Below are 59,593 nucleotides of genomic sequence, written 5' to 3' on the forward strand. Positions count from 1 at the left end.
GACAACACCCATCAACACAGAGAGGGAGAGCAGAGAAGACAATACTGGGAAACAAAAAGAACAGGACAGGAGGAGGCAGGAGAGGGAATAGGATGAGCCCCATCTGTAGGCCAAGCGGTTTGTAGCTTGCAAAGTAAATTATTCCCAGGTTTTGCTGTTCATCTTTAAAAGCTTTGGGCTGTCACTTGGATCAGCAGCTCCTGGGCTGTCAGCAGAGCATTGCAGTGATCAGAGATGTGGCTCCATTCATAATTCATAGCTCAGAGTGTTAATTTATGAAGGCTGGAATCTCTCAGTACATCACCTAATGGGGGTGGGATGTGGTGGGTGGTGGGGCTGAGCTGTGGGAGGGGGCTCAGCTCTGGGAAAGGCTGCTCAGCCCTGCCCCAACAAAGCCCACAAGCTCAGGTCCTGTTCTGCACCCCCTGCATCCCCACAGCTCCAACAACTGAGATTAGGTCTCTGGACATGTTTGATGGCAGCTAAATTGCCTTTACTTTCAAAACAAAAATTCCTTTACAATTTCCTTGGATTTCTTCATGGATGGGGACTTGAAAGGAGCAGCAGTTCTGCTTGGGTCCAACACCCCTTGCCCAGGGGCTGAGCCCACCTGGGCCAAGGACAGCACAGAACTGAGCCACCAACTTCACAGTGGTCAGGGAGACCTCAGCCCATCCCATCCCCATCTCAGCCCCATCCCATCCCCATCCCCATCCCATCCCCATCCCAGCCCCTTCCCAGCCCCATCCCAGTCCCCTGTGTGGGACTCTCCACAACAGAGAGTCTCCCTGTGCTAGAACTGGGGCTTGGGAAAAAGCAAAGCACCAGAAGCTGAGCTGATCTCCTCGGGCAGGTGGTGTTCAGGCTTTCTGGGAAGACACACCACCTAATCCTGCCCTCTGGCACCTCCACTGGCATCCAGCAGCTCCCAGCCCCTCCCAGGCTGAGCTGGTCTCTGTGCCAAATCCCAGCCTGTCCAAACATCCTCCCAGCAGCGCCATCCCAGCCCCAGTCCTGCTCCTGAGGGGGTGCCCTGCACCCCCAGAGTGCCCCAGGGTCCCCCCAGCTGCACCTGCAGCCCCACAGAAAAACCCAGCCCACCTCAAAGCGGCCGAACCCACAAACCTCTGTCCCTTCCATTTACTCTGGGGAGGGATGCCAGGATGACACAGCTAACAAAAACAACCCAAACAATTTTCAAAGGACACTCTCTCCTCCCTAAATTACAGGGAAAGTCTTTCAGGGCTCAAATTCAGGCATTAGGATCAAACAAAGCTTGCTGATCCCTGATGCTCAGGGCTGTTTGAAGGCGAGGTGGAACACAGCCTGTGGAATGCCCACATCCAGACCACATCCATGAGTGTGAGGCCACCCTTGGCACCAGCTCTGCACGCTCTGACCCTTTCCAGCTCAAATTCCCGGTGAGTCCAGGCTGTGCACATCCCCCTGGAGGGGGTGGGAGCCCCCTGGGACCCCCCCTGCACCGGGACCTTGCCGCAGCCAGCCCCACCCGGAGCTGACCCACCAACTTTCAGCTCTTCCTGCAAAAATTCAAAACCACTCAGGAGAGATTCCCCAGGCTGGCAGGAACACTGTGGCACCTCGCCCTGTGCCAAGCAGGAAATACTGCCCAGGTGGCTGCAGCTGGAGGAGTGGCTGGGAGGGATCGCTCCCAGCAGCCGAGGCCCGGGGATGAGCGGCGGACACGGCACACCTGGCACAGCACGCACCTTGGACCAGGGCAGCCCTGAACAAACAAAGAACCTGCCTTCTGCGAGCCAGCCAGGCACTCACAGGAGCCTGGAGAAGTCCAAACCAGATAAACCAGTTTAGAAAAGCCCCAAAGCCTCTCCAAGCTGGACGCCCCCTGAGCTGGCCCCGGCGCAGAGGAGGGGAGATGGCTCTCTGGGATGTCACCCCTGGCAGTGCCACCCCAGAGGGGTCACCCACACTGTGCTGGCACTATCTGTCATGTATTTATTACACATTAACCAGAAAGTTTACAAATCTTGGGGCCAGCATGATCATTTTCACATTTTTCACATTCTTTCACATTTTCACGCCTGCCTGGAGAGCAAAGCAGTGGCTGGAGCCCAGAAAAACCTGCCGCCCTTTGAAGCACGCCCAGCTGTGCTGAGCTGCCCCCTGCCAGCTCCTGGGGCTCACAACCCACCCAGAGGGTCCCAGCTCTGATCTCCAGCCCAAACCCACCCAGTGGTCCTGCCCAAAGTCCCAGCAGGATCCCCCATCCTGGCCACGAGCAGCAGGGAGAAAAGGACACGGCAAAGGATGAGAAATTCAAAGCAGAGTGGGTACCTGCTGTTATCCAGGACCACTCCAGCAGCTCCCAGGGGAGCTGTGCCAGCAGGGGTCAGGGAAACTGAGGCAGGCAAGCAGAAGTGACAGCTCAGCTGTGCTGTGACGTGGGATGGGGACACATCCCCACGGTGAGGCTCTGGTGCTGACCCCACTGGGGGATGCCCAGCCACAGCCTGGGGGGGATGGATGGCAGGACAGACAGGCTTCCAGGGGGCAGAAGAACAAATCTATGGCTGGGTTTCAATTTAAGATTCCAGAGATTTTGATTTGAGCAGAGAAGGGCAGCAGGTCCCTGGTGAGGGGTCTGGCCATGGGGCAGAGGGGCAGGAGCTCTGTGTCTGTCTGTCTGTCCCCTCGGGCCTCCCCAGGGCTGACATGTTTACCAGCTAAGCTCCATTCCCAGCACAACAGTCCTGACAATGCTCTGAACACAGTCAGGACTTCATTCCAGGAAAAAGGTTTTCTGCTGGCATAGTTTATACTAGTTCTCCTCACAGAACAAGCAGCACCGACAAAAACATACTTCTGCAGATTTACCAGGATTTCTGCCAGCTCCCGGGACAGGAGAATGTTTTTCACCCATCTCGCTGCTGGGTCTTTCAGAGAAAACATTTCACATGCCGAGCAGGGCTGGGCAAACCCCAGCAGAATAAATGAACTGGAAGTCCCGGAGCCATCAGGGGCCCGCGCTCCCCCGCTCTGCCCAGCCCGCCCCTTTTCCAGCTCCCGGCTGATTTATGCCCACAGCCAGGACTCCTGCTCTGCTTCCCGTGGATCACAGAGCCCTCAGCCCCCAGCCCTGCTGCTGGACTTGCTGGATGATGGAGAGGCACGTCCTGCTGGGATCCGAGCGCTGCCAGGCACGGGACGGACCCACTGTGGATGGAAAAGGATCCCAGCGAGGCACAGCCAGGCCAGCAGCAGGGAAACCCCCAAAAATATGGGGGCAAAGGGTTTTACAGCTGCAGCCACCATCTCTGTCCCCCCACAGGGCCCCTGCAGCCCCCTTGGCTCCCCAGAGCCTTATTGCTCTTGGAAAGGAATGGGAAGGTGAGGCAGAGACAGATGCAGGGCACTGACAAGAAACATCGCTTTGGGTTTTTCATGCCAAAGATATTTGCATTCTTATTTCTCCCCCGGAGGCACAAACCTCTTTTGTTGTCCCACAAGCACTTGCACTGTCCTTACCAGGAAGAATTTCAGCACGGGGAGGGTGACCCATTCCCAAGGAAAAGCTTGTATAACGGGATTTGGCTCTGCAGGGCCAGAGAAAGGGGGGTCACCCTTGATCTGCACCCCCAAAAGGCAGGGCATGGGTACAGGACACCCACCTCAAAGGCTCCCTCAGAGGAAGGGGTTTCCTGGGGGACAGGGAGGTGGGAGGCTCTCAAGGACACACAGGGTGCACTCCCATGGCTGAGGACTCAGATTTCTGATGGATTCCTGATGGATTTCAGCTTGTTCAGGAGGGGACTGCAGAAACCTCCATGAGAGCACCAGCACTTGCTGGAGGCAGCAGCTGCAGGGCCAGCCAAGAGAAACCAGCAGCAGCTTTCCCAAAGTTCCCAAAAAAACCCAACAATTTGCCTCATTTGGGGCAATCTGGAGAATTTTGCCCCAACTACCTGCTGCGTTGTCCCACCAGCAATCCCAGAAAGGGAAAAGCAGCAGAAGGGACTCTGGCCAAGCCAAACACAGCAGCCCTTGCAGTGCAGGGACATTTTAACCTGGCTGCTTTTTCCAGGGGGATGAACCAGGAGCAGCAGGTTCCACATGAACCCAGCACACGGTGGTGGGCTCCTGGGCCAGGTGAGAAGGATGCTCACCCACCCACTCTGAGCCCTCTGCTGTTCCCTGCAGGCAGAAACCCACAAGAGATGCTGCAAGACACCAAAAAACCCACAAGGGATGCTGCAAGACTCCAAATCCTCCTGGCAGCATCCATCCGTGCCCAGCACACGGAGAGCAGGAGCAGCAGCAGCCGGCTGAGGCTGCCAGAGCTCCCAGAGAGCTTGGACAACGCTCTCAAGGACACTGTGGGGTTTTTGGGGTGTCTGTGCACAGCCAGGGCTTGGACTCCATGATCCCTGTGGGTCCTTTCCAGCTCAGGATGTTCTGTGATTTTAGGATAATTGAACCCCTGCTCCCTCCCTCCCCGTGCCTGTAAGTGGTGAGTTGATCACTCCTGCTCTGCTTGACTCACAAATCCCTACTTTTTAAGCTTCCTACATAAAGGACAGGTTTTCCCTTAAATATCCAACTAAGGAGTTGGTTTCCCCTAGGAAATGCAACCAATGGAAAAGTTTTCCCCTTATAATTCAACCAAGGGACATGTTTTTCTCTAAAAAAAATGCAACTAAACGAGATGTTTTTCCCTAAAAATGCAACAAAAGGGCATGTTTTTCCCTAGAAGTCCAGCTAAAGGAGATGATTTCCCCCAAAAAAGATAAGCAAGGGAGATGTTTTCCCCAAAAATGCAACTGGCAGAGACAGTTCTCCCTAAAAATTCAACTGAGGGAGATGTTTTTCCCCTAGGAATGCAACTAAAGGAAATGTATTCCACAAAAATACAACTAAGGGACAGGTTTTTCCCTAAAAAACCCCAAGGAACTAAGGGAGATGTTTTCCCTTAAAAATACAACCAAGAGAGATGGTTCCCCCTAAAAATTCAAGCAAGGAAAACGTTTGCCCTAAAAATGCAACCAAGGGAGATGTTTTTCCCCTAAAATTACAACGAAACGAGATTTTCCCTAAAGGAAAGGAGGTTTTCCCTAAAGATACAACTAAAGGAAGTGGCTTCCCCTAACAATACAACCCAGAGTGACATTTTTCCGTCGAAACACAAGTAAAGGAGATTTTTGTCCTGAAAAACACAAACAAGGGGCACCCAAAGCTCGGAGGGGACAAAACCACCGGGGGGGACGGGGGGGCTCCGGCATGTGCGCCCCGCATCCCACCCGCACCGCGGGGATGCTCCGCGCCCCGCAGCCCGGGCACGCTCCGGGCCCCGCACCTGCCGGAGCTCGCCGTGCGGGGCAGGTGCGGGCCGGGGGCTGCGGGGGCTGCCGGGGATGCTCCGGAGCCCGCGGGGCCGCCCCTGCACCGCCCCTCCCGCACACGCGGTGCCGCCGCTGGGCGAGCCGGGCCCGGCGCCGCGCACATGGGCGCTGCGGAGCCGCCGGCGGAGACCGGCTCCAGCCGGTATAAAAGGGCTGCGAGCGAGCACCGAGCAGCAGCAGCCGCCGCCGCGGGCAGCGGGAGCAGCAGCGGCCGGAGGCCGGCGGGCAGCGGGGCCGCCTCCTCGCCGAGGGTCGCCCGCTCGCCCTCCCGGGCCATGGGCAGCCCCTGACCCCGCCGCAGCACCGGGTGAGTGGGGCTCCTGCCCGGGGATTCCGGGGGAGCTGGGTGGGGGAGGGCTTTGTTTCCCTTTTTTTTTTTAAATTTTTTTCCCCCCTCTTTTAGAGCGCTTTTTAACGTTATTTTTTCGTTTTTTCCAGCGTTTTCCTTCCCCACCTCCCCTCGCCCGCATCCCTGTATTTTTAGCCCGCGGCCCCGGCGATGCAGGAATCAGGGCTGAAATGTTGGGAAAGTGATGCAGGGAAGGGGGGGCCACGCCGGGCCCCTGCGCTCCGGCTTCTTCATTTTCAATTTTTTCCCCGGCCATCATTATTTCTTTTAATCTATAAATGTACAGAACATACGCCCAGGTTTGCGGTTTCGCTGGGTTGTTTTTCCTTCCCTTATTATTTTTTTTTTTTTCTGTTCCCTAAGCGTGCTTCCTCCCGATCTGCTTTTTCCCCCCTTATTCCCCGAGCAGTGACACAGGAATTCGTGGCAGCCCCGTCCCCTCTCTCGGGGGGTGTCCAGGCACTTCCCACAAAGTTCGGGGGTCCCGCCCGTGCCCCTCGCCCTGCCCGGCTGCAGCAGAGCCCGGCGCGGCAGCACCGCAGGGAGGGATGCAGGAGCCCACGCCTCGCTCCATCCCTGGCGGAGCGGATCCCCCGGGAGCCGCGCACCCGCCATGCGGCACCGCGGGAGGGGCTGCGGGCCCTGGGGACCCCCTCGCCCCGCTCGGGGACCCCCGGCGTGGGCTCGCAGCCCGGCGTGGGCTCCCGCGGGGCCGGCGCCGCGCACTCGCCTGCTCCGCCGTGCCGGGTTCCGCGGTGGGCTGCGGCCGGGGCTCGGAGCGCGGAGCCGAGGAGCCGAGTCTAAAATGGAGGAGGGAAATGCCGGGTGGCTGCCGAGGACGGCGGCGCGGGGGGAGCGCACGCCCGAGCCGCAGGTCCGGGCGGGACGGGGCGGCACACGGGGCGGCCACCGCGCCGTGCCCGGCCGGGAGCCAGCGCCGGGGCTGACCCCGCGCTGTGTCCCACGGCGGTGACCCCGGCGCTGGCACCCCCACGCGGGTGCGACGGTGACCCCCGGCACTGCACTGTCCCCCCGCACAGGTGTGGCGGTGACCCCCGGCACTGCACTGTCCCCCCGCACAGGTGTGGCGGTGACCATGGCACAGTGGATCCCCTGCGGGTGTGGCAGTGAGCCCAGGACTGCCCCCCCCCCCCCCACCCAGTGCAGGTGATCCTGTCACTGTCCCCCTGCACACGTGTGGTGCTGCAGTGGCCTCGGCTCCGTGCTCCCCCCATGCAGGTGTGGCAGTGACCTGGCACTGTCCCCCTGCACGGGTGGGGTGCTGACCCCGGCGCCGTGGGACCCCCTGCAGCTGTGGCAGTGAGCCCAGGACTGTAACCCTGACATTGTCCCCCCTGTGCAGCTGTGGCGGTGACCCCAGCACAGTGTCCCCATCCCCGACTGTGACACTGGTGCTGTCCCCCCCGTGCAGTGGCACTGCTGGGGTTCCATGGGGAGCTCCGTGTGGGACCAAAGCCACCCCACAGCCCCCAGGTGAGCCGGGGCAGTGCTGAGGACACTCTGTATCCTATGGGGTGATCCCGTCCAGCCCCCCTGCCCCGGAGGTGGCAGTGGTGCCCAGGGCTGCAGGGGAGCTGGTGGCAGCGGGGGTGTCCCCACCCCCGTTTTGAGGTGTGGGCAGCCCTGAGCTGCCGTTTTGGGGACAGCCAGGCTGGGGACTCCAGCCCCGGGGGCTCCTGCGGCTCCTCCAGCCCAGCCCCGCTCCGCGGTGGATCTTTCACGAACTGCATCCATCCGCCCCCGTGCACCGACAGACAGATGACAGCTCCCAGCTCCCGGGCTTGGCTGCTGGGAACAGCTCGCCCGGGTGCTGAGCTGTGAGTTTCTGGTGCTGGGCTCCCAGGGCAGTAGCAGGAAGGAGCCCACGGAGGGACAGAGGCAGAAACACCGGCCCAACTCCCACGCTTGGCAGCACAGGGTCCGGCTCGTGGTGCCTTAGGGGTGCTACAGCTCCCAGGCTGTGCCTCTTCCAGCAAAATTCAGCTTAAACTGATGCCTGGCTGCCTGTCCCCTCTTTTCCCAGATCCAAAATGACGGTCAAAGCTGTAAAGATGCCGTGCACCTCTGCAAACGTTTATACTAAAGTGCCTGACGGAGGATGGGGCTGGACGGTCGCCTTTGCATTCTTTGTTGTGGAAGCCCTGACATACGGCATCATAAAATCATTTGGAGTCTTCTTCAACGACCTGATGGAAAGCTTTGACGAGACCAACAGCAGGATATCCTGGATAATATCCATATGTGTGTTTGTACAGACCTTCACAGGTAAGAGGAGCAGGCGCTCGGCCCAGGGGCAAGGGGCAGTGCTGCTGCTGACTCAGCACACGAGGACCTGGCACCTGTGACTTCTGTGCCTCTAATGGCTCCATTACAAATTAAATCGCAGCCATAAAGCTCAGAGGCTGCTCCTCAAATGCCAAGAAATGTCTGTCCCAGCCTGGCAGCCCCTTTGAGCCCCAGCTCTTCTCTGTGGGTGGTGCAGGAACGGGGTCCGTGTCGCTGAGCCTGACCCAGTTGTTCAAGTCTCACCAGCAAGGGGCAAAAACCAGAGTTTAGAGTTTTCAAACCAAACTCTGCAGTGAAGAGGATTAGAAATAACTTGAGCCTTGCTGAAATCCAGTGGCATCCAGGCATGTGGCTGGAGATTTGTCCCAGGCTGCCACGTGCCTGTCTTTAAGTGCATTCTGGTGATTTTGTAGCACGTCCTAAACGCTGTGAGCTGTGCTGCGAGAGTGGCTCCAGGGTGATGCTGTGCAGGGAGGTGGCACCTCCCAGGGACGCGGGCAGGAGCAGGAGGAGAGCCTCTGCAGGAGATGGTGGCTGTGAAGTTGCTGAGGTGGGTGCTGACCACGGCTCTCTCCCTCTCCAGCTCCTCTGTCGACGGTCCTGAGCAACCGCTTCGGCCACCGCCTGGTGGTGATGGCCGGGGGGCTGCTGGTCAGCACGGGCATGGTCGTGGCCTCCTTCGCCCGCAGCGTGGTGGACATGTACGTCACCATCGGCATCGTCTCCGGTGAGCCACCCTCCCGTCCCCTGCCTGTGCTCCCTGCTGCTGCCCCAGCGAGGATGGGCCCCAGGCTTGGCTCTGTGCCTGTGCCACCGCCCTGCGCTCGGCCCTGAGCTCCTGCAGCAGCACCGGTGGCTTCTGATGAGCTGGGATGGCTGGGGAGACCAAAGCTGTGCCTGGGATCAAATCCTCTAATGCTCCCTCTGTCTCTGGTTTCTTCTCCTGATGCTTTTCCCCCTCTCCAGCCTGGCTTGGGTGTTCTGTTCATGTCCGTGGCCAGGAGCTTGCCTTGCTTAGGGGAACAGTTGCTACAGGCTCAAATACTTAAAGCAGATGAGGTCCTCAAAGTGGACCCCCCTGGCTGTTTGGGAGCACAAGGCATATCTAGCAGGTTTGGGAGGCCGGGTCTCTTGGTTTGGGCTTTTACTCTCCTTTTTTCTTTTTTTCTTCTTTTCTTTTCCCCCTTCCAATTTACAAAAAAATAACATTCTGGTTTCCCCAATGATTTTCTTCCAGGGTGACTTGCTGAGTTGGCCGAAATGATACTGTAATGACCGCCGGGAAAGCCGACTTAACGTGTTCTTGCATCGGTGTTTCCCCCTCCTTTACTTGTTGTTATGGCAATTTTTGGCATTTATTCACAGGCCTGGGATACTGCCTCTCCTTCCTCCCGACTGTCACCATTTTATCACAGTATTTTGACAAAAGGCGCTCGCTGGTCACAGCGGTGGCATCTACAGGGGAATGTTTCGCCGTCTTCTCCTTCGCACCAGGTACAGTGCCCACGTGCTGGGAGGGCCAGAGGCACAGATCCTTTCCCCAAGCAAACAGCCAGAGGCCAGCAACAAGGGGTGGCTCACACGGCCGTGGCACCCAGCAGGCAGAGTGACAAGCAGTGCCAGGGGTGGGTGTGACACTGCCCGAGCCCCCCCGGTGCCGTGTGCCAGTGCAGGACATGCCTGGCTGATATGCAGCCCGCCGGGCTCCCTATATAGATCTGGCAGGCTAAAAATAAGCCCGAGAAACTTCAGCTATTTAAAACACACAGTGCACAGAACTGCTCCTAAAGGTTACTGGGCTTGTGCTCAGCGCGGGCTGCCAAAGTGCTCCAGCCTTTTGGGGACCTGTGCCCAGGCGTCACAGCCCTGTCACCTCTGCCCTTGAGGTTTGCTGTGCTCGTGTGCTCTGGGCTAATCCTCCCTGCAAAGCTGCTTTGGGTGCAAAGGAAGGCTGGTAATTAGGCAGTGACGTGCACCTTTGAGCAGAGCTTGGAGACTCCTCTGCTAGCTGGGTTCAGGGTGGGGACAGCTGAGAAGGGACACTCAAGCTCTGAGTTTGCCCTCCTTCACTGGAAAACAACACCACCTTTGTCCCCAGACCTGCTGAGACCTCAAAAAAGGTTATCTAGAGGGTGGCATCTGCTAGCCAGGTGGTAAAAGCCACAGCTTTTAGCTTCTGTCTGCTGCAGCAGAGGGGAGGAAAGCGGGTGCCAGACCCCTGGGTAGAGGGACCCCTGCTCAACCTTTTTGAGAGGCGCCTGGAACCCTCCAGTGGTGAATCTCCAGTCCCTTCCCTGGCTGTAAATTCAATTCCTTGGTGTGACTGCAGGCTTTCCCAGTTACACTTCTCCTCTTCCCCCAGCAATCACGGCCCTGAAGGAGCAGATTGGCTGGAGGTACAGCATGCTTTCTGTCGGGGTGCTGCAGCTGGGCATCACCGCCTGCGGCTCGCTGCTGCGCCCCATCGTCATCAGAGAGCAGGAAGAAGTGAAAGCACAGCCTCCAGAGGAGTCCACAGAGACAAAGTACATGCTTGAAAACGAACAAACATGCACCTCAATAGAGTCCATAGACTCAGGAGTCGATATAACTACCTCACCCAGCAATGTGCCTGGAAAAACCAAAGCAGAGCCGAAAAGTGAAGAACCAAAGCAACACGGACAGAACCCCGTTGACAATAACAGCACCCCTCCAGAACCAAAAACCAAACTACTGGACTTCTCTGTGATGAGAGACTATAGCTTTATCTGTTATGCATTCTTTGGCCTGTTTGCAACCCTGGGCTTCTTCGCTCCCTCCCTCTACATCATCCCCCTGAGCCGCAGCCTGGGCATCGGCAAGGACCACTCCGCCTACATCCTGTCGGCCATGGCCATCGCCGAGGTCTTCGGGAGGATTTTTGCAGGCTGGCTTCTCAACAAGAAGCCCATCCGCAAGATCTACATCGAGCTCATCTGCGTCATCCTGCTGGCTGTAGCCTTGGTTGCCTTCCCTTTTGCCTCTGGATTCTGGGGCTTGATGATATGTAGCGTTTATTTTGGGTTCATGCTCGGCACGGTGGCGGGCACGCATATTCCCCTCCTGGCTGAAGACGACGTGGTTGGCATCGAGAGGATGTCCTCTGCAGCTGGAGTCTATGTCTTCATTCAAAGCTTAGCTGGGTTGGCTGGACCACCCCTTGCAGGTAACGCAAACTTCGGGCTCGGTTTTTGTTTTGGAGGTGTTTGACAGCTGCGGGTGCTGATCTCTGTCTGGAAGGTATTCTGGCAGCACTAATCCCAGCACTCCCCTAAAAGCCCTGCAACCACTACTGGGAGTCTCCCAGAGCCAGCAGACTGCAATGCAGCTCTGCAGAGTCCCACGGATGAGGCACTGAGGAACCTCAGAGGGAAGGGAAATACTGCAGTGCTCCCCTGATCCTGTTAGAAACCCAAACCTGGCACCACTTCAGGCACAAGCAGAGGCGAATCCCTCTCGCTGTACCTGTGCCACGCACTGCAGGAAGGTGAAGGCTGGCAGAACAAACAGATGCCTGCTGCATCTCGGGCTCAGCATCCCTGCAGTGCCCAGGGGCTCCTGGCTGGCCTGGAGATGACACTGCGTACCCCAGAACACAATGGGGTCACTTTTTTAACGTGGCCACAGATAAAATGCAGATTAAAGCCCTACAGGAGGGCAGGGCAGGGGGGGAGTGGGCTGTGGCTAACTGCTGTAAATGTTTTTTTCAGGTGTCTTAGTGGATACGACAAAGAACTACAGCTCAGCCTTCTACTCCTGTGCTGCTGGCATGGTCCTGGGGGCCGTGTTCCTGGCCCTGGTGAGGCCGTGCAAGACTGGGCTGTGCCACCAGCAGCAGCAGCAGCAGCAGCAGGTGGAGGAGAGCACGGCAGGGCCACCACCAGAACTACCAGATGACTTTATAGACATGGATATTGGAAAAGCAGAAAATTCAGGAAAAGGCTCTGACAGCGTGGTATAAAAAACCCTGTTCCTTCTCCATCTAATGTGCTCAGTGTAAGGCTGGGGGAAATGTCAGCTCTGCTCCACGTTTTAAAACTCCATTCTAAAAAGAATGTGAAATTTTAAATGTGAACAGTTGCTACCAACAATATTTTTTTTTTTAAATATTAGACAGAATTTTTTTAACCAACAATGGAAAGCTCCTTAGAAAATACGGATAGTCACATAAGAATAACTTCTGTCTAGCATGAAGATGTGATGCACACTTGCTTTCCTGATAACAAGCATAGGTAAAGGTCCAACTGATCCATAAATACTGACAACAGCAACAGCAGAAGCAGCTCAGCCTCTGACTGTCACCCATCCCCTACCACAAATTCCACACAGACCCCGTGATACGAACTGGAGCATTTCATACACCACCAGTAGCCAACTGAATCTTCTTCTGGAGGGACACAGACTCACCTTTTAGCTTGGAGGAGGCCAGGCTAGATAGCTGACAATTAGAAACCATTGCTAATGATCTTAACTTGAATGTCACATAATGCTGGGAAATCAAAGGCTCCGTGTGTCTTTATGGCCAGTTATTACTGCACATATTTCATAAGATCATTTTTCTTCTCCCAACTGGGATCCTTAGAACTGTTTTCTGTCGATAGTCGGACCTGATGTACTGTTTCTAATTTAACTAGTATTTATTAATTTATTCTGAGATTGTTAAAGGAGGTTAGCTTAAATAACTGGAGAGGAAAAATGATCTTCTGCGTAACGGAAAGCTGTCCTTACATCAATCTCTTCAATGCCTATCTTGTATTGCTTGTGAAATTGTTGGGAAAATTACTCTTACAGCATAAAGTGTAGCTGTTTTTAATAGGTAAGTCTTAAGTAACCCAATTATTTAAAAAGGAAAAAAAAAAACCAACAAAAAAATGAACTACAGATCCAGCATCTCTTTCCATGGAAAAAGGCTCAGCTGGTGCCCAGGGACCTGGCACGGCTGCTGGAACCAGCCCACCCCACAGGGAGGAATTGGCCCAGGATGTCTTAATGTACCCAAAACCTTGGCTCACAGGTGCACAAGGAAATCTCTGCTGCAGCCCCAGCTGCTGTGGCCCCCCCAGGACCTTCCCCTGCCCCTCTGCCACCACGGCTGCTGGGGCGGCCGGGCTGAGCTGCACCCCTTCCCCAGCTCTGCCCTAGAGTCAGCAAGGGGCTTGTTTTTGCTGCTGACTCCAGTGAGAAATGCAGTGGAGCCTGTGCACGAAGGGAAGGATAAAAGGCAGCATTTGAGCTGTTCATTCAGTCTTAATGGGAGAGATTCCTGCTCACAGTGACACGAGCTTGCTTACCCCACCTATATGCATCTTCTCGCCTCTAGGCAACTCAGGGGGACAAATCAAACAAGTCTGTTCTGGTTTGGGGGGAAAAGAAACCCCAAACCACCATTTCTGTGTACTTAAGTGGAAGTGGCATCATCCATTAACTGCTACACTGACCTGTCTGTGTTTTACCAGCCATAGAAATGTGGGACAATCTGTACAAGGAGGAAAAAAAAAAAAAAAAGAAAAAAAAAGAACAACCTCTTTTTGGGAAGGTGCTTGGTTTGTTTTTTTCTGTCTTAGATGTCCAAAAAAAAAAAAAAAAAAGAAAAATTAAAAAAAAATAGAAAAAAAAAAAGAAGGAAAAGAAAAAAATAAAAAGAAACAGGCACTCTTGCAACCAAGTGGCTGGAGCAATTCATCCTCACTGCCCGGGACCTGCGGTCTCGTGTCCTTCCTCTGCCTCAGCACTTTATCACGGCCAGCAGAACCTCGCTGCGTTGCACCCAGGACTGGAAGATCCTTACAGAGAAACTAGAGTCGTGTGAATCGGTGACCAGTGAACAAATAGCCACGTTGCATTACGATGTACCTTTAATTTATTGTTAATTTATGATACTTCAAGCGTTTTGGTAAATGTTCTGTAGCCTATCTTGTAAGGTTGTTGAAGTCTTTGTGAAATGAGACCTCACTACAGCACTTTGCTATTACAACTGCTTGGAAGTGGAATTAAGGCCTCCAGGTTTTGCATGTGTGTGTGGAAGCTCCCTGTTCTGCAGATTTGCGAGGTTCTACTGTATTAAGTTTGGGGTTTTTTTCTCCTTTTTTTTTTTTTTTTTGAATTGCCAAGTTTCCAATCCAGATCAAATGCTCTGTTTGTCACTGACCTCACAGTCCGTTTCTGTTCCTGTCTGCGTCGTGGCACGAGCAGGGGAGCGAGTGGTGAGTGTGTGTGTGTGAGGGCACAGCACAAGCAGGATTTACTGATTTGTTTGTAACAAAGTGGACTCTGGAAATACTCTTAAACACTGAGATTTGCAATAAACTTTTTCCTTTTTTTTTGGGTTTTTTTTTTTCTTCTTTTTTTAATAATAAAGACAGCGAAGAAGCTTCATATCCTCTGCCTGTCCTGCATCCCTGGGTTGCAGGGGGAGCTGTCACATGCCACTCCTGCTGTCCCTGGAGAAGCAGGCTGTGGGTTAGTGCTGACCTCAAGGTGCTCCTGTGACCCTCAGCCCTGATTACAGGGAGCCTTTTTCTCTCCTGGTGCCCGAGTTGTGGCCCTTGGGAGCGTTCCCCTCGTGCCTTCCCGGGGCACACAATCCTGTCATTATTTTATCATGGCTGAATTGCTGAATATCCATGCCAGGCTGAGCCACTCGTGTATCAGAAAAAAATAACTTTAACCCCCTCCCCCCTCAAAAGCCACTCAGTAATAAAGAGCAACTTCCTCTCCCTCAATCCTAATTTCTTGATTTGCCCTGTCCAGCATCCCAAAGCCTGCCAGGAGCAGCGCTGCCACGTCCCAAATCCCAGGGCACGCCCTGGGTTTGCAAATGCCCTGCTTGCCGAGGGATCATCGCCACGCTGATGTGCATTAGGTACAAGCTGTTTCCATTCTGCTTGCAGAATGAGCCCTGCAGGCTCGGACCAGCCAGCACCAAAGTCCAGGGAAGATAATCTGCCTCCAAATTCGCCTCTGGCTCGCTGACAGCAGCGAACAAACATTGTTTGCAACAGTTTCCTCAAAAACAACCCCCCAAAAAAAGGGCATTACAAAGCCTGCACACAGTTCATGTAAATAAAAGAGCATTTAACTGGAGCGCTATCAGATGTCTCCCCTGCACAGAAGGATTTTAAAAGTCATTTTTCCCACCTGGTTTAAATTAATTGCCTGTGACCTTCTGTGTTGTCCTGGCACAAAGGCATTAAAGCAAGAACAAAATAGGATAAGGAGGTATTTATTCAGTAGCACTGTACATCTATTTAGGAGCACAGTAAATAGGGGAATGTGGGCAGGACGTGCCTCAGCAATCCCTGGTATTCCTCTCCAAAGGGGTTGTATAAACTCTTGTAGTCAATGAGGCCAGTGCTGGCCAAATGTAAATAGAGGAAATTACACAAGGTCAGCTTGCAAGAGGCCAGGAGCCCTCAGACCACAGGTATCTGTCCTTGAAGCAGAAAGGAAGCTGGACTGTGGGGCTTTTTTTGCTGTTTTGGGGCCCTTTTTTAAGAAAAAAACCAAAACAACACAAACCCAGCCGAACAACAACAACAAAAAAAGGACAAAACCATTTTTCCATTTGAAATTAAAAAGAAGGGGAATCTCTTGTTCTTTTTCACTTATTTCAGCAAGATGACACCAGGTTCTTAAGGGGACAAATGAATCCTTGCAAATAGCCAAACTGGGCTTGGAAAGAAAGCAAAGTAGGTGCTTACAAAACAGCTTGAATGTTTTAACTCGTCCCCTCAGATGTTACTTGTTACCATCTGAGATCATCGTGTTCCAGCTGCCTGTAGTAAACATGACCTGAATTCTCACCGTGATGCAAGCCCAGCAGCAGCCAGCCCTCCACACCTCCTTCCTCCTCAAAACTCTTCCTGAGGGTGATTCACAGGCTGGCTTTAGGAAAAGTCTTGGCTTTAGGAAAAGTCTCGGGTTTGGGAAAAGTCTTGGGTTTAGGAAAGGTCTCAGGTTTAGGAAAAGTCTTGGGTTTAGGAAAGGTCTCAGGTTTAGGAAAAGTCTTGGGTTTAAGAAAGGTCTCAAGTTTAGGAAAAGTCTTGGGTTTAGGAAAGGTCTCAGGTTTAGGAAAAGTCTTGGGTTTAGGAAAGGTCTAAGGTTTAGGAAAGGTCTAAGGTTTAGGAAAAGTCTTGGGTTTAGGAAAGGTCTCAGGTTTAGGAAAAGTCTTGGGTTTAGGAAAAGTCTTGGGTTTAGGAAAGGTCTCAGGTTTAGGAAAAGTCTTGGGTTTAGGAAAGGTCTCAGGTTTAGGAAAGGTCTTGGGTTTAGGAAAGGTCTAAGGTTTAGGAAAACTCTCAGGTTTAGGAAAAGTCTTGGGTTTAGGAAAAGTCTTGGGTTTAGGAAAGGTCTCAGGTTTAGGAAAAGTCTTGGGTTTAGGAAAGGTCTTGGGTTTAGGAAAGGTCTCAGGTTTAGGAAAAATCTCAGGTTTAGGAAAGCGTCCCCTGGATTGTGGCTGGGTTTGGAGGCTGAGCAGGCGCTGCTTGCCCAGAGGGGCTGATTTACACCAGATGCTAAAAGACAGGAAGAAATCCAGGATGGATTTCTCCATGGGAAGGGGAAGTTTGGAGCCCCCATCCCTGGGGGTGTCCCAGGAGCAGCAGGACGTGGCACTCTGCTCTGTTTGGTGATAAGGTGGTGTTTGAGCAAAGGCTGGGCTCGATTTTGGAGTTTCTCCCAACCTTGATGGTTCCATTCTGTGGTTCCATGGACACACACACGGGGAGGGCTCCAGGCCATGCCCAGCTGCTGTTGGTCCCCAAAGCTGCCTTGGCACCCCTGTGCCCCCTGCAGATCCAGGCCTCCTCCTCTGGACATGGTGGCAGCAAACCACGGAGACTTCCCCTCCCCAGCCCCATTCCCATGGACTTTTACTTGCTGGATTTGCAATCCCACAGCCACACCAGCACAAAGCTCACTCTGCAAATTGCACTAAGTCATCCAATAAATCAAATGCAACCCCCCCCCCCCCCCCCTTCCTAGTGCAGTCGTCGAGCTCCAGTTACAACAATTTGTGGTAAAATATTACTCACTAGCACTTTGGGCTGTGTGAGCAGCTCTGCCTCGGAGCAGACAGCCCTTAAATCACAGCTTTGTCACAGAAGCCACAAGCATAACCAAAAGTCTCATTACACGCAGACGCTGCGAGGAGAAGGCCAAGGAGACAATGGTTCCCCTCGCTCCCTTTGTCAGAGCTTTCATTCATCTTGGGGAGGCTTTTTCTGCTGCTTCCACTGCTGGGTGCTGGCCACAGGCAGAGGAGCAGCCCCAAGCCCCACAAAGAGCCTGGGAGCAGCGAGGTGGGCTGAGAGCATCACCCTGTGCTCCTGCTGCTGCCTCCCCTCTGCCCCTGTGCTCCTCTGGGCCACTTCAATCCCCACCACTTTGGGCTTGGGCCGTGGAAAGTTATCCCCAGGAGGGGTTTTAAACACCTCTGGGCTCTTGGCTTTTGCTGTGATAGGACAGGTGGTTTTATTTCTCACGTGTGGCAAAACGAGACCCAAATTGTGCAATGAAGAGCAAAGGGCTTTGGTGGAGTTCCACCTGAGCGTGGCAGGGGACAGGCACTGCTGGGGCTGGCTGGGGGGCTTTCCATTCCCACCATTTCCATTCCCACCATTTCCATTCCATTTCCACCATTTCGATTCTATTTCCACAATTTCCATTCCATTCCCATGCCATTTCCACCATTTCCATTCCCATTCCCTTCCCACCATTCCCATTCCATTCCCACCATTTCCATTCCATTCCCATTCCATTCCCATTCCATTCCCACCATTCCCATTCCATTCCCATTCCATTCCCATTTCCATTCCATTCCCATTCCATTCCATTCCCATCTCCATCCCCCCATGCACAGGGCAGGGGGATGCTCCTGCTGAGCACCCTCCCAACCCCTGCCCTGGGGATGGAGGGAACAACCCAGCTCCCCTCACTGTGCTGATGGGAGGGGAGGGCTCCCTCAGTGGCTTAAACTGGAAATTAATGGGATGAACTGGAAATTAATGGAATGAACTGGAGATTAATGGGATGAACTGGAGATTAAAGACGGAACAAAGCAATGATGGATGAGCATCCACAGAAAGGTCCCCAATTTGATGCTGCCCCCGGGACACTCCTGCCACTGGAGCCTTTACTCACCCAGCCCTCTGGCTGCCCAGACCCCCACAGGTCCCTGGCCCCTTCCCCTGCTGGCAGTGACCTTCCCATGGCTCTGTGTCCTGGCCAGAGCTGGCCCTGGCAGCCAGAGCTCAGCGGTGACAGTGACGCTGTGAGGACACTGTGACACACACGGCCACTCCTGCTCCAGGTGGGATGAAACCCTGGGAATGCAGGGTGGGATAAATCCCTGGGGATGCAGGATGGGATGAATCCCTGGGGATGCAGGGTGGGATGAATCCCTGGGGATGCAGGGTGGGATGCAGCCCTGACCTTCAGCACATCCCCAGCCCTGTGGGTGCAGGAAGGGATGTTCCTCTGCTGCTCCTACAAAAGCAGGGCAGGGGGACAAGCCAGCTTTTTCCAAGCCCTGCAGCGCTGGGAAAGTGGGAACAGGGAGCAACAGCTTGGGGAGGAGCCCCAGCAGAGCCATCTCCTCCCCACAGGTGCGGGCTCCCTGCCTGCCCTGAAATCACTCCCTTCCCCTGGTGGTGCTGCCAGCCCCCAGCTCACCGTGCCTGCACCCAGCACAGCCCCAGACACTCCCTGGGCCAGCTCATCCTCACACCCAGGGCTGCTGCCACAGCCTTATCAGCCTTATCAGCCTTATCAGCCCCGGGCAGGCACAGCCCTGCCCTGGCCCGGGGCTATCGGGGCCACAAACCCTGCAGGGCTGGCCCCACCAGGGTGACAGTGGGTGACACTGGGGACAAACTCTCTTTATTGGCCCTTTTCTGCCCAATGCCGTGCCACAGAGACTCGCTGCCCCTGCTCAGCTCCCCCTGCTCAGCAATTCCCCACCCAGATGAGAAATAAATTAAACAAACTGCACCTTACAAAGGGAATTTATCTGTGTCTTCTCCCTTTTTCTGCCCTTCTTCTCCTGCCTCCAGAGCTCAGAGCCTTCCCCAGCTTTGGCCAATATAATTTTAAGTTGGACTCGATCTTTGAGGTCTCTTCCAGCCTCATCCTTCTGTGATTCTGTGAATATCACAAAGAACCCAGCAGGTGAATCCAGCCCCCAGCAGCACTTACAGCAAACCCAGGTGCAAACCCAAGTAATCAAACCCAGATCACCCCAAAAATTAAATACAACCCCCCCTCAAGTGTTTTCATGGAGGCACCCCCATCCTCCCCAGAGCTACACAGGCGGTGCCATATCTCAAAGGGTTTTATTCACCTTTTCTATTCATTTTATTTCTTTGCACAGCTTTGAATGAGTCAAGAATCCCAACCTCTGTGTTTGTCTTCAAGGATGAGGCGCTGACCCTGAGCCACCTGTGGAGCTCCCCTTGGTTCAAAGCCCCTGGTTCAAACTGCTCAGGGTGCAAAGTGGAACTGGACATAAACCTTGTCAAATTCTGCTCTGTGCACCAAGGAAACAATAGCAGTAAATACCAAAATGCATAAGAGGCTCCATTTCAAAGGAGGGATTTTTCAGATGCACCTGGATGTGCTCTGCTGTGGACTTTTAATAGCAAAATTCACGTGTTTTACAGGAGTTAATTGCTCACAGTATGTGAGGGCAGGAAGGAAGAACAAAAGCAGATCTGGAAAGCTGAGAGCAAAAATTAGCCCTGAAAATTGTGCACAGTGGGAAATGTGCCCTGTCAGCCTGATTTGGGGCCCAGGTACAGGGGAGTCAATCTGCCAGCACAGAGCAGGAAGTGTCCTGCCTGGGAGAGGCAAAGGACAGAAACCTGCACAAATCCTGGTGGCAGTAATTATAAATGAGGTAAAGAACAGAAACCTGCCCAAATCCTGGTGGCAGTAATTATAAATAAGGTAAAGAACAGAAACCTGCCCAAATCCTGGTTACAATAATTATAAATAAGGTAAAGAACAGAAACCTGCCCAAATCCTGGTGGCAATAATTATAAATGAGGTAAAGAACAGAAACCTGCCCAGATCCTGGTGGCAGTAATTATAAATGAGGTAAAGAACAGAAACCTGCCCAAATCCTGGTGCAGTAATTATAAATAAGGTAAAGAACAGAAACCTGCCCAAATCCTGGTGGCAGTAATTACAAATAAGGTAAAGAACATAAATCTGCCCAAATCCTGGTTACAAGAATTATAAACAAGGTAAAGAACAGAAACCTGCCCAAATGTTGGTTACAATAATTATAAATTAGGTAAAGAACAGAAACCTGCCCAAATCCTGGTTGCAATAATGACAAATAAGGTAAAGAACATAAACCTGCCCAAATCCTGGTGGCCATAATTATAAATAAGGTAAAGAACAGAAACCTGCCCAAATCCTGGTGGCAGTAATTATAAATAGGTAAAGAACAGAAACCTGCTCAAGTTCTGGTTACAGCAAGTACAAATAACATCCTGACACAGGAAATTAAACCTCTCACACAAAGCACCCACTAAAAATGTGAACCTCAGTTAAAAAAAAAAAAAAAAAAAAAAAAAAGAGAGAAACTATGTAAATAACTTGAATTAAATTCAAGGCATTTTCTCCTGAACATCATGAAGTGCCTGAGATGCAGCCAGACTGGTCTGCTCTCCCTGGGCAGATCCCAGAGCACTCCCCAGCCTGGATTTAGGAGCATTCAAGAGTGATGAAGACAAACATTCCTGGATACAGGCAGCTTCAGCACACACCAAACACTGAGCATCATGCTAGCAACCAGTGGCAGCCAAGAGATACAAACATTAGCTTTCCAGAGAAGAATTTTTAGTGCACTGGTAGTTCCTTGTCAGACAGTAAATTCTAAAATAGTCTGTAGTCAATGGCAGAGAGTAACCCTTTAAATGCACAAAGTTTCCTGCATAAATTGTACTTCAACCCTGCAGCAGCACCCTGAGGCATTTAAATAACCTCTCGTGGCTCTCCTTGAGCACTTTTAGAGGTTTTGGTGAACACATTTGGGGTTTCTGTCGCTGCTTCACTATCACCTCTGTGCAGTCCTTGATAATAAGGTTCTCAAGTTGTAACACACAAAATGAAAATGAAAGGAGAAAGCTGAAAGGTTTTAATCTTTGTGTTGAAAGACTGGAGCAAAATCCTTCTCCCTGTTGCCTGCATTCTGCTGCTTGTGTCTGAAAACAGCAGTTAACCCTGGTGAGGAGGTTTTCAAGCCTCTGAGCAGCACAGCCCTTCTCCTCTTTCCCCAAATCCCCTCTGTGACACCTGCTTCTACTTAGCAAAACAAATAAACAGTCACTAACCACAAGTGTAACTCTCCACCACTGACATTTCTTTGCACATCTCCGACCACAGCTTCCTTTGGAAACCCTGGACTTATGTGTTTCTACAGTTTTTGTGTCTGTCAGGCAGCACAAAGATGAGAAAAACAAGCAAACACACCGAGGCAGAAGCTGCTGGTATCTACAGCAACAGAGGCACAAACCAGGCAGGGGTTGTGAAACACATCCTGCCCGGAGGGCAGAGCCCGGGGCTGGCTGAGGGGGCTGAAATGCAGCCTCAGGTGAGAGGGGACGGTTCCCAGGCACAGGTGACACCAGCAGCCCCGGCAGGTCCGGGGTCAGCACACACCCAGCCAGGTGTGAGGCTGCAGGGCAGCAGAGTGGCCAAAAAGCTGCCCAGAGCATCCTGCTGGTCCCAGTGCACTGCAGGACGCCCTGAGGAGCCTCGGGGATGGAGAAGCTGTTGGAGAGCACTCTGAGATGTGCTCCTCACGCTGGTGTCTGTGCCCCCAGCACAGCCCAGCGCTGCAGAAGGGAGGAAGGAAGAGGCTGGGTGCAGCTCGTGTCACTGCCAGGCTCCCCGCCCCGGGCTTTCTGTCACCTTGGGGGCAGTGGCAGACACAGCTTGCTGTGTCAGCAGAGGCTCAGGCTGGATATCAGGAATGGTTCCTCCCCCAGAGGGTGCTGGGCACTGCCCAGGTCCCCAGGGAACGACCCCAAGGCTGCCAGAGCTCCAGGAGGGCTTGGACAGCACTGCCAGGGTGGGATTGTTGGCTCTGTGCTGGGCTTGAATGATCCTTGTGGTTCCCTTCCCATTTAGGATCTTCTCTTCTCTCTTCTCTCTTCTCCCATCCCATCCCATCCCATCCCATCCCATCCCATCCCATCCCATCCCATCCCATCCCATCCCATCCCATCCCATCCCATCCCATCCCATCCCATCCCATCCCATCCCATCCCATCCCATCCCATCCCATCCCGTTCCCCACACACCTGGCAGGCTCCAGGGCTGTCAGTCCCTCTCCTGCCGGTGGCTGCAGCCCGGTTTCCATCCCGTGGCGGGCCCAGACCCATTCCGGGTGCCCGGAGGAGGGGATGAGGATCCGGCTCTGGGGGAGCCATGGCTCCCCGCGTGTCACCCCCGCCCTGCGCTGGGCTCGCTCCGGGGGCGCTCGGAGGCGGCAGCGGCGGAGGGACCGGGGAGAAGGGGCGGGTCAGGGGAAGGTGCCCGTGTCCCCTGCCCGTGTCCCCTACCCGTGTCCCCTCCATGTGTCCCCTGTCCCGTCCCTGTGTCGTCTGTCCGTGTGTCCCCTGTCCGTGTGTCCCCCCCGTGTCCTGTCCGTGTGTCCCCTACCCGTGTCCCCTGTCCCGTCCCTGTGTCGCCTGTCCCTGTGTCCCTTCCCTGTCCCCTGTCCGTGTGTCCCCTGTCCGTGTGTCCCCTGTCCGTGTGTCCCCCCTGTGTCCCGCAGCTGCCCCCGGCTGCGCGGCCCTCGCACGCCCCCTGCCGGCTCCCCTGGGGGCTGCGGGACCGGGACACACGGACAGGGACAGGAGGGACAGGGACACACGGACAGGGACATAGGGACACCAGGGGACAGGGACACACGGACAGGGACAGAAGGGACATGGGGACACAGGGGACAGGAAGGACAGGGACACACGGACAGAGACAGGAGGGACATGGGGACAGGGACACACGCACAGGGACAGCAGGGACATAGGGACACAGGGACAGGGACCTTGACACACGGACATGGGGATAGCAGGGACATGGGGACAGCAGAGACAGGGACATACGGACAGGGACCGGGACACACGGACAGAGACAGGAGGGACATGGGGACAGAAGGGGAAAGGAGGGACAGGGACACACGAACAGGGACAGAAGGGACATGGGGACAGCAGGGACAGGGACAGGAGGGACATGGGGACAGCAGGGGACATGGGGACAGGGACACATGGACAGGGACAGGAGGGACATGGGGACAGCAGGGACAGGGACACACGGACAGGGACAGGAGGGACATGGGGACAGCAGGGACAGGGACACACGGACACAGACAGGAGGGACATGGGGACAGCAGGGACAGGGACACACGGACAGGGACAGGAGGGACATGGGGACAGCAGGGATAGGGACACACGGGACAGGGACCAGCGGGCCATGGGGACAAACAGGATGGGACATATGGGCTGGGGACACACGGGCTGGGGACAGGCTGGACAGGGACACACGGGCTGGGGACACGAGGACTGGGTGCACTGGACTGGTTTGTTCCAGCGTGAACTGACAGCAGGATCGCCATGATTAATTTAAAATGTGCCCACGAGAGAGATGGAGCATATTTTATTAATCCAGCTCCTTTAAAAGCTTTAAGAGACCTGCAGGAAACAGCAGCGAGGGAAGGAGAACTTTGAGGTCTTGGTAATAAGAGCATCACCCTTTCTGGAGGAGATTTTGGGTAGAATTTGCAAAAAAAAAAAAGAATTGTGAGTGGCAATACCATGGCCACACTGTGAACCCCGAGCTGAAGCCCCTTGGGGAGGTTCCTGCCTGGGTGCATTTTCCCCAGGAAACATTTTCCCTCTCTTTTCCTCATGACCAGAGGCATTCTGGCTTTACTGGTTTGAACAGGTGTCCCAGGAGCAGCATTTCCTCTACACACCAAACAGCTCTTTGGGGTTTTTATTAAATCCAAGCAAATAAAAGCTCCAATATTTACACTTGTGTGGTGCTCTTTGTATTTGGAAGCTTTTACAAGCACTGGTGAGCTTTGCTGGGAGGCAGAGGAGGAGTTCAGCCCAGTATAAATGTTCTATTTCCCCCCCTGATAATTTCATTACCTTCTCCAGACATAAACCAGGGAAAAGAGGGATGCTGGAATTCTCAGGAAGCGTTGCTAATGTGCTGATTGGGACTGAATTTCACACCTCCCCTCAGGCCTGGAGCTGCTGAGCAAGCACAGATGCTGTATTTAGTGCTCTGATGTTCCTGGAGTCCATCCTGGGCACAGAACCACCACCATGGGTCCTGGTCCTCCCTCTGCCCCTCCAGCTCCTCCACAAGGTTTGGTCTGAAGCTTCAAACTGCCACTAAAGCAGAGCTGGCTGCAGACAATGATCTTGTCACGTCAGTCCAGCCAAGATCTGTTTCTCTCCCTAATACATTCAATTCTGAAGTATTTCTCACAAACATTGCATGAGCAGCTCTTCCCAAACTGCCTGGCACCAAAGGATGGGGTGACATTCACGTCCCATCAGCAGGAATCCCACCTGAGCAGAAGATGGAGGAAAAAATCAGCCTGTGCTGAAGAAATGTGAGATCCAAAGAGCCAAGGAAATGGGAAATTCTGCTCAGTTTTTAGTTTCGTTTCAGATGTTCTAGTTGCTCTTTTGCTGTAGAGGAACTGTAAATATCTGGGGTTATGTCCCACACCACTGCCAAGAGCTGTTCAAAGGAGGAGTTACTTCAATGCAAACAAATAGCAAGGTGTAGGTTTAAATGCAAAAGTTTAAACTTAGGTTTAAATGCAAAGGTTTAAACAGGGAGGGACTGGAGTGGCTTCTGCTGCAGAGCCTCAGGCTGCTGGTCCTTCCCCAGAGAGCTTGTGGAGCGCAGCAAAGGATAAAATGAGAAATAAAATAAATAAAAAGAAAAATAAAATTTAAACAAAAGGGAAATATCCCATTTTCTCCTCGAGTTTTCTAAGTGGGCATGGGAGAGAGAGGGAAGGAGAGTCTGTGTGGGTCGTCTGCAAGAAGAAAAGAGGAAGTTTTGCCCTTAATTTTAGACAATTTTTCAGCAAATGCCAGACGTGATGTAAGAAGGCTGGTGCTGCTGAAGCCTTGCTCAACCTGCATCCCTGCAAATCCTGGTGTTAGCAATGCTTTGAAAATGCTGATTTCACTGAAGTTCTTTCCTTTGCTTCCCTTTTCTTCAGGGAAAATGGAGCCTACAGCAGGAACCAGTCATCAATTGCCAGCTGCTCCCACCCTTGGATTCTGGATCAATAAAAGAGAATCAGCTCATACAGCAAAAATGCAAAATATTCTGCCTAGGCAACCCAAGAAAGATCTGTATCACTGATAGATGCTGGCTTTTCTTCCAAGAAAAGCTGAAAACAACAACCAGGCACGCACTGGGGGTGCACAGAGGAGCTGAAGCTCCCGTGGGGTGGTGGTGGCACTGCAGGGACAGGGGGATGCTGGAGGGGTCCCTCCCTGGAGGTGAGTTATTCACAACTTCACTGGCTGGGATGTGGCCAGCTTGGCAGCAGTCACTCAGGCCCTGAGCAGCACAAAGGCTGCCTGGGGGAATGGGGATGTTAAATTAAATGTCCTGCTCCTTTTTCCCCTCTGGATCTGGCAGAGGGGGCTTTTTGCTACGTCAGAGAAGTTGGTTGTGCTCCAGGCTGCAGGTGACAACAGAGAGGACAGGACTGCACCTGCAGCCTGGCCAAGAGCCAACAAAGTTGGCCTGGTGCTGGGCAGGACAGAGATTTGGACATCAGCAGGGATTTGGGCTCTAAGATGCTGCCTGTCAGTGGGCAGAATCCTGGGAAGGGATCAGCATCTTTTATACAGGCAAGATCCACTACTGAATACTGGGAGTGGGAAAAACTCCCTTAGGATACTGTTGGATGCACAGGATCTTGTGCTTCCTCCTGCTCTGCAAGTCCTAAATTCATAAAAACCAGTCTGCACTGATCAGCATCATCTCAGTGGGTCACTACATTTCCAGCCATCCAGGCAGGGAAATGGGATTTATTCAGGTGCTGGATGTGCTGACAAACATCCTCCTGCCTTCCCCTGCAGTGCCTGGGAGCCCTCCCTGCCCCAGGAGCAGCCAACACAACCTGCTGCTCACAGCTTGGGAGTGCTCAGCCTTCAAATATTAACTCTGCCTGGAGATGCAAGCAGAGCCCCAAGCCCAGGTTTGTCAGATCCAGTGCTCAGCAATTCATCAAAGCCAGAGCTGGGCACAGGCAGCAGCTCAGGGCAGGGACTGCATCCCCTGCATCTCACTGGGGATGTTTGGATTCTTCATCTGCTGCCTGTTTATGAGCACTGGCTCTGCCATGGAGCCCTGCACAGCCTGCAGCAGGGCTGGCTTGGAAATGGCAGGAGCTGCTCTGAGCAGGGCCCTGAGCAAGAACCCAGAGCCCAGGGAAACGCTGTTTGTGGGAGCTGCACTCCAGCCAGGAGCAATGTCTTGCTCCTCATGTCTTGCCTAAAAGAAAGCAGAGAAAGGCAATCCAAGAGCACCTGAAGGTAGGCACAAATAAAACACAACAGCAAAGCCTTGTGGGACTCGATTCACCTGGGTCACAGAATCCACAGAATCCACAGAATTCACAGAATCCACAGAATTCACAGAATCACAGAATCCACAGAATCACAGAATCACAGAATCTCCAGGTTGTCAGAGACCTCCAAGACTATTGAGTCCAGCCCAGCCCCAACCCCTCACCCAAACCCTGGCCCCCTGTGCCACATCCAGGCTTTGTTAAACACACCCAGGGATGGGGACTCCACCACCTCCAGGGCAGAACGTTCCAGAACTTTATCCCCCTTTCTGTAAAACACTTTTCCCTGCTATCCAGCCTGTATTTCCCTCGGTGCAGCTCAGGCTGTGTGCTCTGGTTGTGTCAGTGCTGCTGGAGACAGAGCCCAGCCCAGCTGAGCACAGGCACCTTTCAGGGAGTTAGAGAGAGTGATAAGGTCCTTCTTATAAATTTAATCAAGTAATTCCCATTTCACATACTGAGAACAGTTCAGCTGGTGTCAACACAAGTGGACAGTCAGGTGGAGGGCCAGCAGTACCTCTCTGCCATCACCTGTCCTGTTTTAGAGGGCAAACCCAGCAGGGGCTGTGCTAGGAGAGATCCCTGCCCCATTTCCAGCCAGAGCAGATTCCTGCACCATTTCCAACCAGAGCAGATTCCTGGCCCATTTCCAGCTGGATTCCCCAGGGGATCTCTCTCCTGGCAGCAGCTCCTCAGCACTTTGCCCTCCATGGTCACCTCTGCTCCCCAGGAAAAGGACCAAGGTCAGCTCTGAACCTGCTGCCAGGGGACAGCCAGGGACACTTTGGGCACAGCCCCACTGCATTTTTAATCCCTCCTGTCAGTTATTGTGCAATCACTGAGTTACTTTAACAGGAAGGAAGAGGCTTGAACACCCAACCTACATTCAGCACTGCAACGAGGTGTTTTGGTAAATCGAAAGTGTTGCCAGTGTGAAGAAACTTCACTTCCTCTCGGAAATCAATCCTGGAATGTGCTTTTTTCCCCACTTCTGCTCTTCCCAGCAGCCCAGTGTGGTGAGGTGATCAGAGCCCAGGATGGTCCAACACCACTGACCCATTCCTAAGAAGAAATGATTAGTTATTTATATACTATTAATTATTTCATAGAATGATCATGGAATCATGGAATGGTTTGAGTCAGAAGGGACCTTAAAGCTCATCCAGTTCCATGGGCAGGGACACCTGGAGCAGTTTGCTCCAGGCTTTAGTCCCCAAAAGCTTCAGCAGCAGCCCAGGTGAAGGCAATGAAATTACATCTGTAATATTTGGATTATAAACCTCAACAAATGTGACTTGTTAAGCTGAGTTCTAGATGGTCTTGGTTTAACTCCTCAGGTGGCATCTCAGGAAACAGGATGCAAAAAAAGAAAAAAAAAAAAAGGAAAAAAAGCTTTAAAAAAACCTGGATTTCAAAGTCAGAGCAACAACACAGCATTCAGCTGGTGTCATTTCCAGAGTGAAAAAGGGACAGGCAGGACCTGGAGTGCAAACCACGTGGAGCTGAGCTAAGTCCCAGGGCATGCAGCAGGCTTGGAACTGGTTTCAGTGACCAGAGGTGGCTCTGAGAGCCTCCAGGCCCCAGCTCACCCAGAAAACACCCACCCTGAGAATTCTGCACTCCTGGTGCCTGTCAGCCTGCTCAGCACCAGTGCTGAGCTCCAGCTCTACAAGGATGACCTGGGCTGACCATTTCTGGGGATTTAGTGTCCACAGCGTGCCAGCCAAACCCGAGGGCTCTTGTGGAAAATGAAGCATTTTAGGTCTATAAAAGACTGATGAGAAATCAACGTTTTGCTGCAAAATCCTGCTTCATACTGCAGCCAGTGAGCCTCTTCTCCAGGAGGCAGAGGCTGGCTTAGTCAAAAAGAGCTAAAATAAAAAGTCAACTCTGCTATATCAAGATCCATAATTCATAGAGCTTTGTCGCAGAACACACCCAAGTGCCATCAATATTTTAAATATTGAGCACAAAACTGGCTGTCAAATGCAAGTCAGCAATTTCCTGGTGCCTCCCTGCCGGGGACAAAGTCATCAGGCTGAGCAGAACCTGGAGGAGCCTTCTGAGCAGAGTTTGTTTGACTCTGTTACATATTTTATTTGAAACACAAGATGTGTTTGCAGGAACAAATCAGCTGGGCTCTGCCAACCAACAAAAAGAGTCAGCTGGCTGCCTGTGCTCGTTAATAAACAGAAAAAATGATTTCATCACACCAACATGAGGCTGTATATGTTTATTCATCGTCAGTACTTTTATACACAAGGCAAATATTAATAGCGAAAAGGCCACACTTTTGGAGAGTATGTACAGAGCAATGTACAAGCAAGTGTAAGAGGTTTGAAACTATGAATCCATTTAACCGTTTTATAAAAAAGAAGTGATGCTTTTTCTTCTAAGACCTCCCTTAGAAATAATTTATTGCCAATCTTAAACTAAAGCAAGGAGAGAAAAAAAAAATTTACAATATAAAGTAGTCCCTGGAAAGTTTATAAAAAGTTAAACATATAAAATTGTAAGCCACAAACATTTATACAAAGCTAATACAAATCTTGGTTTTGTTAAAGATCTATGAGGTTGTTATAAAATATATTTTTACATAAAGGCTTCACATAAGGTAAGCTCTCACTGCTACTGGAAGCGCAGGAAAGCAGTTTTAAATAGTCTGCAATTCAACTTATTTTCAAGTACAACGCAAAGAAATTGCAAAATGGCACTGTATTGCAATGCTGTGTAATTAAAAACTACATTAATGGTACCATCAGAGAGACAAGACCTGTAAAGTGAACTGGTGAACCATTTGCAGGAGACCTCCCCAGGGTGTGGAACAGGAGTGGTGCTGGAAAATGAAAATGAAACTTCTGCAACTGCCCTGCAAGAGGAACTGCCAGGAGTGTTCTGGGGCATGGGCATGAGGGGACAGCTCAGATCCACCAGGAACACCCACCCACCCCACCACTCTGCTGGATAATGCTGAATTTAAAGCTACTCACAAACAAGCCCCATAAACACCTCTGAGATCAACTTGACTTTTTTTTTCAGAGCAGTTATTCTAGAGAAAGCTGAAGTTTCACACAAACTGATGGCTTATGCTCCCAAGTACAATATATATAAAAAAAAAAAAAAGTAACATTTTTAAAGCCCTGATGAACAGCCACAGTTTTTAGGTATCAATCATCTCAGCTGAACACTCTGCAGCAGGGAACAGTTGCTAAAACACCAATTTCACCTTCAAGTACAGCTTGTACAGGACAGTGGTTTATCTCCATAGGGTCAGTGATCTTTAGAACACAGCTCACTCCAGCCAAGAGAACTAAGGAATTTTGGGAAACTTGATTTTCTGGGACATTTCACTTTCTATCTGCTTTCCCACCTTCACTAGGAATACATCCCAACCTTGTACCACAGACTGGTTTTCATGAGGAAGCTTCACTCTCACCAGCAAACTGCAATTCTGCTTGTTTCAGGACAAAACTCAGCCTGCTCACAGCCTCAACCCTGCAGCTCTTGTACCACATTTATGTCCTGCTATAAACAAATGGTTTGTAGGAACAAACCTAGCAGGAAATACAACAGCCCAAGGTGTGCTCCCCTCAGGGAGGGCATGAAGAGTGAGCCTGAAGATGGACAAGGGTGTTGCTTTGGGGTTTTAGGAACCATGTAAACAGGAACATCCAGGAGCATTCCCTCACCCCTCTCACGCACTGGGAGTGGGAAAGCCGAGTGATTTGACTCAGTTATTTCATTAAAACAATTCATTTCTGCCTGAGATTCAGAGAGTGCTTTATCTGCCAGGGCCTACAAGTGACCCAGCACTGAGGTCCCCCTTGCTCTCCTACAGGCCCTGGAGAGGGAGAATGATCTGGAAGGATTCAGAACAGGGATTTTTGTGGTGGTTCTGGGGAGAAGCTGCTGAGTATTCCCCCACTTCAACCAAGGTCAGAAGTGCCCAGTGCCTTGGTGACCCTGGCTACATCCTTAGACTGACACCAGTTTTGAGGATCTTCAGTAAATTAACAAGTTCCATTGACAAAAAATTCATTAATACTTCACATAAATTAGTTTAGACAAATCCCTGGTACTCACCCTATCATCCACTACCAGTCTTTAGTCTTTTTTGCAATCATCTGGTCTGACACCCTCCAAAGCACCTACTGCAGACCTCTCCAAATCAACTGTTTGAATCAGATCTAAGTCTCTGTTTTGAAAAGACACTTGTTCAGACAACTGTCAGCAAAGGAAAAACCAACCCAACTCCTCCTCCTGTTGACAACCAAGGGCAGGAATTTGTTTTCTGCTTTCCAAGACTGGACCTGGAGGCCACCAGAGGTTTGTGTCTGTTCTTAGAGCATTTATAGCCCAAAGGAGAACTTCTGCTCCCATCACAGGTGTGTTGCTCAGTCCTTGAAAGAGCCTCACCAGCCTTTCCTGAGGTCTCTGCTTCATTCTCCTTCCTGAATTGCTCACATATAACCTGAACACACCAAATCAGAAATAATCCATGTCCAGTAGAGGCAAAATCTACATTAAATATCCCCATCCAAGATTCTTTTAACCCTCCTGACATCAGTGCTGCATCCAGACTTTAGGATTATGTTTAGATTCTGCACTTCTCCCAAGCTCTTTTCAGATTTCTTTCCTCCCCAAACAGTGCTTGATGGCCAGAATCACAGACTAACCTATGACTATTCACTGGATGATATAAAAATATAGAGGTCTTTCAAAGCACCTAACTAAATAAAAGTACACTATTCCCCTTCTACTGCCAGGAGAACGAGGTACAGAGATGTTAATACAACTTACAACCACAGTAAGTAAAGGCTAAGTTCAGGGGACAGGCAGCTTTCCTATGTCCTGGCAGGGCCACTGCTCCCAGCAGTGACACCCCCATGCCACCCCTGGCTGGTGGGGTGACAATAAAGAAGTATTCAAGGATTGGCCACCAGCATGATCCACAGGAATTGGCCAATTCCATGGGGCAAAGTGGCAGCTGAGCTGCCCACACCACTACAGCCTGGGGAAACGTGGTAGGGACACTGATTTTTAGATCACAATCTCACTCTCTTTTTGCAGCGTGCTGTGGGGTACATCAGGATTGCTTTATCTTCACCATTTTTCATTATTATTATTATTATTATAATTTCTTCTTTTAATCACGTGGCAACACTAACAACTCCCCATAAGAAATTAAACAAAACTGCAAAAAGACTTTGGGTAAAATAGTCACAAGCAGCACTCTGAAAGATGCTGTGCAACATATTTGGCTCAAGTACACTTAGGATTGCTTAGACCCAACTGGAAAGTCTCAGAAAGAACCTCATCAGCTGAAGCACATTCTGCTGGGACAAGGTCTTTAATTTTTTCAGAAGAAAACATTCATCTGCACGGTGTCAGCTACACAAGGCCTCTGCTGGGAATTCATAAGGCCACTGAAATTACCAGAGGAGGACAGAAGACAAGGAGGCACTTAGGTTTGCGAGTCCTTCTCTCCATCAGCAAATGCTCCTGACTCAGAGGAGGCACCTGGGAAGGAGGCAGGGAGTTCCAATAAAGCAGTGCTAAGTTAAAGCGCTTCCAGAACAGGTGAGCCACAGGTAACACCTGCTCAGGGAAGATAAAAAACACAAGCTGGGTTTGCTCCCCACTTCCCACACCAGAATGCCACGAGGATTGATCAGAGTGCTCTGTGCTTTGCCATGGCTCCAGGAGGTGAGGACGCCTCCGGAGTGAATCCGTGTACTGTGCCAACCATGAATCCCTCATCACTGGACTCAGCACTTCCTGATAGCTATCTCTGAAACTCCTGATTTTCCAGATATTTGAAGCATCTCCTATTCCATCCCAATGCCATGATTTATACTTAAGCAGGAAGTATATTACACCCAGGAATGGGCTACAAAGAGATGATTCCAGCAAGGGATCTGATGGGATTTCTAACCAAAAACAGACCTGAGAAATCATAAGTCAGCTATGGTATCACAGTCTTCACAATGAAGTTAGATGTGAGAAGTTTCTTTCTCTCCCTCCCCACCTTAAATTTCTGCCACAGTCTAATAATTGCAACAATTTCATTGACGTTTTGACTTGGAATTCTGGATTTTCTAGGATAATACACGTGTTGGTAAAAGGTCAAATTTACCACTTTACAGGTAACTTAGACATAGGTCTGCTATAAAATTACAACTTGAGTCAACTTGAAGCTACACTGGAAGAGATTAAGCCTGAATTTCTGCAGAAATTGGCAATAATGTGTTCAGCAGCAGCTTTTAGCCACATATCAAGAAGTCTGACAGGATCTGGATTTCTCTACTCCTGCTGTAAACTTCTAGTTAAAAAAACAACACACAAGAGTTACTGAAAGAAACCAGTCTGTTTGCACATCACTGTAACATCAGCTGCTTGAGGTTGTCGTGCAGGATGGTATCCTTAACATCACGGAAAACTAGCCGGATGTTCTCTGTGTTAATAGCAGTGGTGAAGTGGTGGTACAGGGGCTTCTGCTGCTGGTCCCGGCGTTTCGTGCGAAAACAATCCACCAGGAATTTTTGGACATCTGTTAAGCAGTGGGGATCCCCTTCAAATTCTGGGAAATAGTCTTTGATGCTGACTTTCTGTACTTTTTCCTCAAGCAAGTCCGTCTTGTTTAAGAAGAGGATGATGGAGACGTTGCTGAACACCCGGTTGTTGACTATCGTTTCAAAAATGTTCAGGGACTCCGTGAGGCGATTCGTCTGCCGGTCCTCCATGAGCACTTGGTCAAATTCACTGGAGGACACGAGGAACAAAATGGATGTGACACTGTCGAAGCACTCGAACCACCGCTTCCGCTCCGACCTCTGGCCGCCCACGTCGACCATCTTGAAAGGGACATTTTTGATTTCAAAGTCGTACTCGTGAATCCCTTTGGTGGGCCTTCGTGCCAGCAGGATGTCTTGCTGTGAGGGAAGGTAATCCTAGAAATAAAGGAGAGTTTTGTGATTAGGATGTGATAATGAGTATGGGCACAGCTGAGCTGCAGTGGAGGGAGCAGCCTGCATGGAACAGGACAAGGTGGATTTCCATGCTATTGGCAAAGAGCTGGAGGCCAAAGCAGGAAATACATCCAATATTAAACCAGAACATGTATCCCAAAGAAAAGCTTTCCCTCTGCCATGTGACAAGGATCCACAACCAGCCTCAGGTGAACCAGCAATTCCTCCTGACAGTTTCCCTCATTCTGGATCACTTCATGCTTCCTCCATTGCCTTCCCACAATGCTGGCTGCCAAGAGAGTTTTGTGATTAGGATGTGATAATGGGTATGGGCACAGCTGAGCTGCAGTGGAGAGAGCAGCTTGCACAAGAACAGGACAAGGTTTGCAATAAAAGACATGGATGCGGATTTCCATGCTAACGTCGGAGCTTTTGGCAAAGAGCTGGAGGCCAAAGCAGAAAACACATCCAATATTAAACCAGAACGTGTATCCCAAAGAAAAGCTTTCCCTCTAAAACATGACAAGGATCCATAAGCAGCCTCAGAGGTGAACCAGCAATTCCTCCTGCCAGTTTCCCTCATTCTGGATCACTTCAAGCTCCCTTCATTCCCTTCCCACAACGCTGGCTGCCGACTTTACAATGGGTTCTAAACCTGCTTTCTCAAACCAGTAACTGTGGGATATCCCAGGCCAGCTGTGGGTTCTCCATCCCTCCCATGCTCTCCTGTAGGGTGCATGACTGCTTCCAGAAACAAACCAGCTGCTCCACTAAATAACTTTGAAGCAATCAATTATGCCTGAAAACTAAAACCTAAGCAACTTCCTGTGTTTGTGCCATGCATCTTTGCATCCTGCTGGATCAGTGCACACTGGTGAGCTCACACTGCCTGGCTTTGTCCAAAATTTACTGTGCAGTGAGCAGAACAGGGGAAGAAACAGAGCTGGGGACAGTAGGGTCTTTCCAGCTGTATCCTGAAGTTCTCCAGCCCACCTTTCCCCAAAATTTGAGAGGCATTCAAGAGACTATTCTTTTTATTGTTATATGAACATCATCAATGGATGCAGATGAAAAGGAATTCTTATTGGTCAGCTTTTGACAGCATGAATTCAACACTCGGATTGGGGATTTCTTCATTCCTAGAATTACACTTTGGTCTATAGTCCAAGTCTTTCTGTTATCTGCAAAGTGCATCTCTAGCACACAGCTGCCTGTGCTGGACTTTAAAACCTCGTTGTTCACTTGTTATGGAAACTCTTCCTCATATTTTTCCAGCATTTCTTACCCTTTCAGAGAGCACTATTTAGGTTTTGGAATTTCAGTCTCTTGTTAAAAAGTGAATGATCTATGATCTTCCTTTGACAGTGCCAGTTCCCACACTTGAAGCTTTTATAAAGACATGCAAGAGCAAGGTTCAGAAAGTCTGATTCAACCAGTCAGCTGGGTGGGGGAACAGGCACACAGCACCATGGCTATTACAGTAGTTGTATCCCAAGTTTAAGGCAGCTGGGCAAGCTCAAACCACAAAAATAAAATTTAAAAATCATGAAAAGAGTGCAACATTTCAAAAGCTCAAGGATCACTTGGCTTTACCCTGTAAGTTCTAAAGTGAAACCAGAGAGAGAGGGCTTTGTGTGAACTCTGGGTTCCTTTTCCCGAGCTGCCCATGACTAAGGCACTGATTTTTATCGTGGCACAAATTACAAAGCAGCTCTGAAGCACAGGCTCCCCACCCTGCAGCCTTTGCTGCAGCACTGTACACAGCCAAACCCCACAGCACTGAAGTCTAGAGGGGAGGAGAATTCCTAAAGCAACATCAAATTCCTTTCAAAGTGACCAAAAGAGGTGCTGTCACCCCCTTGTGTGATTAATGGGCAACTTTAAAAGTGATAAGACTTTTCCCTTTGTTAAATGTATCTTGGGTCTTTCCTACTGCAATTAGAGAGAGGAGAAGGATCAGCAAGAGCAGTGCAGGGACTGTATGAAATGTCACTGGGCACGTGTGAAGGGATTTTGAGCAAAGCTGACTGTCAACATGTAGACAAGAGTGTCACAGGTTCAACATTCATTCCATGTATATTCTTCTATTTTTCAGGAAGTTAGTTTCAGCTTCTCAGAACAAAAGCAACAAGTCTTAGGAAAGCTCAGGAGTGACTGAAATTATTAAATTATGTAAATAAATAAAACCAACTAATATAATAGGCAAAGCCACATGCACCTTCAATATTGAAACAAGAGCACAAAGCAAACTCTCCTGGGAGTTGGTCTGTAATGTTTATTCAGTAAAGCTTTCCAGAACAAGCTTATCCCCAGAATTCCTAACAAATTCCCTCTCGAGTACTATTACTCATTGAAAATTCCTTCCACACTTGCAGCCACAAAGAGAATCCCTTCCAGTGCTTTCTACTTCTACATTCTACCACGGGACTGGGTATCTTTAGGGTCCCCTCCAACCCAAACCACTCCATGTTTTATCTTGGCTATTGCCTACTCTGAGGGCTCTGTGAGTTCAGTGCTGTTCACCTTCTGGCTACAGGAGACCAAACACAACAACTCTCAGGAACTCTCCCAGTATTTCAGTTCTCTTTCTGAAGGACAATTATGTTTTCTCCCTCATGCCCAGATCCTTGGAAAACAAGCAGCCTGCCCCTGTCTCAGTGCTGATTCCATTCTCCACGTCTGAAGACTGCAGCACCAGGTGAGTATTTTCCTTAGATGGCACTGAGTATTATTTTCCAAGTTCTTTCAATGTTTTGCCATTGCCAGTAAGTGTTTTTTCCCCTCAAGCATCCTCACATTGCTACTGATTTGGAACATGTGCTTTCTTCCTGATTTTCCTATCTCCTTTCCTCAAATTCACTGCAGTCTGCTTCTTCTAAAGGAGTCCTTTGGTTATCAGCAGCTCTTTTGGCTATCACATCACTGTTTGCCTAGCTCAAATTACAATTTAAGGCATGACTAAGATCCAATCACAAGATGGAAAGCCAAGTCTCTCTGTGAAGTATTTTGGATACATAGAGTCTGCACTGGCAGCTCAAATAGCAACACACAGTTACAAGGAATCCAGGAGATCCCACGCATGTCTGCCTGTCAGATACTCTTATTCTGCTGATCTGATTAAATCTGAACATTAAGTTCTTTTCCCTCAGTGCTGTTATCAGCTCCCTTTTGGCAAGAGGCACGTGAATTGCAGATCTATGTGTTTATAAGCAATTTAGTTGCAAGTCAGCCCAGTTGCATCAGATAAGAACAAATACTTTTATTTACAATTTGGGGAAACAATCATTAGACAATCTTGCATATAGATAAGAATAAACCAGAAGAACCTATCAAATCTTTCACTAACAAAACTTAGCTAGTGCTTTTTCCCTCATAGATGCAACATTTTTTACAACAGCAGATCCTGATGAATCTCTCTGATTCTCAACACCATTTGGGGTCCAGCCTGAAGCCAGAGAAGCTGTAATTCACAGCACTGCCACAGAAACATCAGACCTGCAGTAAAATGTGTTTGTGTACAAAAATATTTAAAAACCCAACTGCTGACTAAGCTTCACACTTTAATCAAAGAACGGACCAAAGTTTCTCCATGAAGAACTCTGAAATGGAGCTGCAAAACTTTATCCAATACTGTTGGGGAAAAATCCAAGCCCTTTGAAACTGAAAGGCACTGGATTCAAAGACCATGAGAAATCCCCCCCTGGCAGAGAGTTCAGCAGCTCATTAGAGCAAGTGCAGTTCCCCTCCTAAGTGCAAGTTTCATATCTCAAGACCAAATCCAAATTCAGAGACCAGGTGCTGGAGTTCTCAAGCCAGAGATCTGGGAAGCACAATGACCACCAGTGCTTTAGTTAGAACAATGACAGCTCAAAGCAGAAATATAGTCTGGCTTAAAATTTCATCTGATAAAAAACAAAAATGAAATTATGCATGATGTAACAGGGTTTCACTGAAGTGGTCTGGATTCCTTCATTTGTTACCATCAGCTGGGAATGACCATGGAGAAACTGCCTCCCCAGAGTTCAAACACCAAATTAAAACTCCTGTTTTGAAGGCAGTTTTCCACATGCTATTCCTGCAATCCAGAACTGATGAGCATCAGCAGATACCTTCATTACTCAAGTGCTAATTAACAGTTCTATTAAAAAGGCTTTTCTCCAGAGAAAACAGACTTTATTCTTTACTGAGTTTATGTTAAAGTCAATATTCCTGGAAGGTACCACTGACCTGTGACTGATTTAACTCAAGAGTTCCTAACTGTACACATAACCCCAAACCCAGTCATTTTTAGATGTCATGTAGTCTTGAAAAGCTACTTTAACAGTCTCCTGCCTGGCCAAGCATTTGTAACTTGTTTTTTGTTTGATTTTGACAGATGGTTTATTTCCAGAAAGTCTCCTGGCCCTTACATTGCCCTGTGTTTTTGACATGTCAGTGATGAACTGCTGAGATAATGCGACAGTCTGAGTTTAAAGATAAAGTTATTGGAGTAGACACTAATTACATCTCATCTATTTAAAACCCAGAGATCACAAAGACTACTTAAAACTCAAGACTGGAAAGAAAAATAAAAAAAGGACTTACTTGTTCTCCAAGTTTATCCAAGTTGTCCAAGAAATACTTTACAGATTCCCCCTAAAAACAAATCAAACAGTTATTTAAATAAGCGACATCCTTGATCCCAATAGTTTACATTCTGAAGTCCAGATAATTTATCAGAAACCTACATTTAAGCATTGTAAGCTTTAATCAGTGTCCTTTTTAAAGACAGCTATCCTAAGAACACAACTGATGATTTATTCTTAGGCCAGTTAATATTTAAGCTTAAAAGCATAAAAGGCACATTTATAATAGTCACATTCTTTCCAAGTTTAGGCTTGATAAATAAATCCAAGTGTTATCCACAGGGAGCATCAATGAAGCAGCCACACCTTCGTTATGAAAAGAAACATTCAATTCCTCTGAGGCTTAGCAGAGTGAGCACACACAGGCATTCAGGTGCAGGGATTAATCACCAGAGAAAGTTCATTTCTACTGCAGGGCCACAGGACTCATGCCCACAGGTGCTTCCCTGGAGCAGAACACAGGATGAGAAACCACAGCAGACAAAGCATTTTACTCAAGTTTCCCCTCAGACACCAAGCTGGACCAGAACATCTTACTCTGGGTGATGAGCAGAGCTGCTGTGCATGATATCACATTTACTATCCAGGTTTATCTTCTGGATTCAACTCATCTCTGTCCTGGCAAAGGGTAACTGCAATTTTTAATCCCTCCAGTAATGCGGAACTAAAGATTTTTTCATGGTAAACCTGACCACAGTCAACCCTGCAGAACTCCATCAGGGTGCTGGGATTAAGGAGGAATTCTGCCATGGATACTGCTGCACCTGAGTTCACTTGCTATAGGAATGTACTGATGGAACTGACTGCAGAGGAAAGCACCTTTTTAAGGTTCCCAGCATCCTCACAGAAGCACAAATCTGCTTCCTTTTGGAAACTCTTAATTACCAGCTGTAACTTACTCATTTTACAGTCAGTGCAGAAAAGAAACCACCCGTGTTTTCACTCTGCAGGTGGAAGAGCAGGAATTCTGACTGAGCTTTCTGGATGAGAAAATCAAACAGCATCTGAGGCCGGGGTGACTACACCTAATCCAGCCAAGTGAATTAGGGCAGGAGCTACACCCTGATAATGACTTCCCCTCACTTCAGTCTGAGCTCTGCAAGCTTATCTAGGGAGAATATAAACCTCACTATTCAACTGTGTCATCTAAGCATCCACCCTGAGCAGAGCAGGGTAAATAAAGGCCAAAAAGGGGTCTGGCAGACACATCAGCAAGGTACCTTTGCAAGGTTTCCAGGCACTAAAATAAGTTACATAATACAAGCAGATGCCACACCTTTAAGTGTGCAATTTGAAGATCAACGTTTAATGAGGCAAAACTGGGGCTCTGGTTGGAACATGCCTCGTGCTTGACACACCTGCAGGGAGAGAGCCCAACACACCTCTACTGCCTTATTCTACCTCCTGTTTGGCTCAGCTGTCCTGATTTTCTCTGGGGTGACAAACTGCAGCAGTAACACCATTTTAGTAGCACACAGCAGCAACTGCTTGCAATGATAGCAATATTGTATCTTTTCCATCATCTGTTCTAGCCTCAATCCTCTAAGAAAGGTATGCAGGGAAGAGCATTCCTATTTCCCAGAAAATAAACAACCCTGATGCATGAATCCATCAAGTTTCCCAAGAAGGAGTAACAAGATCAGAATTCAGGCCTTCCAAGTGCTAAAGCTGCTGTCTGTAGCTGAATACTAAGGCAAAATAAAATTTAAGGTCAGATTTAATTTCTTTTTTAGGTGCCAATACGAGCTGGCAACCTTCCCTTCCCCACAGGGCTAGCTACATACCAATCAGGCTGATTTCAGACTCAGTAAGTGCAGGTATTTACTCTGGAATACCTGGGCCTCAGAGCCTGAACTTGTGTGTGTGTGTGCATACAAACACGCATTTTAATCTTAGACAGCTTTTTATACAACTTACAGCAATACCTACTCCCTAAAGAAGCATTAACTCTGCAGTTAATGTGGAAGTTACTACCTCTCCTTTAAGTCCCAGGGCTTGCAGCTACTGCAATGCACAGAGCAGTTGGAGCAGACAAGCAAACCACAGCCTGGAAAGGTCACAAAACATCCCCACAGGCAGCTTTCCAAAAGAGGGGATTTCCTGAAATCACAAATGCAAAATGCACAGGCCTGCAGCGAAAGCAACACTCCAGAGCCACCTATCCAACAGCAAAGTCACTCAGGGAGCACTGAGATGCCAGCTCCACTTCTGGGCTGTCACCTATCAGAGACAATGGCACACAAACATCAAGGTGGCCAGGCTGAAACTGAAGAGACTGAACTATTAAATCCATCAGTTCCAACATAACACAGCTCATTAGGCTGAGACATTCCAGCTTCCCTCCTCCACACCGTGGGCTCAGCTGCTCGGGCTCTCCCCTCATAAAAATCTCTTCAGACAGCAAGAGCTGTGGACATGACTCAGCTCTGGAACCAAGGATAGAAGCTGTTCATTCACTGTTTTTTACCAATCTGCATACCAATTAAAAACCTAGCACAGCTTCAAACTCATCATCTCTTCTCCCATCCCACTCCAGCCACCCATCCACACCACACAGCCACAACCCAGGGCCCTGACCAGTGGTAATTTTCTGTCTGCCCTGGACATGTTGCTATCAGCAGACTGAGCTCTGCTAACTACAGACACTCCTGAACAGCAAACTACCTCACTGAACAGATCTTTATCAGAATGTACTACTGGAGAACCAGAGAGTTTTGACCCATTTAAACAAGCTTCAAAGAGGCAGTATTACAAAGCAGCCAAGCTTCAATCCCTTCCCAAAGTGTGTAGTTCTTTATTTTATCCAATAATGAAGAGAAACACATTGAAAAACTCAGCACACAACAACTGAGGAAAGCTTTAATGCCGCCTATTTTTAAAAATCAGTTAGAAAAGGACCCATTCACATCCCTGTACAACAGCCCCAAAGACAGCTTCTGTGTTAGGCTGCTTTTTCCTGGTAGACAGAGAAGCAGATCCCACTCAGTAAATCCATGACAGTGACCATATTTAAATAGCTGTATACAACAGCTGTCACCTAAAATTTCCTTTCTGACAAACTGTAAACTCTCTGGTTTACCCAAGATGACTAGAAAAAAGAAACTGGGTTTCCCCACTCTGTGCCACTAATGCCAGTGTGGCTCACCATGTCCAGCCCTGCCACGAGGCTGCTCAGCAATCAGGCTGTGGTGTGACACCACAAAGGAGCCAAAGTAAGGGCAAAATCTAGACAGAAATGAGAAACTGAAGGATCTACCCCCATTAAAACCCCCACAGTTCTCCATTACACTCCTGATGTCTTCACACCCACATTCTGTGAGTACATAGGACGGAAATTTAAAGATTAGCTAAAAATACAGAGATGTTCCCAGGACAGGAAGGACCTTGACCTGTTGGAGGGAGTCCAAAGGAGGCCACCAAGTTGACTGCAGAGATGGAGCACCTCTCCTACAAGGAAAGGCTGAGAGAATTGGGAATGTGCAGCCTGGAAGAGGGAAGACTTTGAGGTCACCTGACTGTGGCCTTCAGTACCTGAAGGAGGCATACAGGAAAGATGGAAAAACTATTCACAAGGGTCTGGAGTGAGAGGACAAGGGGGAATGGCTTCACACTGATAAAAAGAAGGTTTAAACGGGTTATTAGGAAGAAATTCTTTACTTTGAAGATTCTGGCACAAGTTGCCCAGAGCTGCATCCCTGGGAATGCTCAAGGCCAGGCTGGACAGGGCTTGGAGCAAGCTGGGATAGTGGCAGGTGTCCCTCCACACCATTCCATGGTTCTGTGTGACAGTCTCAAATCAGTCCCATGTGAACCTTCTTTTTCAAATGCAGATGAACCCTCTGAAGTCATTTGGACAGTTGAGCAGTTTGGAAATGCAAATCTCTGAAGGCTGCAGTGACACTGCAGGAACCAACCATGCCATGGAGCCCAACTCATCCCCTGCCCACTTCCCTCTCCTGCACTTCAAGTACAGCCCAAAGATGCCAATACAAGGACAAAACCCAGCAAAGGCTGGGCACACATCTCAAATGAATACTGAGGTACTGCAATAAGCAAACTTCTTGAGCACACCCCGATACAGCAGAATGAACAACCCACACATCAGCTCCACAGACCTTCTGGAGTTACAGGAGAGTGCTCTGGCTGTTTTAAATTTTATTAAATTATATCAGGGTATTGGATTTTGAAGCAGTCCCTTCTCAATGCTTGAGAAAGATGCCCTTTTTTGTTCAGATGGAATATACATGTCTCAGCCGTGGCCCTTCAGCCTCCTCCTGATTCAGAAATGCATGTAAACCACAGGAAGTTGACTGTTAAGTAACTTTATTCATAACTGTCAACTATTCCATTTTCAGAAAGGTTTGAGTCAAACCAGCCTGTGTCTCCTGGAGCCCTGTGATCCTCCCTGAGTGTGCCAAGCCACTTCATCATGAATGTACAAGAAAACACTGAAATCTTGCTCCTATCAAGGTGACTGACACAACAGCTTCCCCTACAACTTTGCATTTAACTACTTGTTAAATGAAATATCTCCAGTTCTATAATTCATTCTTTTTACCAAGACATTTCACAAATTCATTCTTTTTACAAAGCAGAGGTGGTCATTTATTGGTAGGCCAACACCTGCTGGTGTGGTCATCTGCAGTAAACCAGAGCAAGTATCTTTTCTAAGCAAAACACAGCACAAAGATCACTGTCTGGTTACTGCCTAAAGCAAAGTAACCACAAAAACATTTTTGGGCAGGGAAGAAAAAAAAAACAAACCTACATGAAATACACACTAGATGAACATATCTTTTAAACCCAGGAAGCACCAATTTATTTGGTTTCCATGAAAACAATGTCAGCAATATAAATATGATTTGCTGAAACCTTAGCATAGCCAAATGGCTTTTTAGCTCTTCAAGGGGATCAGGGACACTGCATTTTTTCCACTAGCAATTGCTTAAAAAAGAAAAAAGAGATAGAGAGAAAGCATCAAATAAAGATTTAGTCATCACAAGATTTAAAGAAAGAAACAATTTATCAAACCATCTAGGTTTGGCTGCAAGTTCAGTGGAACATACTGAACTGACAAGGCTTATTAAGTGTCTGAAATAATAAATGTGATACTTTAAGAAAATAGCAGATATAACTTAGTAGCTCTATATTAGAACTCTAAGAACGACCAAACATTTTCTCTTCCTGACCTTACTTGAATTTCTTGAAAAAGAGAAACAAATATTTCCTATTTTATTTAATTAAAAACCCACAAAAACACTAGAAACAAAAACACCACCAAAAATAAGCTTTTTTACAAGCCTAGTTTAGAATAAGAACAGGTAATTGCAGTGTTTTTAGGCTGGTGTGTACATGCCTAAATATGCAAACCAAACCATCCATAACTCTGGAGAATCAGCTTGAAGGAAGATGGAGACATAAGCAGAGTCTGAAAATTCTGCATTTTACAACACCCTGGTAATGCTTATAGCACACACTTCATTATGTACAGGGTGTTTTTCTGTTAGGGGCTTAATCCAGGAAAATCCATATCTGAGGATTTTGGCAAAGGAAACAATCTTTAGCAACCTTTTTTTCTTGCCACCCTAAGCTGATTTAAAAGAAGACTGAGTACAAATCAATAGTGCTGCCACTGAAGGTTTAGCAGATGTCTTCTGAAATGACAGTAATAAACAGAGGGGTAATTAATGGAGAAATGTTTCAATCAAATCAGTCAATGCAGATTCCCAGAGGAACGGAGATTACAGGGCACAACCTCCTCCACCCAAACAGGGAACATCCACAGCATTGCACAAAGGAGGGAGATGATCCAGATGATACATTTATGTCATGAATGCATATCCTAATTACATTAATGAGCTCAAATCCACAACTGTCTTGATTATTGGAGCAGCAGCTTTAACCAAGTCTCATGTCACGACATTCAACTGGTTTGGTCTCTTTTGCTGGTCTCACACTTGGAGGTAAATGAAACAATCTTGGTTCCTACACAGCTTTCAGGTTTCTACAATTTCTCTTTCCAGTCACTTCTCCCAGGGCTTTTTGAAGAGGATTCCTCTTTTAAAGATGCCCCAGTCAATAGAATAAGACAAAACTTCCCCACATTTATAACTATAACCTCTTTACTCAAAGAACTGAACTTTAAAAAACTTTCACTGTTTTACAGCAGCAATCCAGCAACTTGATTGGTCTCTCCTAAAGTGAAGGGAAACAATTCATTTCTGAATTGCCACTCCATGCTCTAATACTTGATTTAACACACTCTTCAAGCAATATAGCAACATTCTGGAAGTTTACAATCAGCATATACAATAACTAATTTTTAATAATGGTCCTGAAGGTATTTGGGGAAAAAAGCCCAGGAAAGCAGTAGTATATTTACTTCCCAAATTGAAAATTGGGGTCAAAATATTTGAGTGTGCACTAACACAAGACACATTTCCCTGTGAGAGGTTTCCTTTCTCTAAGTGTTAATTATGGCCAAAGCAGAGCAGTCCCCATTTATGCCCACATGAGCATTGCTGTGGCCATGTGCAGAGCAGCCAAGTGTTCCATGTGAAATTAATCCCAAACCCTCCAAAACCAAAGGGCAAACTGCTGGAAAATGGCACTGCTGCCTGTGGAAGCATGAATGGAGCAGCCTTACAAGGGCTGTGTCACCATCCACTAGTACAAGCTGGGGTCATGATGGTTCATTAACTCATCTCAGAGTGCAAAAAGGGAAACTGATTTTTGTGTATGTGTGAGTTTGTACTGTCTGGGAAGGAAAGGACAACTTGAAGTAACTAAGCAGAACCTCCCAGGCAGGTTTTGTCTCTTCACCCACCCAAGGAAGCACAGCAGCAGACGGTCTCTTAGAGGCTGAAGCACAGACAGTGTGTGTCAAGACCAGACATCTCACATCTCCCAGCTTCTCTCTCCAGCTCACAACCATTTGAATAGTCACTTAAACCTGATCTGCCCATTTCCAGAGATAAAATTCAGCACATTGGGATTAATTCCTGTTTCTCTGCAAGAACGGAGAGTTCAGACACAGTTGCTGATACAGAGTACAAAATAATGCTGCTCCTCATCAATCCACATCACAAATGCGTCACAGCTCAGCCCAGCTCTCGGAGCTCAGACCCATTTCCCCTTTTCAGCGCTCCTTGCATGCAGCTCGAGCTGCGTTTGCCTTTTTTCAGAGCCATCAGAACTGCGTCACGTGGGGTAGAAGTGAAACCTGCCTCGTGTTTGGCCCCACAAACTGAGTATCTGTCCTAAAAAAAGGAAAGGTTCAAGTCCTGACTCATAGAAGCCATCTTTTGAAAAACCTTTTGGTGGCAGAGCAGAATCTGTGTTTGCAACAGCTGGATCACTTTGGCTGGAGGGTGCTCAACTCCAAAAGCACCACAAGAGGAGTCAGCCCAAGTTTATTTCAAGAGTGACATTTTCATCTTGCATAACGGCATTAACAAAGAAAGGTGAAGGGGTTTAAGAAGGGGTTTAACCCAATAATATCTCTTTAATCTATTATCCCCTATTTAGTGTAATCCAATTAATCCATAATTCTCAAAATGTGGATAACAAATAGGGGGAGACAGAGCATGCCAACCTGAGGGCCTGCACTGTGACATCCTGGCAGCACCTGCAAGCTGGGGACATCTGCCATACCCTGAGAGTGACAGAAGGATGTCACCAAGCCAGCCTGGAATTAAATACTCCAAACAAGGCTGCAGCATCAGCTGCTGCTCCTTCCTGCACCCAGTTCAGCAGTGCTCTCCCTTCAAAGTGCCAGACTCACAACTCACACAGATTGTCTCCCAGCAGTAGAGCATTTACACAGTTTCATATATACCATGCCACTCCAATTAATTAAAACATGATTGAACTGTAAAAAGAAGTTATCTGCATACCAGTATACCACAGAGCAAACTGTTCCAGTTTTCAATTACTTTCCTAAGAGGGAAGAAATACATTTTGGTTTTCTCAGTTAGGTATCCCTCCCCCCTCCTGGTGGAATTTAATTGCTGAATTCTTAATTGATCAAAAATATGCAAAGTCACTACAGCTTTTAAGTAGGAAACAGCATTCCACTAAAGCCTACAAAACTACAATTTCTCCACACCAGGCTTGGAAACCAGGATGCAACATATTCTGGAGACAGCTGAGGCTCCTTCCAACAATTAAAGGCCCTCAGAGTCCACAGCATCAATCCTAGAGTGAAGAAATTCTTCCCTGTGAGGTCCTGGCACAGGTTGTCCAGAGAACCTGCGGCTGGCCCACCCCTGGAATGTCCAAGGCCAGGATGGACAGAGCTTGGAGCACCTTGGGATAGTGGAAGATGGGGAGAGGAACAAGATGAGCTTTAAGGTACCTCCACCCCAAAGCATTCTGTGATTCCATGATTTTCCTCAGGATCACCATGCCTTCAAATAGGAAGCAAACTCAAGTTTGTTGCAGCCCCTTAATCCAGGAAAGCAAGGATCAGGTGAACTTTGTTTCTTCAAAGGTCTTTTTACTCCCTCACTAAGTATTTACAATCCAAACTCTTCTTCCACAAAGTTTACTTTAGGGAAGACACCAATACCTTGCAGAAGATTTTCAAATTTCATTGATGAAACCAATCCCCCAAGCCCCAGAACACACAGCCCTAGAAATCCTATGAAAACATGCACTGACCAAGGAGAAACTGCCACCTCCCAGTTACTATTTACACTCTGGGCAGCATCTCTATAAACCTCAGATGTTTTGCACACAAAACAGACTGGAACCAGACTGTAAACATTTGCTCTTCTTTCAGAGCACTGACCCACTGGCTCCATGACTTCATGTGTTTGCAACTCCAACTGCATTTAATCCAATGCTGGAGCAGTGGTGAGTCTGCAAATCTGCCATCCATCATTTAGAGCTTTACTTGCTTCCAAGTTGTACAAGACCAGCAAAGGCTCCCAAAAACATGACAAATATTTGGCATGTGGAAATGTATCAGCACTAAAACTGGCCATACTGAACTTGAAGATGCTTAAAAAGTCCATTATTGCATAAACTCTGCACTAAATCACAACATTTCAAAACCAGAGCCCTGAACTGGATCCCAATGCATTTCTCTAGGATTCAGTTTTAAAGTACATTTGGTTCCTATTTCAGCCTCATGAGAAATCCAGATGACCAAATGCTTTTTAGTTCCTTCCTCTGTCTCAATTAGAAGAATCCATTTCAATTAAGTTCTGGTATTTCTGTTTGCAGCCAGTGATGCACTCATAAACCAGCTCTTGTTCCGAGCTGACAAGATCCTGTGATAATTTACTGGGTCTAGTGAAAGACCTACCTGCATCATTAGCTGAATATTGGTTTTTAAAACCAATTTTTAAAAACTACTAAAAGTTGTGTCTAAGAGCTCAAAGTAACAGTGAAGTACACAAGACTCCCTAAACAGCAGCAAGAGGCTGAAAACATCTCAATGTCACTTGCAGAATTTCTTACTATGAATTAACTAAAACTAGAAAGAAACATTAATTACTAGAGCAACTATATAACTTTGCTACTGAAACCAATTAACAGTCCCACTACCACCCACTTGTAAAATTTTAGTAATCACCCTGCATTACTTTTTTCCCCCCACAATTTTGTGTAGATATTTTGAAATATAAATGGTACCAGTGCACTGTTTCCACCCCTGGAAATTCTGCATCCTCTTGATTTGGTGACCAGTGGGTGATAAAATACCATCATGTGCCCAAAGAGAGAAGGGCTCCCAGGCTGGCCGCAGAGATCCCAGCATTTTGTTTAAAATTATTTCCCCAACATCTTTAAACAAAGGAAAAAGAAACAAACTCATGTGGTATTACACATTCCTGTATCCTTGAGCCATAAAAAGAATTTGAGGTCTTTTCAGTTCCTTGGTTAGGTCTCTGAAGAGGAGAATGATATTTCACTGGTTAACTGAGGAGACTCTGAAGGAAAAGAAATTTAAGGCAGGAATGACAATGATGGAGAGGTGTGCAACATGGTACAGTGAACTCAGTGCTGTGAAAGGCAGCTCACTCCCTATTACTGTTCAGAAATTTTCTTTTCTGAAGTAGCTGTTGTCAGTTACTGTGATGATAATTCGGGGTGTTTTCTGTATTTAAAATTCCTCAGCTTTTCCTGATGTTTCTTGTTAATACGGACACGAAAGTTAAGAAGATATTGGAAGTAATTTAGGACTTTTTTAGCTGCTGATGTACTCAAACATCTTCTTTATCACTATTTAAATTCAACTCATCAGGCAACTCCGGAATAAAATATAAATTAGTCTCTGGGATTATTCAGATTTCTATTTGAATTAAACACATTTTATATACAGTTTGAGGCTACCAAGTTAACTAATATAATGTTCTATGACTCATTTATTCACCTTTAAGATATAAATAAAGGCTTCATATTCCAGAGTAATACAAGATACCACTTGATATCAGGCAGCCTCCATCAGCACTGTGACCATACCGCTTGTTATTTTGTAAAAGGGCAGGTTCTGCACCCTCAAACTTCTCAACAGAATTTGGTAATTCAGATCCTTAGCAAAGGAAAGTGCCAGCAGACACAATGCTGGCACAGAGATTATCTTGCTTTCCCACAACTACACTTATTCTATTGCTTTGCTGACGCAGTGAGTGAGGTCAGCTACAGTTGGTTTTCTCACATTTTCTTAACCAACTTCCTCAGCCACCACAAGCTGAAGTTTCCTACTCCTTTGCTAGTTCTGTGTAAAAGGTGCAGCCCAAACCCAAAAGATATCACCATGAACTGAAATTTGGGACAATAAAGAGCCAAAACAGTCACCCAGTACAACCTAGGTGAGAGCAGACTTCACCAGCCTCTAAGGCTGAAGCCTCAGCACAGTAAACTCAAATTAGGGAACAGCAGCACAAATCAACAGTGCCTCTGGCATGGCACCTCAGTCCTGAAGGATTGCATACTTACACATGAAAAGATCCCTCTCTGCTCCTTGCCTCAGGTGCAGAACACAGGCATGGAAGATGACACTGCATTTATCCCACACAGATTTGCTGACAGCCAGAGCCCAAAGACTGAGCAGGGTTTGTGTTCAGGAAGTCATTTCTGCATGGACCCAGAACGGGTGCAGCCACTGCTGTTTAAATTCCAAAGGTTGCAACGAGACAGCTCTGCAGGTACCAACATGCAACACCTTGCAGGTGAGTAGAGAGCACGGAAATGAGCTTGCAATAAATGTCTGTACCAAGGGCTCAGCTTACACTGCACAGCAGAAGCAGCAAAAGCTCCTCTAACACATTTGCAGAGATTCAAAACAACCTGCTGAGAAGAGGTTCACACGCTCAAGATGTGAATATTCATATTCAGAAGGGCACTTGTATTTTATATTTATTTAACAACGGCTTGGTTACAGAATTCCCTTTTTTTGCAAGAAGTAGGTCACCTTCTAGTCTTCTGCAACAAAATGTTTAGGAAACTAAGGCACATGACTATCAACAGGACACAGCTTGTTGGAGATGGCACATTTATAAGAACACATCCCTCTGCTCCCACACTGCATTGTACAAGTCTGCATTTTAAAAGCAGTGGTTCTCCATAAACAGATCACAGAACCCCAGAATGGTTTGGGTTGGAAGGGACCTTAAAGATCCCCTTATTCCAACCTGCTGCCGTGGGCAGGGACCCCTTCCACTAGACCAGGTTAGTCAGTATCTGGATTGAGTTTGAATTAAGAATTCCATCTGGAGAGATTGCACTGAAACCTTGCAGAAAACACAGGCTTGCACAAGCCAAGTGTAGCACACAGGACTCAAAGGCATTCCTGCCTGGAAGACAACTCATCCTGCTTCAGTCTGGCACAACATGTCTACATCAAGACAGCTCCTGCTGAAAGACCTCTCAAATCCAGAACGACATTTGTGCTTAATAGCAACAAAAAATAAAAATATATAAAAAAAGAAATATAGCAACATTCTGAAAAAAATATGGCAAAGAGGTTTTCCATTAAAACCAGACCAGCACCAACTGACAATAACGACCAGTCCACTCTCCAAACACTTCAATATTTTGCTGCTAACAAGAAGTTACCAGGCAGGAAAGGAAGAGTGGTGGAAAGGGAAGAAGGCAGTCCCAGAAACAGCATTTCAGCTCTCAGAGGCTGAGAGCTGAAATGCTGAGAGAAATCCTAGTCCCAATTTGAAAAAGGATAAAAAATGGCTCTTTGTGTTAAGTGAATATAATTCACCTGAAATATTACAGTCAATCCCCACTACCAAAACACTGGCATACACTGAAGGGTTTTTGGTCACAAATCTGGAGTAAGGACACTCAACCCTCTACTGCTGGACTTGAGAGTTAATCCCTATAAGGAGTTTTACTAATACCAACTCAAAACCACCATTATCTTGTCATTGGGGCTGGAAAAAGAGCAAATCTTCAAAAAAATCCAAGTCTCTTTTGAGGATTTGAACAGTTCATTTTAAAGTATAATTTTGTAAAGCACTTTTCTTTCCATGTTATAGCAACAATCTTTGATAAATCCTTTTCACCTGAAGACCATGAGATGGCAAGTAGCCTTTTCCAAGGGCTTTAAGGAGTCAAGCTCACTGTACACAGGCCATCCTGTGATCTGATGTTTGGCAGAGTACTGATTAGAGAAAGGGGAAAAAACTGTTCATACTTCAACATATATAAAGCAGCAGCTTTTTGGGTTTCCACGCAGAAATTTAAGCAATAGTCAGGGTAATTGCAACACCACATTTCAATAAACTCTGAATTATGTGATTAAATGCCCAAATAGTCAATATTTAGAGTGGGTGACTGGATCTCATGTCTGTAATGAAGATTCTCCTGTCAGCCTCGGAAACCTTCTCCCAACACGTTATGCACTCAGTCATGTGCCAGTAGAAGCAACTCCTGCACCCTTTAAGCAGAGTGGGAGCACTGAACACCCAATCCCAGCTCGAAGGGGAAAGCCATGCCTACTTCCCAATGTAGGGGTGTGGGGAGGTTAAAGAGATGAACACTGGGAGGAAAACCAACACATTGCAGAAGCTGCTGAAAGGCTTCTGAAAGCCACTGTCACAAATACAATGTGGACACTTCTGTGAATGACAGGTAAGACATTTTTTCCAGGCTCCACACTTGTGACTTTGGAGGGACTTTGCTCACTGACCTCACAGCTGTCCCGTAAGATGGGAATCCACCCTCCAAAAGGGGAAAACCTCAACATCTGGAACTTAGCCTGGCTTCACACACAACTGACCCCTACAGGATCAGGCTCTATGATCAGCACATTTCAGGATGTGTTGAAGGAACAATAAACTTCCCTAATACTCTGCAGTGTCTATTTGAGGACTCATCCTTTCAGGAGAGCTTAAATTATTTTCTGGTGTGTACAACAGCCCCACTAATATTCAGACAGAACCCTGAAAAGCCCAAGGAGGAAAAGACAAAATACAATACAATCTCCCAGTAAACTGACCGATACTTGCAAAAAATACTTGTCTGCAAAAGAAAAATGCTACATGGAAGCTGCTGCAAAGCTATCGGTGTGACTTCAAGCAGAACACGCCTTTTCCTGTCTTCTATAATCTGATCTAGCACTTGCAGACATGCCACAGAAAAAGCTGTGATCCAGAGGTGAGTGTATATCCTATAATCCTTATTGTGTCGTCTGTGCCTGCAGTTCTATGCAAATATGGACAAAAATAAAGTGTCATCTCACATGAATCTCACATCTCTGCAGCCTTCTGGCTTTAAAATACCCAACAACATTCACTTAAACGGCAAGTAGGGCAATAAGTATCTGTCTGAAGATCAACAGCTACTGGTAGCAAAGATCAAAACCGACTCAAAAGTTACCTTCAACAAGAACAAACCCTGAACACATTCAAAGCTTATCACGCATCTAAGCAAGTCGGCTCTCATCATACTCTTCCATTCTCAGAGAACAATGAGACTCCTGGAGAATACTTCAAAATGCTTCTCTGTTAACAGCTCTCACAGCAAGTTCAAGAAATGACTGACAGGAGAGGGAAGTACAAGACTCCTCTTACTCACAAGGTCCCTGCTCAGTGTTCTTCCACAGCACCAAATGCTGCTCAGCTGCCAGTGCCCTGGAGCAAAGCTCCAGGAGAACAGCAAACCCTTACAGCCACACACTGAACAGCTCAGCAGCACGAACAGAACAGCTAGGAAATGCCCAGGTAAGTCAGCTTGCATGCTGCTGAACTGACAGAATGGCTGTGTTTATCCAAGTCACTTCAGATTTTTTAACCGGAAACCAAGCACTGACGGGAAATGTCAAATGTTAATGAGGTGTCAGGTGTTGAGCTGATTCAGACTAAATCTGTAACTCACCCCTGAGAGGTCAGAGGAGAAACAAGCCTGGTGGGTAGAGGAGAGGAAGCCTGAGGATGACCAGAATCTCCAGTGTAAGTTACAGAACTGCCTCAGCTGCAGAGCCAGGCCAGTCTGCAGCTACCTGTGCTAGCGGAACAAGCACCTGAATGAGTCTGGTTTGTAATGAAATGTGAGGGATTATAACATTAACCACCTGGGAAGCACTGAAGTGGCACATATTGCACTAAGCTGTAATTAGCTCTTTCCAGTTTTAAAGCACTACACAAGCATGACCTAATGAATTTTCATAAATGCTGCTGCTAGTGGCCAGAAGGCCCCTATTTTTATACCAAGGAAAATAAATCATATTGGCTATCCCATGACCACTTGAGTTAACAAAATGAGGAAGGACACTCCAGTGAACTAGACATGGAAATGCTGATTCCTAATTCCATTAAAATAAAACCAAGTTCTTTTTTTTTTCCTGCTATAAAAAGATCTCATTGTTTCCTTAGGCTCCCAACATCATCAGTAAAAGATCCTGGAGAAAAACAAAAAAGCAAGAGCAGTTTAACAAGCCCTCACAAACATACATATATGTTGAAGTTTTAACCATAATACTGCAGAAAACTTCAATTTTAAACCCTTTTCTCTGCACTTCCTACCTGCCCAAGCTACAAATGGCTTCTACACTACACATTCTTGCTGCCTTTCCTCCAGAATTTACAAGTACATCTTGACATTTTTCACACCTTACCCATCACTGCTCCATTTTCCATTTGCTCACCTCTACCTCTGTCCCAGAGTGTCCTATCCCCATGGCAAACACTTCCCCACTGTTTCTGTCTGTGCTCTCTTAGTATGAGCCATGTTTTTCAGTGAAAGGTTAAACTCACTCAACAGTCTGAAAAGTTAGAGCAGATATAGCCCAATAATGCTCCTCTACCACGTCAGCCCCAGAGCTTTACACTATTTTTGTGCCACTTCTCCCTCTCTCCTACTCATCTAATCATTGCTGCTATCTCTCATCATTTTTTTTTTGCCACAAGCAGCTAAACTGGAAGCAGAACAGTATTTTCCTCTTTTTCCCCATTCTACAGTGTTAAAAAAATTTTAGTCTGGAGCCCTCACTTCAAGAGTCAGTACTTGACACGCCTGAACTGTCTGTGTCTCTCCCAACTTCCCCCTGCCCTACCTCCTGACTGGGACACGCCTGTCACTCCCTCCTTAACCATTTCTGTCCTCCTGTCACAGCACAGGAACTCTCTGAGCACTCTCCTGCAAAGCCTGGAGCAGGTACAGCAAGAATCCACACTGCTCCAAGAGCTTCCCTCTGCTCTGCTGCCCACATGGAGCTCTGGCAGAAGTTAAGTTGAGGCTTACTGGGGTAAAACTGAGACTTCATGCTTGGCCAGCACAGATCACAGTGCCTGCACTCAACACAATGACATCATTCAGCTGCCTTTTTTTTTTCTTTCATGTTTATAACTTGGCATAAATATGTCCAGCTGAGATTTTGAAAGAATTTAGGAAATAAAGTAATGTAAGAATAAAAGAAGCAGTTACCTTGCTTTAAAAAATTATTAGGATAGTACTAACTATTGAGAGCACCTAAAAAATATTCCTGAGTTTTACCTAAAGCACAACATGATAAATATGTATTTTTGCAGATAATTACAAAGATTTACGGACTTACAGAAGAAAGCAACAGCTTTCTTTCTGTAAGGTTCAGAAGAACAAATTCTTCATTACCCTCTTCACAACCCACTCAAAGTGAAACTCTGCACATGTTTCAGTTATGGAAAGAACCCACTTCCCAGGGCCTCAAGATGACAGAACAGTAATTGCTCCCTTCCCTTTGCTACACAGCCTCAAGTCACTAAACATGCTTAATTGAAGACAAAACTGTCTTATTGAACAGATTTTAAGCAGATCCCTCCAGCACAGCAATTGCACCACTAGAAGTCACATCTACGCCAGAATCTTGACTACAGAAGAGCAATTACTCTTTTATGATCACTTGAAGGTGAAACTCAAGGAGCAAGAGGTCTCCTTAGGAACTTATTTACAGAGCTCAGCCCAGGGCTGGGCAGGTGATAGGCCACTGCAGCACCTGCCCATTCTGCAATCTCCAGAAGACATTCCATGATCAGGGCAATACATATTTATAGAATATTTACACAACCTCTTTAAGTCAGCCTATGATTACACAACCATTCATAATAGCTCAACAGGAGACATCATGAGCTATTGTTTGGATTCACACTAACACAAAGGTTATTTTTAAGACTTAAAAACACAAAGCCACTTATGTTTGAGAGACCTACAAGAACAGATTTAATCTATTTTAAGGTTCTCAACCCCCACCCCCACAAAACCCTATGCAACTGGCATACACAAGTCTGTGAACCAACAATCAAACTGAACTCAAATTTTTCATTTCTTTTTGCAGCATTTGCATGGGAATGGAGCAAAGGGAGCTCAGCTGTCACAGACAGTTTGAGCTACTGCTCAAGAATCAAGAGGTTTCTTTTTCCTTTCCAACACCACTACTGAATTGTGTACTCCATCTCTACCCCACTAAAATAAAATTGTGTATTCCGTTATATTTCCATTCCATTTTGTTACATTGAAACTGAGAACTTCAATGCAACAAAAATCTCATTACATGAGTATTAACACAGACATTCAAAATTAAACAGGAAGTATACAGAGGGAATGTTTGCTAGATTGCTCAAACTGGAATAGAGAAGGGAGTGGTTTTTAAATTCTTCCCATTAACCCATGCATATCTTTTCTTCAAAAATCACATTACTATTAAGCCTGTCTTTTTTTGACAAACAATTTTTTTTGTTTGGCTTGACTTTTTAAGTTGATGTACCAGTTAATAAAAGGGTGGTAATAATCATATGGTAAAAATACTGTGCAGGTACCAGCTTTGTTACAAAACTTAAAAGCCCTCAATACCTCAGCTTTCCCACATATGAAATGAGGATGATTACATCAGAATCTCTTTTATTACTATTAAAAAAAGGGGGGGAAGTAGCTAAATGCAGCTGTGTGCAACACCACAGAGTAACAGCCAACCACTCAAAAACGCGTAAGGAAGCGGCCGGGTCGGCGTTTCACAGAGAAGCAAGGCAGGAACAAAAGCACACACGGGCACTTAAAGACACTGAGAGGCAAATCTTACCAGCTGGAACTCCCTGCGCCTGTCGTAGGCGTGCTGGATGCCACTGTCTGCCCACAGGGCTCGGATGGCAGGCAGGTAGTCCAAAAACACCCCGGTCTCCACCATGCCCTGCACCACGGTGACGGCGCGCGTGTCGAAAGCCATCACCTTGTCGCCGTTGCTCTGGTTGGCAGGATCCCCCCAAGGGATGTGGAGCTTCTCCCTGGCATCCACCAGGACTCGCACACCTGCAATGACAAGGAAGGGCAGTGTGAGCAGAGTTTCTCAGCATCTCCTGTTTCACCAGCCCACGGATCTGCACAGAGGAACAATGCACCTACTCTGCACAAAGCTCAATAGGAACATCCACCCAATAGGGAATCGGGAAGCGTCCAAAAAACTGACCCCAACCACTACACTTACAGGTCATAGCAAACCCCAGATTTGCTATCTCAAGAACATCATTACCATCAACAGGATTATCCCCACAGTGCAAATTCAATTCCTGAAAAAGTCTTCTTTTTAATTACTAACTTTATCCAACCTGTGCTACAAAACTCTTTCACCTGGCTTGAGTACAAAGTACACTTAAAAGTTTATTTCAAAATATGTTAAACCACCTCATTTGTTGCTTTAAGGTTCTCTAGGTTTTGTGTTCTTATCAACCTGGTATCCAGTTATACCAAATTATACAAAGAATCTCTATCACTGTCAGTATTTCTATGATTGCCTTTAATATTTTCAGAGAGACGAAGACATGTACTAAAATCATTGCACTTGCTAAAAGTATGTTTCTATAGCTTAAGTGCAGAGCAATTCTATCCCCTAAAGGCTTTCCTGCACTTCTGTGGCTGTTTTGGTAAATATTCTTTAGAAGAAAAAGAGTATTTTAAACTTCTTTTTAAAGTCCTTGTGAAAAATATTAAAACTCACTGTGCTCATATTGATAAGGTAAATGCAGGCAAATGATTTCTAGTATTAAATTTACTGATGAAAAAAATAAAAGGAATACTCCAGAAAGAATAAGCAACTGTAAAGGCATAGGAAGAGGTACAAGGAAATTAAGATGTGGCAACAAATGACTGTTCAGTAACACACTCATTCAGTGCCAAGGTGTTTTGTCAAGGTTCAACCCCTTTCCATGGTTTTTCTCTCTGTCAAAGGCCGCAAACTGTCAAATCTATCTGTGACAGCATGAAAACAGCCACCCAGACAGATGTGCAGTTCCGACGTGTATACCTTCACAGATTACTAAGTAGCTTTAAGAATAAACTTTAACCTGGTTGAGATACATGTGTGATTTCTCCTGCCTTCTACTGCTATCAATAGTTTTTCCAGGCTTGATTCATCAGCAGGTTTGTAAAACAACTCTCCTTGAGAGCTGCTGGATTTTCAGGGGCTGAGTCTGGCAACACTTTGCTGTTTTGAGAAACCACATTAAGATTTTGTCCAACTATTACACAGTCCAAACTGAAAATCCAAGGAGCAATTTAGATAAGAGAGAAAATGAGTGAGGATGACCAGTGAAGTCAGGATGACAGCAGTGAAATCAAGCATCCACTACTCCCCTAAACCATGTGTGGAGGTTTTGGCAAAGCATCTATGAGAGAGGCTCTGCCTGCGGGTTGCAGTTAATTGATGTGTCAGCCGAGTTTCCAACACAACGGCAGCGATTCTTCCACTGCAGCGAAATGCTGAAAGCACAGGGCTGGGCTCCTCCTCACGCACTTCCAGGTGCATCTTCCCCCCATCCATTACCGCTCATTACTGCACTCGCATTACCAGGAAATCACAGAATCACGGACTCAATTAGATTGGAAAAGACCTCTGAGATCATTCAGTCCAACCTATGACCGAACACCACCTTGTCAACCAGACTTGCCATTAAGTGCCACGTCCATTCTTAAACACCTCTAGCGACAGTGACTCCACCACCTCCCTGGGCAGCCCATTCCCGTGCCTGAAGTGAAGAAATTCTTCCTAACGTCCAGCATAAATCTCCTCTGGTACAGCTTAACACTGTCCCCTCATCCTATCTCTGGTTCCCTGGGAGCAGAGCCCGACCCCCACCTGGCTACAACGTCCTTTCAATGGTTGTAGAGAGCGATAAGATCACCCCTGAGCGTCCTGCTCTCCAGGCTGAGCCCCCCCAGCTCCCTCAGCCGCCCCTTGTGCTCCAGCCCCTTCCCCAGCCCTGCTGCCCTTCTCTGGCCTCGCTCCAGCGCAGCACCAGAAGGCAAAGCCCGGCACCTCCCGGGCTCGAACCGCTGCTCCCGGGGCCGGCCGCCGGAGCCGCCCCGCGGGCCGCACCCGGGCGGCGCGGTGACAACCCCGCGGGCGCGGAGGGGCTGCGCGCCGGCCCCGGGGGAAGGCTGAGGCGCCGGGACAGCGCGGGAGGAGGCGGCGGCGGCGGCCCCGCGGCTCCCCCGGCCCGCGGGACCCGCCCGAGCCGCCTCTTCCCGCCCCGGCCCGGCCGGGCCCGGCGCTCGCAGGGCGGCCCGTGCCCGCCGCCCTCACCCACCCTTAATCACGTTGCTGTAGATGGTGGCGCGGAACTCCTCGCGGGCCGCGCGGTCCCAGTCCTGCCCGTGGATGATCCGCATCTGCTTGAGGAAGGTGGACTTGCCGCTCTCGCCCGCGCCCAGCAGCAGGATCTTGACGAGGCGCTTCACGTAGGTCTTCTCGCGGTTGAGGCACTTGTCGATCTCCTTGGACTTGCGCTGCTGCTCGGCCTCGCCGCTGGTGAGGAGGCAGCCGGGGAAGCAGCCGGACAGCGCGGAGCGGGACGGCAGGAAATCCGCCATCTTAGCGAGCGCTGCCAGCGAGGGGAGCGCCCGCCCGCCGCCCAGCGCCGCGCGCGCCCCACACCGCGCCTGCGCGCCCCGCCACGCCCGGCGCCTGACGAGCGCGGGCTCCGCCCACAGCGCAGGCCCCGCCCCCTGCCGGCCCCTCACAGGAAATGGCGGGAGCGGAGGGCGGCGGGTCCGTGACCGGGACCCCCGGGGGCCGCCAGCCCGATCCCCGGCCCTGCACGGCACACCCCGGCCGTCCCCCGGGTGCCTCACAGCCGTGTCCCAACGCTCCTTGATCTCCGGCAGGCAGGGCGCTTTTTAACCGGACTGACAATTTACTCGTAATACTCTGCCTTTTCCTCAAGAAATCCCCCGAGTCGCTTTGAACTTGAGCTTGAAATTGTGATTTTTCAGCACCGTTCCTGACGGAGATCCAGGCTGTACCTTTCTGGAGTATTTCTGAATCCTTTCTGTATCTCCTGGCTGCTCACGAGGAAACACAGTGAAAGAACATTCAGGAACAGAGTGCTGCTGTGTAATGGAGTTAAAAGGTTTATAGATGCCCATGATCATAATTTTAACGTGCTTTGTAATGGGAAATAAAGTTAAGGTGGAGAATGAATTCATGGAGTCATAAAGGTTTAGAAGAGACCTTTAAGACCAAGTCCAACCATCCCCCCAGCATCCACAAAGCCACGTTACCCACACCAGGTCCGGATGTTTCTGGAACACCTTGAGGGATGGTGACTCCACCACCTTCCTGGGCAGCCCCTTCCAAAAATTACCCTAACAGTAATTTTTTTTCCTAATCTAATCTGAATCCCCCATGTCTCATCTTGAGGCTATGTCCAGCAGTCCTCTCACTGTAGGCAGGCAGAAAATACTAAATTGTAGAAACACAGAATCAATTAGTTTGGAAAAGATCTCTTCAGAGATCATCCATCCGAATCTGTGACTAATCGCCTCTTTGTCAACTGGACCAAGGCACCAATTGCCATATCCAGTCTTTCCTGGAGCACCTCCAGGGTGTCTCCACCACATCTCTG

General features: G+C 48.2%; 2 protein-coding genes across 3 annotated transcripts; one reads left to right on the top strand and one right to left on the bottom strand.

The window, feature by feature from the left end:
• The first annotated feature begins 5,492 nt into the window (after positions 1-5,492).
• On the top strand, positions 5,493-12,774 carry SLC16A6 (solute carrier family 16 member 6). Of its 2 annotated transcripts, XM_084218611.1 has the most exons (6): positions 5,493-5,685; positions 7,772-8,013; positions 8,618-8,761; positions 9,400-9,528; positions 10,397-11,218; positions 11,763-12,774. In XM_084218611.1, exons 2-6 carry the CDS (start codon positions 7,779-7,781, stop codon positions 12,011-12,013), a joined length of 1,581 nt encoding a protein of 526 aa, XP_084074737.1. In that variant the 5' UTR covers positions 5,493-5,685; positions 7,772-7,778; the 3' UTR covers positions 12,014-12,774. The 2 variants fall into 2 exon arrangements, with proteins under 2 accessions (XP_084074737.1, XP_084074738.1); XM_084218612.1 differs by lacking the exons at positions 5,493-5,685; positions 7,772-8,013 and having other exon boundaries at positions 8,644-8,761; positions 9,272-9,528.
• Positions 12,775-28,898: 16,124 nt separating this feature from the next.
• On the bottom strand, positions 28,899-58,613 carry GNA13 (G protein subunit alpha 13). The gene is made up of 4 exons (XM_084218510.1): positions 58,277-58,613; positions 55,777-56,003; positions 38,224-38,274; positions 28,899-33,621 (listed from the first exon to the last, which is right to left on the bottom strand). Exons 1-4 carry the CDS (start codon positions 58,557-58,559, stop codon positions 33,049-33,051), a joined length of 1,134 nt encoding a protein of 377 aa, XP_084074636.1. The 5' UTR covers positions 58,560-58,613; the 3' UTR covers positions 28,899-33,048.
• Positions 58,614-59,593: the final 980 nt, after the last annotated feature.

This window comes from Fringilla coelebs, assembly GCF_963513975.1.
Source record: "Fringilla coelebs genome assembly, chromosome: 19".
Classification (NCBI taxonomy): Eukaryota; Metazoa; Chordata; class Aves; order Passeriformes; family Fringillidae; genus Fringilla; species Fringilla coelebs.

What these genes read in the sequence shown, in the direction of transcription:
- GNA13 (XM_084218510.1), bottom strand. Translation starts at nt 58,559, where the DNA reads ATGGCGGATTTCCTGCCGTCCCGCTCCGCGCTGTCCGGCTGCTTCCCC. An exon ending in CTACAGCAACGTGATTAAGG is followed by an intron (nt 56,004 to 58,276) that starts GTGGGTGAGGGC and finishes TTGTCATTGCAG; the next exon opens with GTGTGCGAGTCCTGGTGGAT. An exon ending in GGCGCAGGGAGTTCCAGCTG is followed by an intron (nt 38,275 to 55,776) that starts GTAAGATTTGCC and finishes ATTTGTTTTTAG; the next exon opens with GGGGAATCTGTAAAGTATTT.
- SLC16A6 (XM_084218611.1), top strand. Translation starts at nt 7,779, where the DNA reads ATGACGGTCAAAGCTGTAAAGATGCCGTGCACCTCTGCAAACGTTTAT. An exon ending in GTTTGTACAGACCTTCACAG is followed by an intron (nt 8,014 to 8,617) that starts GTAAGAGGAGCA and finishes CTCCCTCTCCAG; the next exon opens with CTCCTCTGTCGACGGTCCTG. An exon ending in CACCATCGGCATCGTCTCCG is followed by an intron (nt 8,762 to 9,399) that starts GTGAGCCACCCT and finishes ATTTATTCACAG; the next exon opens with GCCTGGGATACTGCCTCTCC.